Raw genomic sequence first — 68,305 nt, forward strand, 5'->3', positions numbered from 1 at the left:
GCGCAATGCTTTTTTTTTTTTTTTTTTTTACAAACTTCTGAATTTTTTTTCACCACCTGCATAAAAGTAAAACTAGACATGTGTGGCATCCACAAGTATTGCCAGGTCAGTTTTACCATATAGTGAACATGGTAAATTATAAACCTGGAATTGCACTTTTTTTGGACAATTTGGAATTTTTTCCTGTTTTCTAGTATAATATGGGGCAGAATGAATGGTGTCATTCAAAAGTACAACTCGTCCCGCAAAAAAGAAGTCCTGATATGGCTATATTGATAGAAAAATAAAAAGTTATGGCTCTTGGAAAAAGGGGAGGAAAAAACAAAAATATGGAAAATCGCCCAGAAGTGAAGGGGCTGAGCAACATTTTTGTGGGGAAAAAGTAAAATGTTAATTTTTTCCTTCCACATTTCTTTGGTTCCTGTGAAGCACATAAACGGTTAATAAACTTCTTGAACGTGGATTTGAGCAGTGTGAGGGGTGCAGTTTTTAGAATGGGGTCACTTTTGGGTATTGTATGTCACCTAGGCCTCTCAAAGTCACTTCAAATGCGATGTGGTCCCTAAAAAATTTTTGTTGGAAAAAGGAGAACTTGCTGATGAACATTTAACCCGTCTAACTAACAAAAAAGTTATGTTTCAAAAATAATGCTGATGTAAAGCAGACATGTGGGAAATGTTATTTATTAACTATTTTGTGTGGTATATCTAGTTTAAAGGCATAAAAATTCCAGATCTGAAAACTGGGACATTTTTAGTTTTTTTGCAAAATTTTCGATATTTGTTTTTATAAATAAACGTAAACTATATCAACCAAATTTAACCACTAACATGAAGTACATGAAGTGTCATGAAAAAAACGTTCTCAGAATCACTGGGATTCATTGAAGTGTTCCAGAGTTATAATGTTAAAAGTGACACTGGTCAGAATTGGAAATGAGGATTGGTGATTAATGTAAACAAATTTTCTGCAGCGTGAGGACATAGCCTAAGGATCCTGTCACACGTAGCGACGTTCCAGCGATCCCACCAGCGATCCGACCTGGCATGGATTACTGGAGCGTCGCTACATGGTCGCTGGTGAGCTGTCAATCAGGCAGATCTCCACAGCAATCAGAGACCAGCCACCAGTGTAACGACACTGTGCTTGGTACCCAGGGTACACATCGGGTAACTATGCAAAGCGCTTTGCATAGTTACCAGATGTGTACCCTGGCTACGTGTGCAGGGAGCCGGCGTCTGGCAGCCTGTAACTGGCGTACGCTAGTAACCCTGGTACAAATCGGGTAACTAAGCAAAGCGCTTTGCATAGTTACCCGATGTGTACCATGGTTACCAGCGTACCGCCGCTTACAGGCTGCCAGATGCCCGCTCCTTGCACATTCAGATCGTTGGTCTCCTGTCGTCAAACACACCGATGTGTGCTGCACAGCGGGAGACCAACGAGTAAAAAATAGTCCTGATCGTTTTGTAATGAATGTAATGTAGCAGGGGCCTGCTCGCTGCTGCTTGTCACACACAGCGACATCACTGGCGAGGTCGCTGATATGTCACAAAACCTGTGACGTTTCAGCGATTTCGCTGTGTGTGACGGGGGCTTTAGTCTCTTTATTAATGACCTTGTGGATGGGATTGATAGTAAAGTGTCAGCCTTTGCTGATGACACCAAACTATGTAGAATATTAAAAACTGCCCTTGATAGTACAATATTACAAAAAGATCTGGATAAGATGTCAGAATGGGCAGACACTTGGCAAATGAGATTTAATGTTGATAAATGTAAAGTAATGCACCTAGGAAGGAGTAATCCTATAACTGCGTTTACATTAAATGGAAGTAAACTCGGGACTACAGAACAGGAGAAGGACTTGGGTATTCTCATTACAAATAAGCTGAGCAGCAGCACTCAATGTCAAGCAGCAGCTGCTAAAGCAAACAAGATTCTAGGGTGTATAAAAAGAGAGATTAGATCCCGTGATCCCAACGTATTGTTACCCCTCTATAAATCACTTGTAAGGCCACATCTGGAAGACGGGATCCAGTTTTGGGCTCCACATTTTAAAAAGGACATTCAGAAGTTAGAGTCAGTTCAAAGGCGGGCAACTAGACTACTACAAGGAATGGAAGGCCGCCCATATGATGACAGGTTGAAAAAGTTAGATATGTTTAGCTTAGAAAAAAGACGTCTCAGAGGAGATCTCATTTATATGTATAAATACATGTGTGGTCAATATAAAGGACTGGCACATGACTTATTTCTTCCAAACACAATACTAAGGACCAGGGGGCACTCACTGCGAGTGGAAGAAAAGCGATTCCGACAGCCAAATAGGAAAGGGTTCTTTACAGTTAGAGCAGTCAGACTGTGGAATCACAAGAGGTAGCAATGGCAGACACTGTAATAACTTAGGAGATGATCTGATGTTGGACTACAAGAGACAAGCAAAAAAGACAAAAGGAGTTGTCAGGACTTGTGAGGAGCACTTTGTAGCGCATTTTCTGTAACTCTTGCTATAGTGATTACACAGGTTTTAGTTATTGGAATTGTTGCTGTTTCCTCTAAATAACTATAAATATCAGGAAATTGGCATAACATATTCTGCAGCTTTATATTTGCAAAAATAATGTTTCAAAGTACTGAAACTTTTATGCATTGCTTATATGTAGCAGTAAAAGGGAAACTCTTTGATATCAGAGAAACATGAGCCAAATACAAATATTCATTATCAGATTTGATTTCAGGAGGTGAAAGTCATGAAGTAATGGCTGGTTCCATGCCTGAAGCTGACGACTCCCCATAATCTGCAGTCCTGTGCAGAGAGCACGATCCCTGAGGACATGTGATGGGGCCGCAGCTGCACTACAGCCGTGCTGCACATCATGGAGCGCCTCAGCCCCCGAACACTACAACTCCCAGAAGCACATGCCCAGGAGCAGGCGGCACGGAATTCTGGGAGCTGTAGTTTCTCAGGTGCGGGAGCGCCACGTCACGCCATTCATTCGCTTACTCAGGCTCCTGAAATATGGCTTCCCTCTACCCGAACATGAACTTTATACCATGGCTACGAGCAGTCACTTCCGGCCGGGCCGTGTCGTCACTTCCGGGTGAGACTGAGGACGAGCTCGTCATCCTAAGAGCTCGGAGGTCCCGGGATCGGCCAGCACCGTGGGTTCTCCCTCCAGTGCCCGGAGAATGAGCCGCGCCAAGCGGAAAGACGAGCACCCGGTGTCCAACGGGGGCGTGAAAGTGAAGCAGTCTCCCTGGAGCAAAGCACTGCGGGGGGATGCAGCCTGGGAGGACAAGGTACGGGCCAGAGACACGGGAGGACATCGGGGCTGGGCGGCGAGGAACGCCGGAGCTTGCAGTACTACGGGGGGAGATCTGTCTGGCAAGCTGGGACTTGTAGTCCTGCAGTGCGGCATCTTGTCAATGCTGAGACTTGCAGTCCTACTGAGTGACATCTTGGCGATGCTGGCACTTGTAGTATGATGGGGGGACATCTTGGCGATGCTGGCACTTGTAGTACTATGGGGGTGACATCTTGGCGATGCTGGGACTTGTAGTACTATGGGGGGACATCTTGGCGATGCTGGCACTTGTAGTACTATGGGGGTGACATCTTGGCGATGCTGGCACTTGTAGTACTATGGGGTGGCATCTTGGCGATGCTGGCACTTGTAGTACTATGGTGGGACATCTTGGCGATGCTGGCACTTGTAGTACTATGGTGGGACATCTTGGCGATGCTGGCACTTGTAGTACTATGGTGGGACATCTTGGCGATGCTGGCACTTGTAGTACTATGGGGTGGCATCTTGGCGATGCTGGCACTTGTAGTACGATGGGGGTGGCATCTTGGCGATGCTGGCACTTGTAGTACTATGGTGGGACATCTTGGCGATGCTGGCACTTGTAGTACGATGGGGGTGGCATCTTGGCGATGCTGGCACTTGTAGTACTATGGTGGGACATCTTGGCGATGCTGGCACTTGTAGTACTATGGGGTGGCATCTTGGCGATGCTGGCACTTGTAGTACTATGGGGGTGACATCTTGGCGATGCTGGCACTTGTAGTACTATGGGGGTGACATCTTGGCGATGCTGGCACTTGTAGTACTATGGGGGTGACATCTTGGCGATGCTGGCACTTGTAGTACTATGGGGGTGACATCTTGGCGATGCTGGCACTTGTAGTACTATGGGGTGGCATCTTGGCGATGCCGGCACTTGTAGTACGATGGGGGGACATCTTGGCGATGCCGGCACTTGTAGTACGATGGGGGGACGTCTTGGCGATGCTGGCACTTGTAGTACGATGGGGGGACGTCTTGGCGATGCTGGCACTTGTAGTACGATGGGGGGACGTCTTGGCGATGCTGGCACTTGTAGTACTATGAGGTGACATCTTGGCGATGCCGGCACTTGTAGTATGATCGGGGGACGTCTTGGCGATGCAGGCACTTGTAGTACGATGGGGGGACGTCTTGGCGATGCTGGCACTTGTAGTACGATGGGGGGATGTCTTGGCGATGCTGGCACTTGTAGTATGATGGGGGGACGTCTTGGCGATGCTGGCACTTGTAGTACTATGAGGTGACATCTTGGCGATGCTGGCACTTGTAGTACGATGGGGGTGACATCTTGGCGATGCTGGCACTTGTAGTACGATGGGGGGACGTCTTGGCGATGCTGGCACTTGTAGTACGATGGGGGGACGTCTTGGCGATGCTGGCACTTGTAGTACTATGAAGGGACATCTTGGCGATGCTGGCACTTGTAGTACGATGGGGGTGACATCTTGGCGATGCTGGCACTTGTAGTACGATGGGGGTGACATCTTGGCGATGCTGGCACTTGTAGTACGATGGGGGGACATCTTGGCGATGCAGGCACTTGTAGTACGATGGGGGGACATCTTGGCGATGCAGGCACTTGTAGTACGATGGGGGGACGTCTTGGCGATGCTGGCACTTGTAGTACGATGGGGGTGACGTCTTGGCGATGCTGGCACTTGTAGTACTATGAGGTGACATCTTGGCGATGCTGGCACTTGTAGTACGATGGGGGGACGTCTTGGCGATGCTGGCACTTGTAGTACGATGGGGGGACGTCTTGGCGATGCCGGCACTTGTAGTATGATGGGGGGACGTCTTGGCGATGCCGGCACTTGTAGTATGATGGGGGGACATCTTGGCGATGCCGGCACTTGTAGTATGATGGGGGGACGTCTTGGCGATGCTGGCACTTGTAGTACGATGGGGGGACGTCTTGGCGATGCTGGCACTTGTAGTACGATGGGGGTGACATCTTGGCGATGCTGGCACTTGTAGTACGATGGGGGTGACATCTTGGCGATGCTGGCACTTGTAGTACGATGGGGGGACATCTTGGCGATGCTGGCACTTGTAGTACGATGGGGGGACGTCTTGGCGATGCTGGCACTTGTAGTTTCTTCCATTGAATATCTGATGTCAGCCATGAATCCAGTGCATCCATCCTCCATGAATGATGGGGGTAATACAGGTTTGAGCAGGAGCCCAGAATAGATTTCCCAGATCCCTTTCTTTAGGGGTCGCCCTGTGGCAGTTCAGGTCTGCCGCCATGGTCCCATCAGTGGGATCTGGGCACAGTGATTATGAGCAGACTCGGTGCCTTTTAGATACCGGTCTCTGCCGAAAAATAAAATAAAAAACAAAACACATTTTTGTCCACTTTAATACAAGGCATTGAGCGGTTTCTGAGTGGTAGCCACATGGAAAATGGCCGGGTCACTTTTAGCTGGTTCGTGGCTTTCATCGCTCGCAATGGCTGAACATGTGCCCAGCAGCTCGCTTTGACATGCAGTGCGTTTAATGCTTTTAGCTTTTTTTTTTTTTTTTGGCGAAATCCGCCAGTAAAGGACGTTGTGTGCGAACCCTAAACATGCGGCCTCACAGATCATAATCCGCCACCGTGGTCATCTGCCATCAAAATGATTGTAGATTCTTCCAGTAACCGCTCCCTCCGATGCCGCCGGCCCGCTGCAGTGACTGACGTGCTCACGCTATGGCTTAGGAGTCGGCTCCCTTGTCACAGGGACACTTGTCGTTTTTTTTTTTTTCGGAGGAGTATTAGAAGCGAGGATTTATTCTGGTCAGGACTGCTGACGGTGCAGCTGCTGGCGGAGAATTACTACACCACATGGTGCCCTAAGCCTGGGACTGCTGGCAGCGAATATCATGTGTGTAAGTGAGCCCTCCTACAGATCACCATGTAACCCTCCCTTCTGTCCTCTGCAGGATGAGTTCCTGGATGTCATCTACTGGATGCGGCAGATCCTGGCCATTGTACTGGGTGTCATCTGGGGTATCGCCCCTCTAAAGGGATTTGTGGGAATAGCTATGTAAGTATTTGTGGATTTCGCACGTTTGGTGATCCCAACATGGGCTTACTACCATGCTCGGGTGCTCAGTACTGATAAGCAGTTAATGCGCAGACGGCCGCGAATTGGGTTCACCATTCACTTCCATTATACTCATGTCCTGAGGTCGCACCCATCCAAGCATCCAAATGCTCAAACTAGTATTGAGCACCCGAGCATGGTAGTGCCCGCTCATCACTACTTATTATCTAACAGATAACATTCCTGGTGCCCCCCTCCTGGTGGCCCATATCGGGCCAATGTACTGTACTATAGACCTACAGGAAGAGGGAAGAGTCCCTGGTGCCACCTTCAGGAGGTAGCACAGTCCTCTTCCTTTGTGGAAATAAAAACAGTATGTAGATTGAATTTCCTTTGCAACCATTCTCCTTATACGAAACACAAAAGAATACAGCAGCACTCTATAAGTGCGAAGCTATATGGAAACTGAGAATATATCAAATTAAGGCTATGTGCGCACAGTGCGTTTTTCGCGTTTTTCGGGTGCGGTTTTGGCCTCAAAACTGCAGGACTTTGCTTCCCCAGCAAAGTCTATGAGTTTTCATTTTTGCTGTCCGCACACATCTGTTTTTTTTTACCTGCGTTTTTGAGTTAAAAAAAAAAAATGGACATGTCAGTTCTTTCCTGCGTTTTTCTGCGTTTTCCCCCCGTGCAATGCATTGGAAAAACGCAGCAAAACGCAAAGATCAAAAACGCACTAAATCGCAGCAAAAACGCATGCGTTTTTTTTATGCGTTTTTTCGACGCAGGTGCGTTTTTGGCGGCCAAAAACGCACAAACGCAGCGTCAAAAAGACGCAGTGTGCGAACCTAGCCTTAGTGGTGTGCGCTTCTTAACCCTAGAACGTGCAATCATAGAACACAAGTAAGCTAGCAGGCCTGCGAAGCCCCAGGTATGCGTTCTAGGGTTAATGAATTTGTCGTGTCGTACTCCGGCGAGTCCTTCGTTGAGACTCTGCCCCATTAACGTTCCAGCAGCAGCCTTTTAGCAGTTTTCTAGGTACATTGGCTGTACCAAGCCTTCATTTTCAACAGACCCCCATGATAAGTCAGTCAGTATACTGATGAAGAACTACTCGCACATCTATTGTCCATCGGGGGTTTGTTGCCTAATTTTCTAAATGCAGATGGATAAGGCCATGTGCGCACGCTGCGTTTTTTGCCACGTTTTTGTACGTTTTTTGGGTGCAGTTTAGGTCTCAAAACTGCATGAAATTCATTCCCCAGCAAAGTCTATGAGATTTCGTTTTTGCTGTCCGCACGTTGCGTCTTTTTTTTGGCTGCGTCTTTGTGGTGACCACAAAGATGCAGCAGGTCAATTCTTTTGGCGTTTTTCACCCATTGAATTCAATGAGGCGTGGAAAACTGCAATGAAAAACGCAAGTTGTTTTTTACATGCATTTTGGTGTGTTTTTCTGACTAGACTCCAGGTTGGCGAGGATTGATCGCTGGTATTTGGCCAGACACTGCTCCCCCCCATAAAAAGTCTATGGGGACCAGAATCGGGCGCAAAAGGGTAGGAGCAAGCGCTACATACTCACCGGTCACCAGACGTCTGTCACACTGCTGTAGCGGAAGCTCTTTCATCTTCCAGAGCCGGCCGCTCATTAGGCTCATAACATATTCACTCCTTCCCTGCTCACCGGTGGCTGTGATTGGTTGCAGGCATACCCGCTCTCACGCTGAGTGACAGCTGTCTGACTACAGTCAATCACAGACGCCAGTGGGCGGGTCTATATCGTACAGTAAATTAAATAAATAATTGAAAAAAAACCATGCACCCCCCCTTCCCCCCCCAATTATTATACCAGTCAAGATAAAGTCTTACAGCTGGGGGCTTGTATTCTCAGGCAGGGGAGACCCACTTTATTGGGAGCCCCCCCAGCCTAAAAATATCAGCCAGCAGCCTCCCGGAATTGCCACATCCTTTTAGATGCGACAGTCCCGGGACTTTTCCCGGCTCACCCCGATTGCCCTGGTGTGGTGGCAATCAGGGTAATAAGGACTTAATGGCAGAAACCCATAGCTGCCACTAAGTCCTAGCTTAGTAATGGCAGGTGTCTATGAGACACCCCTCATCACTAAGCTGTAAGTGAAAGTAAATAAACACAATCACCCAAAAAATCCTTTTATTTGAAATAAAACACACAAAAAAAGCCCCCTCTTTCACCACTTTATTAACCCCTAAAACACACCTCCAGGTCCGACGTAATCGACATGAGGTCCCACGGCGCATCCAGCTCTGCTACATCTGACAATCACAGTGAGCGGCCGTAGAACATGACTGTCCGCTCTGAGGGTCAGGCCGCAAGTGAAGTAAGCCGCGCGGAATCAGTGGAGACTTCAGCTGTCCTCGCACATCACCTGGCTGAAGTCACCGCTGATATTGCACGGTTCACTTCACTTGCAGTTGGATTTGCGGTAACAGGTGGAGGACTCCAGCTATCACCGCACATCACCTGACTGGAGTCCTCCACCTGTTACCACAAATCAGGCCGCGGCTGAAGTGAGCGCGAGATCAGCGGTGATGTGACTAATGTGATTTGTGGTGTCACCGCACATCACCTGAATGACATCAGCGCTAATCCTGCGGCTCACTTCAGTAGAGGCCTGACAGGTGGAGGACTCCTGCGGTTTTTTTTTTAGGTCAAAAACACTGCTCTTTGTGGTCAAAAAAAGATGCAGCGTGCACACACAGCCTAAAGCGTCTTTAGGATGCCGGTCACACAAATTCATGTAGTGCACCAGCTGGCATCTGCCTGGTATGAAGCTGTCTCAGGACCTGAGCCTGCTTCATACTTTCCTTGCATGGGTGCGAGTCGAGTACCGAGAATCATGGTAGTCAATGGGGGACTTGAGCAGTTTTTTGAGAACTCTTGTGGGAAAAATGTTTGAGTTCCCCATTGAAGTCCATTAAACTCGGGTACTCGACTCATGCCCATCCGAGCATCCATTTACTCGTTAAACGTACCAAGCACACGAGCATGGTAGTGCCCGCTCATCAATATTAGCGATCTATTATGAAAATGTTTATCATAGGTCATTAAGGAGTTAAAAAATCTTTAATAAATTAGAGAATGTCCTAATATGCTGCTCACAGCATATTCTTTGTGGAATTAATATTACAAATGTAGAGAATGACAGGATTTTGCTTCTGACGCCACATTTTACCTTTTATTTCTGAACAGATTTTGCCTAATAAACGCCGGCGTTCTGTACCTGTATTTTAGCAGCTTCCAGCAAATAGATGAGGAGGAGTATGGTGGTACCTGGGAGTTAACAAAGGAAGGATTTATGACCTCATTCGCTCTGTTTTTGGTATGTATTTCTGCTGAATTTACGGTTTCTGTTGAGGATTATTGGATTTTATTATGTATTAAAGGGAAAAAATAAAAACATTCTTTTACAAACAATGCCATGCCTCTCCATGGGCTGTACCTGGTATTTATTTTTAGAGCTCCATTGATTCCATGAGGCCGTACTTGGACGGGTTACACACAAATGACACCTTTCAGGGAATAAACTAACAATAACAGACTGGTACAGCCGATACCACACGTGACATGTGGACAGATGTGGCGCTGTGTTCTTGGAAGGTAGCAGCCATGGACTTTTGAACAGTGTACAATCCATTTCATAAAATCCACTGTGAACACTAAACATACAGAAGGGATGGTTAATATCAGTGATATAATTACTATAAAATATAAAAAAATACAAGAAAAGGAAAATATCTTGGCTACTAAGAAGGAAAGCCACGCAGACCTGTCTGTTAGGTTCTCTTTAGAGCCTCTGATGGCAAGAACAACTCAGCATGTGGCAATGTTCTTGTTGTCAAAGCAGTGGAATCCCCGACAGACCACGTTATACGTCAAGGGGGTCCATTGGGATCCGTCATACGATACATCCAGAATAGCCGTTACTAATGTAAGGCACCAGAGGACTCTTTACCTCTAGTGCTGTTTATTAGGGGACACTATAGAAAATAGCCTGCCTGTGTGTGTATGTGTATGTATAGATACACAGCTCTGGCAAAAATTAAGAGACCACTGCAAAATTGTCAGTTTAATCTGCCCAATTTCTAGAGTAAGGTAATCTTCTCTGATGAGTCACATTTTTAGCTTTGCCCAACATCTTGTCGTCTAATATTAGTTGGAGACCTAGAGAGGTGTACAAGCCAGTGTCTTGCACCCACTGTGAAATTTTGTCAAGGATCGGTGATGAGCTAAGGATGCTTCCAGCAAGACTGGAAATGGACAGATTAAACTTTGCAAAGGGCATATGAATCAAGCCACATACATGGTTAACCTGGAAAAACAGTTGCTTCCTTCTGCTCAGGCAATGTTCCCCAACTCTGAGGACTGTTTTTTTTTCCAGCAAGACAATGCGCCATGCCACACAGCTAAGTCAATCAATGTGTGGATGAAAGACCACCACACCAAAATCCTGTCATGGCCAGCCTAATCTTCAGACCTGAACCCTATTGAAAACCTCTGGAATGTAATCAAGAGGAAGGTGGATAGTCACAAGCCATCAAACAAAGAATAACTGTTAAATGTTTGCACCAGGAATGGCATAAGGGAACCCAAAAGCAGTGTGAAAGACTGTTGGAAAGCATGCCAAGACACATGAAAGTTGTGATTAAAAATCATGGTTATTCCACAAAATATTGATTTCTGAACTCTTCCTGAGATAAAGCATTAGTATTGTTGTTTCTAAATGATTATGAACCTGTTTTCTTTCCATTATTTGAGGTCTGCAAGCAATGCATTGTTCTGTTATTTTGACCATTTCTCATTTTCAGAAAATAAATACAAAATTTATTGGTTAGAAATTCGGAGACATGTCAGTAGTTTATAGAATAAAGAACAATTTACATTTTACTCAAATATACCTCTAAAGAGAAAAATCAGAAAAACTGACAATTTTGCAGTGGTCTCTTAATGTTTGCCAGAGCTGTGTGTAGAAGGATAGATAGATGGATAGATAGATATATCATGAATGAACAGGGATCCCTATAGCTGATAGAGAATGCTCATGTATATATTTATGGCCAGCACACAATCATCAAAGCATGTCAACATGTAGGAGAAGATAATGTCGTTTGTAAGGCCTCTGCCACACATACGTAAAAATCACGCACGTGCCGCGAGACACGTATTAACCCTGTGTGTTGCGTATAGGTAAGTACGTGTCTCTGGTACGTGCGGACCACATGTATTCTACGTCGTATGCTATCCGCGATAACACACGGAGAACCGGTAATTTGCATACTCACGTGGTCCTTCCTGCTGTCTAGGGTACTGATCTTCGGTCTCCAGTCCTGCCGACTCCCCGCTGCTGCTTCCGGCCGCAGTGAAGTGAATATTAAATGAGCGGCGGTCGGCAGCAAGTGACAGCAGCGGCAGAGACAGGAGGGCAGGAGAAGGTGAGTAAAGATTTTTTTTTTTCTTTGACACGTGTTTTCTCCGACGCGTGTCACATGGGACCGCATCCACACTACATCCGTGTGGTACGGGTGCGGGCCATGTGACACCCGTGATGCCGGAGAAAAACAGACATGTCAGTGTGAGAAACTCACGTAAGTACGGAACGGACACACGTTCCGTTCCAAAATACTTACGTGTGTCCAAACCATTAGGAATACATAGGTCCACGTGTGTACGTGTCTCCGGTACGTGAGAAAATTGACAAACACGTACCGGAGGCACGAACGTGTGACAGAGGCCTAACAGAATATGCGACGGCTATTAACCACTAGATGGTGCTATTTTTTTCCCACTTGTTTTTATATTTGCAGAACAGTTTCTATTCTTTTATTCATCTAAGTTGACAATACTGTGACCTCCATATACTGTACTGCTATAGGGTGATATTGCAGTATATAGAGCAAGCGATCAGATGGTTGCAGGTCCAAGTCCTATAAGGGGGCCAAATTATAAAGTGAAAAGTTATCCAAACTAAAAATTGTTTTGAAATATATTTTTACAGAATTAAATAAAAAAAAAAAAAAAATATATATATATATATATATATATATATATATATATATATATATATATATACACACACTCCAGGACTGCTGTTTTTTTTTTTTGCTTTTTTTTTTTATTTCCTGGTTGCCTCACCCCCCCCCCACACCCAAAATGCAATAAAAAGAGCAATCAAAACACTGTATGTATTAAAAAATATCATTATAAATCTTAGATCGCAATGCAAAAAACAAGCACACAGCTCCATTAACTGAAGCAGACAACTTTGTAGTTCTATTTATTTTTACAATATCATAGTGAGCACCAAACAAAATGGTGAAATTGCAGAGGTTTTTTTGTGTGTTCATTTTTTGTTTCCCGGAATTTCTCTAAATTTTAGAATTCTTTGCCTTCTCTCTTGTACATTGTATTGTAAAATTGTCATTGAAAATCACATCTTGTCCTACACAATACTCCCAAAAAAGCACTCCTACAGCAAAAGAAAAAAAAAAGTTACTCTTGAAAAAATGGTAAAAAAAATACAAAGGTGCAAAATAAAAATTGGCTGCTTCTGGAAGGGGTTAAATACCTTTTTGTTTCCTTTAGTGATGGCTGCAAGGCAAATTAAAGACCAATGCATGATCATGTAAAATACGGTCATAGATTTGGGCCTAGGCCCATGCCTCATACATGGATTTTTTTTTTTACTAACTGTATTAAAATGTTAATTCCGTTACTTTTTTTTGATGACCCCCGCAGGGTCAAAAAGTTAACAGTAACTCCCCAGGGCTTCAGTGTCAATTTGAGACTGTATTTGTAAAATGCCAGAGTTTTTGGTGCCAAATTAATAATTAGAACCTTTAATTATTTTTAATTATTATTTTTTTTTTGCGGTTGACTTTTTATACATTGTATATATTTTAACCCTGTTGGTTTTTTGTTTTTTTTTCTTTTTGTAGGTGGTGTGGGTCATTTTTTACACTGCGGTTCATTTTGATTGACGATCATCATTTTTATCTCCCAAAAGTTTGCCAAACCCAACCCTTTTTGTCAAGAAGATTGGTAATTTTTTTTTTTTTTTTTAATCAGCCAATAAAAAAAAAAAAGACATTTCATGGGAAGATAAATGGAAACCAGTTTTATTTTTCTTTAACAGCACTGATGTTCCCTGGATTCTGATATTGGGGCTGCAGGTACAGTTCACCGCCATGATGACTTCAGAGATGTTGTCCGACTTATTGCAAAGTCCTTTTACTTAAAAACTTTTCCCTCTCAGAGGAACTGAAAAGCCTTTATTTCGACTCTTGGCAAATGTCAGCATTTTTCACTTGGCAGCATGGCCAGCTTGTCCATTGTTCAGCAGGACAGCGGCGTGACGTGGACGTATCATAGAACGGGCGCACAGTGAGCTCCAGCATCCAGATTGGATCCCTGCGAATACTTTAATTAAGGATTAACAAGGCTTTCAGTATCTGCTCACACGTGTTTTTTCTTCACGTGGATGGGGCGACCATGAAATCCCTTTGTATGAACAGCAGAACAGAATTTCTACAGCTTGTATGTGACTGTAAGCCCTCGTCCAGCTGTACACTAATACTATTATTATGTATTACAAGACGGCTGCTCCAGTGTCCCTGGATGGGTTACAGGGAAATCATCCACACTAACCCTTAAATAAAGCTACACAGTATTGGAACAAATTTGGTATTTAACTCGGCGTGAATGTGTTTTACAAATAAATCTGATTTATTCAAGTTTGCCTTTGATCTTTGCATAATCTATATTTATTTTCCCTAGTTTTAATTGTGAGAATATTAGGAATTCTCTGCTTCCCGACCAGAAACTGATGATTTTTCCAGCACCCATGACAGCACCACGATGTAAGGGTGCTGTCTTGGGTTCAGAAAAAACAAGTTACCGGTAAGTAATTACGTATTTTTTCAGCACCCATGACAGCACCCTTACATCAAGGTGCTGTCATGGGTTCAGAAAAAACACATTACCGGTAAGTAATTAAGTATTTTCCTCAAGATGACGCGCATCTCAGCCCTTCCCTTTGCAGCATGCCGCTGTACTGCAGCAAATAGCCAATTTTTTTGCAGAAATGACAGAGTGGGTCTCTTAAATTCTTGAGTCCGGATTTTTATCTCATCCCATTCCTTTCAATGTTCCGATTGTGTTATGTAGCCACCAGAATGTAGATTCCCGGCCTTAAAGATTATTTGCTCCAACTTATAAACTAAATTTATGATTGGGAAAATAAAGTATCCATAATGTTAAAAATGTAAATCTTCTTTATTTTATATAAAAAAATATATATATCACTAGAGTTGAGTGAAAATATTTGTTGGACTCTGGTCTAAAATTCATGGAATATCCTCATAAAAATTTTTTTTTTTTAATAAATGGGGTCCGTCTTATGATGCCAGTGTCCGTCTAACAAATCATATAGGGTATATGTCCCTCATAGCCCCCCCATCCTAAAATTAGCCCCCTTAATCTGGATATAGCCCCCTTATATTGAATATAGCCCCCTGTGGATGGCACCCGGCTCCTATTGCTGCATATGGTCCCCTGTGGCTGGCACCTGGTCCCTATTGCTGCCCATGGCCCCCTGTGGCTGGCACACGGCCCCTATTGCTGCCCATGGCCCCCTGTGGCTGGCACACGGCCCCTATTGCTGCCCATGGCCCCTATTGCTGCCCATGGCCCCCTGTGGCTAGCACACGGCCCCTATTGCTGCCCATGGCCCCCTGTGGCTGGCACACGGCCCCTATTGCTGCCCATGGCCCCCTGTGGCTGGCACACGGCCCCTATTGCTGCCCATGGCCCCCTGTGGCTGGCACACGGCCCCTATTGCTGCCCATGGCCCCCTGTGGCTGGCACACGGCCCCTATTGCTGCCCATGGCCCCCTGTGGCTGGCACACGGCCCCTATTGCTGCCCATGGCCCCCTGTGGCTGGCACACGGCCCCTATTGCTGCCCATGGCCCCCTGTGGCTGGCACACATCACCCTGTGTTTGATATGGCCCCCATGATGCTAGTTATAGTAAAATAAACTCTTTCCTTACCTTCTCCAGCGCTGTCCTCCCTCGTGTCTCCCTCCGTGCTGCTGAGCTCCTGCACGTCCTGGTTCTCGGTGCCGGTCATGTGATTGGCACAGCAGAGTGACATCTCTGCGTGCATGATCACAGCGGCAGGAGGGAGACACCAGGGACACACGCTGGAGGAGGTAAGTAAAGAGTTTATTTTACTATGGGCAGCAGCATGGGGGCCATATCTAACACAGGGGGGGGCATATGCCATCAAAGGGGAGGACAGGTGCATATAATATGCACGGCTCCCCCAGCCTGTCACCGCGGTGCTGTTTCAGCACCACGGTGATGGACAGCGGCAGTGCATATTATATGAGTGGGAGCAGGAGATCTGCTGCAGCCTTCACCAGCCTCTACCAGCCTGCCTCAGCCTCCAGCACCGCTCCAGAGCTGCCCCCACCTCCCCTGAACCCTGCAGTATATAATCCGTATATTCGGATTATAAGATGAACCCCTTACTTTCCCCCAAAATTTGGGGGAACAAAAGTGTGTCTTATAAAGCGAAAAATATGGTATATCTTAAAAAGAAACCACTTACTAATTGTCCAAATACACAAAAAGGATAAATACAACTATGGTAGTAACCTGTGATCTTCCACCTGTGACAGCAAATCGAAGCTTTTTCGGTGTTCATCTTTATTTACTTTCACTTACAGTTTAGTGATGGGGGGGGTGTCTCACATGCCTGCCATCACTAAGCTAGCACTTAGTGGCAGCTAGGGGCTGCCATTAACTCCTTTATTACCCCGATTGTCACCGCACCAGGGCGTTCGAGATGAGCCGAGTTAATCTAATGCTAATGGATGCAGCAATTCCGGGCGGCTGCTGGCTGATAATTTTAGGCTGGTGGGCTCCCAAAAACGCTGGTCTGCCCAGTCTGAGAATACCAGCCCTCAGCTGTGTGATTTTTATCTTGGCTGGGTATCAAAATTGGGGGAGACCACATGCCTTTTTTTTTTTAAACTGTTTATTATACTGCACGAGATAGACCCATCCACCGGCAACTGTGATTGGTTGCAGTCAGACACGGCCCCACGCTGAGACAGTTGTCACACTGCAACCAATCATAGGCGCGGGAAGCAGTGAATATGAGATGGGCCTAATGAGCGGCTGGCACTTTCAGAAGCAGGAGAGGCCACGGGAGCAGTGTGACAGCCGTGCTGCGCCAGTTATCGGTGAGTATGAAGGAGAGAGAGAGACCTGCGTTTTTGTTGACAAGAACAGATCCAAAATGCAGTGCAAACGCACAGCTAAACATTTTGGTTGCGTTTTGACACACCTCATACATTTTAATAGGTGGAAAATGTTCACAAGACGCAGTTAAGAATTAACATGCTGCGCTTTTTTTTTTTTTTTTTTTTTATAGGCAACGATTTTGACAAATATTTGTCAAACAAAAAGCTGCCTAAAAAAAAAAGTAAAGTGGGGATGAAAATTCTGACTTCTCATAGACTTTGCTGATGAAGCAAAACACATGCATTTTGTCATTGACATGGTGCAGGTTAAAACGCAACGTGCGCACATGGTCTTAAGGTTCGCTGCTCACACCAAACCCTTCCTTTTCTTTACATTTTTATTTTGTAATTCCATCATAATCAGAAATTGAGACCCCCTGAAGTGCCTGAACAGTAGAGCTCTCCCAGAAGTGAGCCCATTTTGGAACCTAGACCCCTTAAGGAATTTATCTACATGTTTGGTGAGCACATTGAACCCCAACTTTATAACATTGAGTGATACATTTTTACCACAAAATTGTTACTTCAACCAGATACCCTCATGGGAAAAAAAAAAAAGCTATCAGGAAAAAAAATGCACATGTGGTGGAAATCAGTTGTTTGGGCGCATGGCAGGGCTCCGATGGGAAGGAGAGCCATTTCACTTGGCTGGAATCATTAACACCATGTCACGTTTGGAGAGCCCCTGATGTGCCTAAACAGAGGAGCTCCTCCACAAATGATCCCATTTTGGAAAATAAACCCCTCAAGGAATGTATCTAGATAGTTAGTGAGCATCTGTAACCCCCGGGGGCTTCACACAATTTTCTAACTTTGAGCTATGTAAATTAAAAAAAAATTTTTTAACATCAAAAATGTTGCGTTAACCCTAAATTTTTCAAATTCACTTGGGTAACAGGAAATAATGGAGCATACAGTTTGATGTGCAATTTCTCCTGAATACACCACTACCCCATATGTGGTCGAAAACTTCTTTTGAGGCACAGTACAAAGTGAAGGGAAGGAGCGCCATATTTGAGTTCAGATTTAGTTGAAATGGTCTGCAGGTGCCATGTCACATTGGCAGAGCCCCTGAGATGCCAGAACAGCAGAAACTGCCCACATATGACCCCATTTTACAAACTGCACCCCTCAATGAATTCATCCAGGGGTGCAGTGAGCATATTGACACTATAGGAGTCACAAAATTTTATACTATTGGGCAGTGAACAAAAATAATTAATTTTTACCACTAAAATGCTGTTTTAACCCCAGATTTCCAATTTTCACAAGGGGAATATGTTAAAAAAAAACAAAAAAAACCCCATAATGTGTTATACAATTTCTCTTGAATGTGGTAATACCCTACATGTGACTGTACAATACTGATTTGCTGCACCACAGGGCTCGGGAGGGAAGGAGCGCCATTTGATTTTTAGAGCACAGATTTTCCTAGAAAAGTTTATGGATTCCATTTGCAGGGCCCCCTAAGTGCCAGAACAGAAGAAATCCACCTCAAGTGACCACATTTTGGAAATTACATCCCTCTGGGAATTCATCTATGGGTGTAATGACTATTTAGTCTCTGAAAAACACCCATGGAGTCAAATACAGTGAATGTTGCAGAATTATAAATTGCAAATAAGTCCTTGTTATGCCCAATACGTCAGCAGTCTTCCCCATGATTGTGTAGCCTACTGAACCAGTATAAGGGACCATTTAAATTATTAGGAAGCCTTTGCAGGTGTTTTGTGGTAATTACTGTAATTTTCTGAGATAATGACTTTTGGGTTTTCATTGACTGTAAGCCATAATCAACACTAACAGAAATAAACACTTGAAATAGCTCCCTCCGTGTGTAATAACTCTATAACATATATGTGTTTCTTTTTTTGTATTGAATTACTGAAGAAAAATAACTTTTTAATGATATTCGAATTCATTGAGATGCACTAAACTACAGAGCTCTGTCATTTGTCTTATGGTGTAATATTGTGACAACTCATTTGATGGCTCCAGTGAAGTAATCCCAGTGTTTATTGCAGTACCTCCCTTCCTGTTAGGCAAGGCTATACCATATTTCATCCTCCAATCTCAACCTTATCATTTACAGCAATGATATATTTCTTCAGTTCTTATTATATTAATAGATGGCAATTTGAACCAATGTATATTATATATCCGGACAGTCATCACACGTGAAGGCATGCATGGTAATGAACAGAATGTAGATGATGTAGGAGTTGTGTGCATGACATCGTGCTGTTCTGTTCAGTCAATATAAAGAAAAAAAAAATATATTTCACAAAAAAAACCTTTACATTCCTACATTAGTGGTGGAACCTTGTTATTGTAAGAGCTCGCTCACACTGGCGTGTAACTCAGATGAGTGCAATGTAAGAAAAAAAAGGATTGCATTCAGACCCATGTTATTCTATAAGGCCAAGCAGATCTGTAATTTTTTTCTCAGTTGTATTTGGCCTGAGGAAACAATCACAGCATGCTGAGAGTGGAAAATCAGACAAGACTATTCAAGTTTACGGGTACAAGAACAAAATCAGATGCTACATGTACCATCCTAGTGACATCTGGTTCTTACGGCTACATTACCATTCTGTAGGGTAGAACACTGTAAATGATCCTGTAAAAGATTGTAGAATAATAGCTACTAAGAAAAAGATGCATTGCATACAGATGCTATACGAGAAAAAATTCGCACACTCACATTATACACGAAATACCGACCTATTTTGTGGGTCAGAATGGAACCGATTTTTTTATATGCCAGTGTCAGGGAACCCTAAGGTACGGGGGATGCTACACAGGAGTCGGTAAGCCAAACCTCCAACTTCTCAATTTCACTGATTCCGACTCCACTTCGACTCCACGACTCCGCCGACTCCCTCATACATGACTCATGTTTGTGATAAATTTACTATAGTAAAATGGTAACACCAGGCTTTTAGTCATTATTCATACAATAATCAAGCTGTTTAGATAGAACATAACTTGTATTCCAATAAATATATTTTTAGAACACAAACTTTGATAAATTGTAAATATGTAATATACTATGCAGTAAATGGGGAAAAAAACAGTTTTCAACAAAAATGTACTGAATGACTTTTGTGCAGTCTTTGAATTTGTTCTGAGAAATAGTATGGCCTCCATCAGATCCTCCTTCGCAGATTACCTCAAATCGACCTAATTATTTTAAGGCTAGAGAACAACCTCTCTACACTAACCTGAGTTGGTGGTAAAGTGGTAACCACATGGGCAAGATCTCTAAGAATCTCAGAATATTAAGGAATTGCCTCATGCACAGTCAGTTTTGATGAACGGTTGAACTCTTCTACTTCTTTGAGCGCATATGAAAACATTTTGCTGAAATCTGGTCATTCTGTTTGCTATGGTAGTAGTATCTTTTTCCCTGAGGCAACGCTTTGCCTGCTCCATGTCATCCAATAACGTTTCAAAATTAAACTCCTCATCTGATGAGGCTGAAGATATGGCAGCAGTAGCGCTCGCAGGATTCAAGTCCTCTTGCTCTTGGAAGTCCTGTAGTCCACATCCTAATTGCTACCTCAGTCAGAGCTTCTTTTCCTTTAGTAAGCTGTTGATCATCAAGCAATATACAATGACTTGGGTCCACATACACAGCTTTCAGAAGGATATTATTTTGTAATAGCAGTGTCTCTCCATTTCATTGAAGCAGCAATGCCATATGTGATTATAGCTCCTGTTTGGGACAGACAAAACAGCAAGTTCTTCCACTCGTTTATGAAAATGCCAGGAATTAAATTCTTAGCTTGTAATATTTTAGTCACTGTAAATGGGTGATAAAGCAATTCCTCCAATTCAGCGACCTGTGCCCATTGACCTTCATATAGTGTTACCAAAGGATTGGCCATGTCTACAAGAAAGGGTTTAAGCTCAAGCAATCACTCAATCATTATATAAGTTCTGCCCCACTGAGTGGCTAGATCGATAATTGCCCCTTTTCCAGCACGTCTCTTCAAGATGGAATCAATTTTAAGGGTTCTGACAGTAATAACCAATTTTCTCACTTTGCCAATCAGAATTCCAGCATGTTTCTCATGCAAACTATCTCTTATTGCCAGCTGCAGTGTGTGCACAACACCACACATGTGATAACTAGGAGAGAGATGAAGCAGCTTTAACAAGATCATCTCATTCTAAAGGACCATTTTGCTGTTTATTAAAGTTTAGACTTGCTTTGAGAAGTGCTTACCCTAATCTTACATTCCTTTTCACTTATTGATCCAGCCACTCGGTGGGGAAGCACTTATATAATGATTGAGTGATTGCTTGAGCTGAAACCCTTTCTTGTAGACATGACCAATCCTTAGGTAACACTATATGAAAGTCAATGGGCACAGGTCGCTGAATTGGTGACTAAAATATTACAAGCTAAGGATTTAATTCCTGGCATTTTCATAAACGAGTGGAAGAACTTGCTGTTTTGTCTGTCCCAAACAGGAGCTGTAATCCCAGATGGCATTGCTGCTTCAATGAAATGGAGTGACACGAACATCATCCTACCTGCATCCATCGGAAAGGAGGAAGGAAGGAGGTGGGCGGCATATTCCGGCTGCTCATCTCCTCCCCTCCTCTTCTATTGGGCGGCCGTTTTGTGTCGCCGCTGTGACGTCAAACGCACCTCCCCCTTGATGGAGGGATTGTTCAGCAGCAACAGCGACGTCGCTGAACAGGTATGTGCGTGTGACGCTGCTGTAGCGATATTGTTCGCTACGGCAGCGATCACCACATGTCGCACGAACGACAGGGGCGGGTGCTATCGCTAACAATGTCACAGCGTGTAAAGCACCCTTAACTCATAGATGAAAACTATGATTGAGAGATTGATCCCTGTTTTGCGTTTTGGAGACACTCCTGGTTTTGGAAAGCACTAATGAAACACTGATTAAAAATACTGATGTGTGAAGGAGGCCTTATTGTGACTACATGCCATTTTGTGTTCTGCTACATAATGTATAAATAGGCTCGTAAATATGCTGAGGTGATTGTGGTTCCTATAAATCCTTGTGTCTGTCAAGGTCAATAGAGGAAGAATACAGAAGAAAAATGCAGATGTGGGTGAGCCCTCTAATTAAGGTAGGGTGCGGTAGAAATGTTGGGAAATTGACCTGCTCAGATTTTCAGATTTTCCTTACAGATCCGATTATCACCTTGCTTCTTACCTAACCATAGGTAATCATTCCAGACTTTTAGCTGATTATTGGGTAATTAAAGGAGTGGTCATTGACTCTACAGGTATATATAATCCTGCTAATTATAGGTTTACAATAATATGTAATAAAAACTAATACAAAAAATTGTGTCCGAACAGGAATGTGCACTTTATTTCTTCTACTAGCTGGATGTTAAGCTATTCACTATAGAAGCAGTGTCTAAGATACGCCACTATCAACAATATGTAGCTTTATATAAGTGATCCGGGGCAGGTCAAATTCAAAGTATTCGGCTGTGTCTGATTCTTACATGGTGTAGAAAGAGTGGCGCACATCTTCAGCCACAATGACCATCTTGTTGAGGAAGGACAAGGACCACACAATGTAACATTTATCACGTACAGTACAGACCAAAAGTTTGGCCACACCTCATCTCTAGAACAACTATTAAGAGACTTTGTGCAGCAGGCCTTCATGGTAAAATAGCTGCTAGGAAACCACTGCTAAGGACAGGCAATAAGCGGAAGAGACTTGTTTGGGCTAAACAACACAACAAATGGACATTAGACAAGTGGAAATCTGTGCTTTGGTCTAAATTTGAGATCTTTGGATATTTGGATCCAACCACCGTGTCTTTGTAGAAAAGGTGAACGGGGATGGACTCTACATGCCTGGTTCCCATTGTGAAGCATGGAGGAGGAAGTGTGATGGTGTGGGGGTGTTTTGCTGCTGACACTGTTGGGGTTTTATTCAAAATTGAAGGCATATGGAATCAACATTCCTACCACAGCATCTTGCAGTGGCATGCTATTCAATCCGGTTTGCGTTTAGTTGGACCATCATTTATTTTTCAACAGGACATTGACTCCAAACACACCTCCAGGCTGTGTAAGGGCTATTTGACTAAGAAGGAGAGTGGTGGGGTGCTACGCCAGATGACCTGGTCTCCACAGTCACCAGACCTGAACCCAATCGAGATAGTTTGGAGTGAGCTGGACCGCAGAGTGAAGGCAAAAGGGCCAACAAGTGCTAAGCATCTCTGGGAACTCCTTCAAGACTGTTGGAAGACAATTTCCGGTGACTACCTCTTGAAGCTCTTCAAGAGAATGCCAAGAGTGTGCAAAGTAGTAATCAAAGCAAAAGGGGGCTACTTTGAAGAACCTAGAATATAAGACATATTTTCAGTTGTTTCACATTTTTTTAAGTAGTTCATTCCACATGTTTTAATTCATAGTTTTGATGCCTTCAATGTGAATCTACAATTTTTAGAGTCATGAAAATAAAAAAACTCTTGGAATGAGGAGGTGTGTCCAAACTTTTGGTCTGTACTGTATACTCTACTATTACCACCCTCTGTTGTGTTTACCAGAATTTTATGAATAAATTGCCAACAGGGTGTAAGTACTTTGTGGAGTGCCCCTCCACAGGGAATCTGAAGTAAATGGTTCAGCTAAGAGAGCAAGATGGCCCCTATTAATTAAGACATTTTTCTGGGGGCAGGATGGACTGCGAGTCACTGCATAAGATTTTTCACGTAAGGAACACCACTGCTTGTCATGAATTTGACAAACAGGAGTTGCCATGCCCCAGCTTCACCTGCTTTTTTACGGCTGGTCGAAAATGGTCTTAGAAACAAAAATTTTGTGACTTTTAGAGCTTTTTATGCCAGTTTTTTTTACGAAAAAGCTTTATTGAATTGGAGCCTTTAATTGGACCTCTAGTTGAAATCCTCTACTCGACCCAACATGGATTATGGAGCGATGCTACAGCATGGTAAGGCTTGTTATTCCCATGTCAACTGTATGACTCCCAAAGAGTTTCATTCATGTATGAATCCTATTATTTGAACAACTATAGGTCCTCATACGCATTAGATTAAAGTCAGCCAATCCACCGATATCAACAGGTATAGCCTACCTTCCCTGAATGGTGTTGGGGAACAGGAAGATCTGGCATTTCTGATTTCTGACTACCAATCCTTCCGGTCTATAAAAGATAAGTCGCCGCCAGTGGAGTCTCATAGAGATCTTAGGGTCGCTCAGCCAGCTGTATGGGGCAGATAGATGTTGGCTGAACGATCATCTAAATCCTTGTTCGGCCAACAGCTATCTTAAGGTGTTGGGGGGCTTTGGCAAGTTTCCATACCAGATGATGGGTGGAAGATCAGAAATGGAGATATAGTTTGTTTTTGGATAAAGAGGTATTCCCATCTCATATGTTTGTGGTATCAACAGGAGCAGACTATCTAAAGAAACAGTCCTGCAAATTCTTTCTAGAATTGCTCTATGGGAAAACATCTGTAGCGTACCATGGTCCTTGGATATGTTTCCTTACATGTGAACGGTTAGATAGTAACTCCCTCCTCTTACATCAGAGGTTGATATGCTATGAAGTATGGCGGGCAGTATTTAGTTTACAGAATTCACTTTTGTTTTTTAGCTAATAGGCGGCTCCAAAATCATTACCCATAACTATATTTTGTAACATACTTGGGCAATACAAGTAATTTTATTGCACAGGATCCATTGTATGCATCCACATAATTCATATACCTGACCACCACACACATACAATTTAAAGTAAGTTTTCTACAGTGTTTTCTATTATTCATAAATATATACAAAGAAAAATTAACTTGTTTTTGAAGAAAAACAAAGATATTTCAGATCTTCACAGCATTTTCTGCTTGCTCATATTGTAAAAATTCTGTAGAAATGCCCTCTCAAAATGAAAAATCAAAAGGAAGCCATGAAGAGGTTCAAAGATTTGGATATCTGGTTACTTCTCTTTCCATGTTCTATTTCCTTTGTTGGAAATGCTTTCAGGTCTACCATCTACATTGATTTAGCCTTCAGGAAGAATGGATGGAGCAAGATTGTCTAAGGTGCATCCTCGTTCACTAGGATCTGTTCGTCATCCACTTTGCATGCAGTGATTTGGGCGCTGGTAGATGCACATGTAGATGTCAGAAAAGAATCTTTTAGGTAGTGCATCCATCTTTGTGAAGTCCACAGCACTAAATTCCTCCTCAGACATGGCTAGATAGTCTCCCACTTGTGGGCAGGTTCGAACCACAGGGACATTTGTGCCAATCTCATTACCTATGTAAAAACAGACAGAGGTTTTTAATTAAAGAGCATTTAATATAGAATCATAATTTATTCTTCTAGGTATTGCCTGCCCGAGAATAGCATTATGTTATCCAATGAGGAATACATCAAAATTTCTCCCAGCTGACAGAGGTACTTAAAGAGGACCTGAAAAAAATGTTAGCAATACCTTGGAAAAATCCCTGATTCTATCACTCATTACCTTTTTGCACTGCATCACTCCATGGCAGAGATATTCACATTTGTTTCTTCTGCAGCAAACTATGTGAAATCTCTGCTATACAGTCCATTTGGGAGTTTCTTCTTTCCCAGATGATGCCAATCACAGATCAGCAGCATCCGAGATTGCCAGATAAGCTGCCAAGCTGTGTATGACTGCATCTAGCAGAGAGGGATCAAAGTGCATGACCCTAGAAAAGACTCTGAAGAAACGCCCAGTTAAACTACAAGCAGAAATTTCACATAATGTGCTCCAAAAGTAACATGTTTATATCTGCAATGGAGCAGCGTAGGGCAAAATGTAAAAAGGTGGCAGAATCAGAGTAGTTCATGGATTTTTACATGGTATTTATAGTTTCATAATTTTTTAAGGTTGAAGGTAGACTTACTGCAAGTCTATCGAGTTAAACCAATGGCCTAACATGTTATCCAAAAGGCAAAAATCCCATGGGGCAGACAGTAAACTCCATATTAGGGGAAAAATTCCTTCCCAACTCCATATACAGCAATCAGACTAGTTCCCTGGATCAATGTCCCATCACAGAAGCTAGTGCACATAACCAGTAAAATTATATCTTAAAAAAAAAATGCTCAATAATTTTGGCAAGTGGCAAATTGTCCTTAAAATAGACTTATCAGAAAATAAACTATTTTGTGACCTAAAAAAATCTCCAAATAAAGGGAATCTCTCAGCTGTTTTTTTGCTACTTCATGTGAGAACAGCATGATGTAGGTAAGGAGGTGGTGAGTTCAACGATGTATCACTTAGATTACTGTGTGCAGCTGTTATGACACAGTGAAAGATTTGAGATTTTGCATGTAGCAGTGCTGGGAGAGCTGCCGACGACAAACACCAGACCTTCAGTGTACATTTCCAAAAATAGAAGCTGCTAATCACAGAAGGGGGCAGAGTTAAACTAGAGCTCACAAACTGCCTGATACCCACTAATCTATATATATAATTGCCTTATTCTGTCTGTCTGTCTGTCTGCCTGTCTGTCTTGCTCCAAAATTGTGTCCTTACGGTGACAAACAGCGGATTGGCCGCTCGCCTCGCCTCGGCTCCCCCCCTCGCACGGATTGGCCGCTCGCCTCGGCTCCGCCCCCTGCATGGATTGGCCGCTCGCCCCGGCCCTCCGCACGCATCTCCAGACATAACCTTGCGCTGCTGGGATCGTGACGGAGCCGGTGTACGCTGGTAACCATTATACACTTCGGGTAACTAAGGTCCCTTAGTTACCTGATGTGTATCATAGTTACCAGTATACACCGGCTCCGTCACGATCCCAGCAGCGCCAGACATAACCTTGCGCTGCTGGGATCGTGACGGAGCCGGTGTACGCTGGTAACCATTATAAACATCGGGTAACTAAGGTCCCTTAGTTACCCGATGTGTATCATAGTTACCAGTATACACCGGCTCCGTCACGATCCCAGCAGCGCCAGACATAACCTTGCGCTGCTGGGATCGTGACGAAGCCGGTGAACGCTGGTAACCATTATACACATCGGGTAACTAAGGTCCCTTAGTTACCCGATGTGTATCATAGTTACCAGCGTACACCGGCTCCTGGTACACATGTGCAGGGAGCCGGCATTATACTCCTCTCCCCCCAGGACTACTCCTCTTATTATAGTCCTGCTATTATACTCCTCTCTGAGTATAATAGGAAAACTATTATAGCATGGGGGATGGAGCACATGGGGGTGCGCAGCATGGGGGATGTAGCACGATGGGGAGTGCGCAGCATGGGGGATGTAGCACGATGGGGAGTGCGCAGCATGGGGGATGGAGCACGATGGGGGGTGCGCAGCATGGGAGATGGAGCACGATGGGGGGTGCGCAGCATGGGGGATGGAGCACGATGGGGGGTGCGCAGCATGGGGGATGCAGCACGATGGGGGGTGCGCAGCATGGGGGATGGAGCACGATGTGGGGTGCGCAGCATGGGGTATGGAGCACGATGGGAGGTGCACAATTCCCCTCAAAACACACACACACACACACCGCCACACACGCACTGTACAACACACCACACACACACTGGGAACCACAAACACCGCCCTACACAAACATCCACACACACAGACAACGAGGCACACACACAACACCCAACACACAAACACCGCGGCACACACAAATATACGCACATGCCGCACAACACACACATTGCACAAAACATACCTCCCCCCAAAACACACACACGCACTCCACACCCACACAAACCGTGCAACACACACACACAACGCTACAGACACACAGCGCTCCACAAACAACGCAACACACACATCGCAACACACAAGCAACACCGATCTCACCTCCCGCCACACCCAGAACATGTACAGCGCCCTACACAAACACTTGGTAACTACACACAACAATATGTATATATATATATATATATATATATATATAACAAAAATCATGCATTAACTACACAATACGTAAATTCTAGAATACCCGATGCGTAGAATCGGGCCACCTTCTAGTGATAAAGATAAGAGGCTAAAACTAACAAAGCAGGAAAACAAAAATAGACTGAGATAACAGATGCAGGGCTGAATTTTCTGTTTTAACTCTTACAGTATGCTGTCTTCAGATTACATTGCAGAACCTGCTGACAGAATCCCTTTAAAAGCCTTGAGGTATATTAAAACACATGTAAAATGATGAGTATGGGTTTTACTGTTCCTGTGACAATTTATTTACAATCGGCACTTCCATGTAAGAGTAGTAGAGATCCCATTTAGAATACATTGCGATGGACAGCCTTATAAAAGTGAACAGAAGTGCTGAGGTGCACAACTGAATACTGTACACGTGTCCTCAGCCATGTGCGTGCAACACAACCTGCTAACTTTCTATGATGTGCCATCAAAGAGCACATCCTTCACTTCCATTCTGGCCTGCTGACAGAATCAGGAAGTGCTCAGGACTTGAATGCCGGCGAGTGTGTATGACGTCGGACCCGTCATGCACTGCGGCTAGAGAAGAAGGAGCACAAAGATGGCCAAAAGAGGCGGTGCCGGCACCGGACAATGGAGACGTCCATAAGGCCCACCTCACGACCGTTAGGTATTATAAAGTGTTTTTTATGTTATACCCCTGGCCTGGGCTCTTATATACAGCATGTTAGAATGTTAGAATGCTGTATATAAAAGCACGGTGGTGGTGGCTGCAGCTTATAGGCCAAAAAAGTGGTGACAGGTTCCCTTAATGCAATGTGAGTGCACCTTTTCTCAATACTACAGTATTGTTAGTGAACTGCTAATATTGACAGATCATTAGAATGAAAAATATGATATGTGACCAAATATCTTTGTGCCTTTTTTACCTATTCTCCCCGCCATGCTGTCAAAGAAGACCCAAGAGTTTTTGTCTGGTCCATATTTAACAAATGAGACAAAGTGACTGGTCTTGATGCAGAGAACGGCCAACAATTCAAGTTTTTGTTTTTGATTTGGAACATAAATTTGTGTTTCAAGTCTTGTGGGTCGGTGATCCTTCATCTGATTGCTCGAATGAACCTATGGGTAGAAATTATAGAAAATTATGAGGCAGAGCTCTAGATATATATTTCTGTAACATACTGCATACATTTAATAATAAATGCACAGTATCCAAAATCTTATATTGGATATGTAAAAACTAATCTACAGCGATCATGAGTATAGGAAGAGTTACATGCATGAAAGCTACTTGCATGTATGATATTGATTACCTAACCTTAGGATAGAACATCAATATTAGTTTGCAGGTGGTCTAACACCCCCACTGATCCCTTATAACTATATCACTAAGCCCTTTAATGACAATTACGGAGACCTCAGTGGACCCAATAGACCAGATTATAATTAAATGGTGTCTGTCATTCTCTGCTTTTGTCTATAGTGCGACTGATCCAGTACTGCATTGTTGCTTCCATCTACAACTGAATCCACAGCTCAGATGTGAACAGAGCCATAATCAGGGGTAGACTGTAAAGTCTCTACTGGGAAGCTGTACTTACTATCCTACTCATTTACAACTATACTGGGGCGGAACAATCACGATCGCAGGGGTTGCCATTGCGACCGGGCCTGGGGGTTCAGGGAGTCTGAGGACCTCAGCCAGTGGTGCATTGGCAATGGCTGCAGGCCACGCGACCGCTATGAAGCCTGTGACTTAGGGGGCCCGATGCCAGCACTGGCATCGGGCCTCTCCAGCAGGCCCCCTGTCGAGGATCGCACTTTAAATTGTATCGGCATCACAGACGCCGATACAATTGAAAACAATGATGGGAGACAGAGGAGAGTGATTCCTCTCTCCTCATTCTCCTGCTGTGCCTGTCTGCACTCTGCCTGTGACAGCTCAGCATAGCGGAGTGCGATGACGTTACCAATGTGCGCTGTGCTGAGATGAGCAGAGTGGCAAAATGGAGGACGCGCTGAGGAGACCGGAGCAGCAGGGGAACGAGGAGAAGTGAGAATGTATTTAATTATGGTGGCCAGAGGGCTATGTGGTTCCATTAAATGATATGGGAGCTGTATGCTACTACATGAGGATACATAATACTATCTGGGGGTGTAATATAATACATGGGGACTATGAGCAGTGAATTATAATGTATGTTGAACTATGAGCAGTATATTATAATGTATGAAGAACTATGAGCAGTATATTATAATGTATGGAGGACTATGAGCAGTATATTATAATATATGGAGGACTATGAGCAGTGTATTATAATGTATGGAGGACAATGAGCAGTATATTATAATATAATGAGGACTATGAGCAGTATATTATAATGTATGGAAACTATGAGCAGTATATTATAATGTATGGAGGACTTGGAACAGTAAATTATAATGTATGGAGGACTATGAGCAGTATATTTTAATGTATGAAGAACTATGAGCAGTATATTATAATGTATGGAGGACTATGAGCAGTATATTATAATGTATGGAGGACTATGAGCAGTGTATTATAATGTATGGAGGACTATGAGCAGTATATTATAATGTATGGAGAACTATGAGCAGTGTATTATAATGTATGGGAGAACTATGAGCAGTGTATTATAATATATGGAGAACTATGAGCAGTGTATTATAATGTATGGAGAACTATGAGCAGTGTATTATAATGTATGGAGAACTATGAGCAGTGTATTATAATGTATGGAGAACTATGAGCAGTGTATTATAATGTATGGAGAACTATGAGCAGTGTATTATAATATATGGAGGAATATGGGGAGTGTATTATAGTATTATAATATATGGAGAACTTTAAGCAGTATATTATAATGTATGTAGGACTATGAGTAGTGTATTATAATGTATGGAGAATTATGGGGAGTGTATTATAATATATGGAGGACTATGAAATGCATTATAATATTGGATATTATATCATTGGGATCTAAGAGTATGGGAAAGCTGGGTACTGAGGAAAAGAGCCAAGTGTCAGTGTAATTATCCTATACCCCAAGGTGGGGGCCCAGGTTCAAACTTTGCACCGGGCCCATTGAACTCTAGTTACGCCACTGTAACCATATATACATACAGTATCTCTACTACAGATGCTGACCTGTTTCTCACAAAGTTGGCAGAACTGGCGCACATTCCCATCTGTGGTTAGTGGATCAGCGAGGCAGTGAGTGCATTCATACTCGGCAGGACTCAGACATAGACAGCACACTGCGCTTCCTGCAGACAGGTACATAAGCATTACATTCCAGACAAGAAGACCATAAACTGAGATTAATAAAGACTAGAGTTAGTGTAATTTGACTCACAGGTCAATCTGTCATGTCAATAATCTCTGGTAGTGATGAGCCCTGAGAAACACCTCCTACCTGCCTGACTCCACTGCCCTTCTTTTCACGAGCCAGCCTGGCATGTCTTCACAATAATGACAATTTGCCAGGCTAATCAAGGTAAGATGTGGGCAGGTACAGTGGGGAAAAAAAAAGTATTTACTCAGTGACCAATTGTGCAAGTTCTCCCACTTAATAAGATGAGAGAGGCCTGTAATTGACATCATAGGTAGACCACAACTATGAGAGACAAAATGAGAAAACAAATCCAGAAAATCATCTTGTCTGATTTGACAAGATTTTTTTTTTTTGCAAATTATGGTGGAAAATAAGTATTTAGTCATCTAAAAACATGCAAGATTTCTGGCTCTCACAGACATGTAACTTCTTCTTTTAGATGCTCCTCTGTCCTCCACTCATTACCTGTAGTAATGGCACCTATTTGAACACCTATCCACAAGGTTATAGTCACACTCCAAACTCCACTATGGTGAAGACCAAAGAGCTGTCGAAGGACACCAGAAACAAAATTGTAGCCCTGCACCAGGCTGGGAAGACTGAATCTGCAATGGGCAAGCTGCTTGGTGTGATGAAATCAACTATGGGAGCAATAATAAGAAAATGGAAGATATATAAGACCCCTGATAATCTTCCTCGATCTGGGGCTCCACGCAAGATCTCACCCTGTGCGGTCAAAATGATCACAAGAACGGTGAGCAAAAATCCCAGAACCACACGGGGGGACCTACTGAATGACCTGCATAGAGCTGGGACCACAGTAACAAAGGCTGCCATCAGTTACACACTACGCCGCCAGTAGCTCAGATCCTGCAGTGCCCATCTGAAGTTTGCTAGAGAGCATTTGGATTATCCAGAACAGTATTGGGAGAATGTCATATGATCTGATGAAACCAAAGTAGAACTGTTTGGTAGAAACACAACTCATTGTGTTTGAAGGAGACGGAATGCTGAGTTGCATCCAAAGAACACCATACCCACTGTGAAGCATGGGGGTGGCAACATCATGCTTTGTGGCTGTTTCTGTTTAAAGGGACCAGGACGACTGATCTGTGTACATGAAAGAATGAATGGGGCAATGTATTGTGAGATTTTGAATGCAAACCTCCTTCCATCAGCAAGGGCATTAAAGATGAAACGTGGCTGGGTCTTGCAGCATGATAATGATCCCAAGCACACCACCAGGGCAATGACGGAGTGGCTTCGTAAGAAGCATATGAAGGTCCTGGAGTGGCCTAGTCAGTCTCCAGATCTCAACCCTATAGAAAACCTTTGGAGGGAGTTGAAAGTCTGTTGCTCAGCGACAGGCCCAAAACATCACCTTATGAAGACTTACAGAAAACTTTGACCTCGGTCATTGCCAACAAAGGATATATAACAAAATATTGAGATGAACTTTTGTTATTGACCAAATACTTATTTTCCACCATAATTTGAAAAAAAATCTTGCCAAATCAGGGAAGATGATTTTCTGGATTTGTTTTCTCATTTTGTCTCTCATAGTTGTGGTCTACCTATAATGTCAGTTACAGGCCTCTCTCATCTTTTTAAGTGGGAGAACTTGCACAATTGGTGGCTGACTAAATACTTTTTTTGCCCACTGTAGGAGGCAGTTCTTGGGGCACTTGTTCAGCTCCCAAAGATTACCGTTGGACCAGGTCCTGAGAATCGATTTGCACAAACTCTATTAAAGATCTGATTTAGCTCATTTTATGTACTATTAATTGTTGACCTAGCTCTGCCCTTGCAAGAGCAACAGCAAGAATGCTTGAGGTAGAGTGCCGGATACATAATACGATACTCACTTTTGTGCAGCATATGAGTGATGTCCAGTTCTAGGGAAGGAAATATATATGGAAACATTTTAAACTTCTTGCCAAATCTCGGCATTTGAAGGATAAGACAACGTGGAACCTGGAAGCAATACAGCATGTGTAAGCTTAAATGGACACTGTCATTTCAGTAAACAGCCACATCTGATTTTCAATGCAATTACAAACAAAATCGCCAAGCACTTTATTACAGCCCAAAGAAATCACTTATTAAATGTAGAATGTGCCCCCTCTGTCTAATTTTCTACCCACGGCAAGTTATCGCGTGCAATCTGTCACTAGCATCACAGAGACAGAGTCAGACAGAGACACAATATTTTCATACAGGCATGCTTTCCATTTGGAGCTGGTAACCATTGGACAATGATAGGTGTAATACATGCTAAGTGTGGAAAGGGTGATACAGCACCTATGGTGCTGGAAGACTGATTATGAAGATGAACTGCCCACAGAAGAAGAAACACAAATGACACGGTAGGCAGAAAACTAAAGCATATTTCGATGTGGATGGACACATTTTTGGGAGATAATCGGTGATCACCTGATCAAATGTTAGGTCCTCATAGAATCGGAATGATCTGTCCATAAGTGTCTGGACACTAGGAACCTTTAGTGCTCCATCTCGTTCCACAATTATTTGATAGCTATTGCTTTCCTGGGTCTTGTTGTTACACCTGGAATATTGAAAAAAAAAAAAGGAAAATGGTGATGCCATTCAGCTGTAAAGACAAAGCATTGATATCTGCCTCCTACATACAGTAGTCCCAGATTCATGAAACAAACCTGATTTTAAGAAGAGGCTCCACTGCTAGAACTTCATGTAATAAGGCACTGAGGAATTCTTCAGGGTCTGGAAGAGACGAGGTGAATGAAGCCATCATTCCCGTCATTTGTAAAATAGATAGCACTATCCAAAATTTCAAACAAACCTTTCTCCTCCGTAACAAAAGTGGCACATCGTAGTAATTTTCTGAGCTTCATGACATTTTCTGCATGTACAAATCCACTCCTGCAAAATCAAAGTAAGCATGATGTGAAATACAATACAACACTCTAATTATGCCCCATTAGGTTATTAAAGGGGTTGTCAAATACTTGGATAATCCACTCTTAAAGGGAAACAATCACCAGGATTTTCGTATATAACCTAAAGCCAGTGCTATATTGGCACTATCAGGCTGATTCTATACATACCTGTAGTGTAGTAACCTCGGATGTTTAGGTTTTGAAACCCAAGAAAGTAAAGTTTACAGAATCAGCAGCTTCTTGAGTGACAGCAGCTGAGTATCAGATAATATCTGGGGGTATGCATAGTTATCCTCTTCCTCTGTTAGAATAAGTATTATACAATCGATCTAGCAGGACCTATGGTGGCGTCAGACCCATGTGACAGAAGGGGCGGCACCTCAGACAACAAAGTTGATATTAGGAAGCAACATTTTTCTATTCGGTGAGGCCCCGCTCCTTCTGGTCACATGGGTATGACCTCACCACAGGTCCTGCTAGGTCAATGGTATAATACCTATGCTAATTCTAACAGGGGGAGGAGATATATGCATATCCCCAAATATCTGAGCCTCAGCTGCTGTCACTCAAGAAGCTGCTGATTTTATAAACTTTACTTTCTTGGATTTCAAAAGCTAAACATCCTAGCTGACAACTAAAGGTATGTATAGAATCAGCCTGATAGTGCCAGTATAGCACTGGCTTTAGCTTATATATGAAAATCCTGGTGATTGGTTCCCTTTAAAGGGCTTGTCCAGGCGTGGGGCTTGAGTCTGAAGTCACATGTGAGTGCAGACTTGTGAGTCCTCACAGCGTGTACAGTTTACGTGGTCAGGATTAGCTGGTGTCGGCGGCGGGAGCGGGCCGTCATACTACTGGCCACATTCCGACTAGACGTGTCCAGCCTTGCTCAATACAAATGAATTGAGCGAGGCCACGCACGTCTAGTGGGCACGTCGCTGGATGTATGCAAATCACACACTATGTTTCATGCGCCTGCTACTCCTGACTGCACACAGTGTGTGCACTGTGAAGATTCACAAGTCTGCAGTCACATAGAATGACTGCAGACTTTAACCCCAAGCCTACATAATACCTTTAAATGGGCGAGTCCCTGGAGTAAAATAAGAAAATCTTATATTCATCCATCACCCATTCCCTGTAGACTGTGAGCCCTCGCGGGCAGGGTCCTCTCTCCTCCTGTACCAGTCTGTTATGTACTGTTAATGATTGTTGTACGTATACCCTTTCACTTGTAAAGCGCCATGGAATAAATGGCGCTATAATAATAAATAATAATAATAATAATTCAAGGGCCTCGCGTGACATTATTATGTCATGCTACTGAGCAGCCAATCAGCAGGCGCTGACCGGCGACTGCCTTTTATATTTCGTCACAGTGAACATCCTGGTGTGTAGGAATGTTCGGGAGCTTCATCCGATCAGCAACTGCTGATTGCTGGCAGCACTTGCCATATCAATGTCACTTGAATACCAGGAGACCTGGCACCGACATAGCTGAAACGGCACCAGTGCAAGAGGTAAGTGTCACAAACCACCGGGGGGGTCACTCAGAAATCCCCCGCGCTGGCTACCAGTACGTCACAATCGGGGGGTAACAAGTGGGGGTCACCCCTCCTTTATACCTCCCGACCGACAGACAGAGCACGTGACGCGCTCTCTAGCGCCCCTCTTATAGTCAGGCCAATTATGGAATTGCCCGACCATAAGCAAGGAGGCCGCTATACTACTTATGCCGATTATTGAAGGGTCCCCGGTGAGAGTAAGGTATATATTCCCCCGACCTCCGCGGGCGGAATATATAAAATCTCCCCGAATCTCACTGGCCTCCCCACAATAATCCTTGGCACAATTCGCTGCCACCAACCGATTTACGGTAACTATTAGCCGAACACACAGACGTGGGATTCAAGATCGAGATAACAGAACAGCACAAGATTAATTATATAATTTAATCAGCCTAAAGCACACTAGAAACTACAATATATACAATAGGGAATCTACAGAATATACAGTTATGTCAGAGTACAGTTACAATCAAAGCATGGGTTACAAACAGGCATACACAGTTCCAGCAGTTACCTTGTTGCGTCTGGCCACAGGGGGGCGCTGTAGACCAGGTTTCCAGGAACTCCCTCACAGGTCTTTCCCAACCAGGCCCCCGAGCAGAAGAACACTGGAAAATGGCCGAAGTAGGGTTATCAACCTGGCCAAATCCAGGTCCCCTCCTACCTTCGTGACCTCACAGGGAGCACTGCTCCACCCCTGGCTTGAGTTATGGACAATATCCCAACATGGAATATGGGCCATAACTTTGCCTGGGAGCGTCGTAGGCGGACGCCAATGCTCTCATTGTGACAGTTATGAATTTAGCTACAGAACGAGGGGACTCATGACCTGTCTGCCAGTTCCCCATTGGCTGATATCATGCCTGGGGCATTTCCCAATGTCCTGCTCCCATAAAAAGGGTGTGCCGGCATCGTCCGCATGCAGAGACACCATTTTTATGGTTGCCATATTTATCGGAAATATGGCTTGCGAGATATGAACCATTTTTTACTGGAGTCGTTCTGTCTGGCTATTTCCATAGCCTTGCTAACTAGCTAGCAGCTCCTACTACAGGGTGACGGCAGGGAGTCATCCTGTGTCCATTGTCCTAAAGCCACCTAATTTCCATATCACAGGACATGGCCATGGAATTTGTTGCTAAACCAGTTGTGTGAAGGAAAGGGGGGGTGACACCAGGAGAGGGCTTCCTGACATACTTGAATATCATGATTTATCGTCATATCTCCGGATTTACCTCACACCTCCCCCCTTTTGAGGGCGCTAGGGGGCAGCACACTCCGGTGTTCCCCCGTGCGCCCGTCCGCGACCTCTCCTTGTCGGGACAGCCCGTCTGCGTTACCGTGGTCACGGCCCCTTTTGTGGCGAATGGTGAAGTTGTATTGCTGGAGCGCAAGGCTCCATCGCAACAATCGCCCATTCGTCCCAGAGACGGTGTGCAACCAGCTGAGGGGATTGTGGTCCGTCTCCACGATGAAGTGGCGCCCGTATAGATAGGGTTGCAGACGCTGCAGGGCCCACACTATGGCCAGGCACTCCTTCTCCATCGTGGAATAGGCAACTTCCCTTGGTAACAGCTTCCTGCTCAGGTACAAGACTGGGTGCTCTTGGCTCGCAGAGTCCACCTGGCTGAGCACCGCACCGAGGCCGAAGTCACTGGCGTCGGTCTGTACTACAAACGGCCGCGTGAAGTCGGCTGCCTGTAGCACGGGCGGGCTGGACAGGGCGTCCTTTAGGGCCCGGAAGGCTGTCTCGCAGTCCATTGTCCAATCGACTGCAGAGGGCAGCTTCTTCTTGGTGAGGTCCGTCAAGGGCTTTGCCAGGCTACTATAGCATGGAACAAACCTCCTATAGTACCCAGCGGTCCCCAAGAAGGACATCACCTGCTTCTTGGTCCTGGGGGTGGGCCAGGATGCGATGGCTTCCACTTTCTCAGGCTCGGGCTTCAGTGTTCTCCCACCTACCCGGTGACCGAGGTACTGGACCTCGCTCATGGCCAGCTGACACTTTCCCGGCTTGATGGTCAAACCTGCCCGGTGGATCCGCCTGAGCACCTGTGCTAGATGCTCTAGGTGGTCCTCCCAGGTGGGACTGAAGACGGCAATGTCATCCAGGTACGCGGCCGCGTACCCTTCAAGTCCCTTGAGCAGGGTGTTGACCATCCGCTGGAAAGTGGCAGGGGCATTCCTCATCCCGAATGGCATCACCGTGGACTCGTACAGTCCAAATGGGGTAATAAAGGCAGAGCGTTCCCTGGCCTTGCGAGTCAGGGGGATCTGCCAATATCCCCGGCTCAGATCCATGATGGTCAGGTACTGAGCCCCGGCCAACTGATCGAGCAGGTCATCGATGCGTGGCATTGGGTACGCATCGGCGACCGTGACCGCATTGAGCCCCCTGTAGTCCACGCAGAACCGCGTGGTTCGGTCCTTCTTAGGGACGAGGACTACAGGCGAGGCCCAAGCGCTGTTGGATGCCTGGATCACCCCCAGCTTCAGCATCTCGTCAATCTCCTGGCGCATGTGTTGCTGCACCTCCAGGGAGACCCGATGTGCTGAACGCCGGATCGGGGGATGATCCCCAGTGTCCACGTGATGGACAGCCAAGTCAGTCCTTCCGGGCTGGTTGGTAAACAACCCCCGGAAGGGGTGTAGGGTGGCCCACAGCTGGGACCGTTGGTCCTCCAAGAGCTGGTGGCCAACCTCCACATCCTCAATGGATCCGCCTGCCCTAACCTGGGCTAGCATATCCAAGAGGGTTTCCGCTTCTCCCTCCTCGGGCAGGTTGCACACGGGGAGCGCACATGCCTCCCGCTCATGATGTGCCTTCATCATGTTCACATGGAAGGGCTTCCGCCTTCCACGGGCAGGGTCCAGGGTGACCAGGTACGTCACAGGGTTGAGCTGCTGGTACACGAGGTATGGGCCTTCCCAGGCTGCCTGAAGCTTGTCCTGTGGTACGGGGACCAGTACCCACACCTTTTGACCCACTTGGTAGGTCCTCTCACAAGCGTTCTGGTCGTACCAACGCTTCTGATCGGCCTGGGCTTGAGCCATATTGTCGTGTACCAGTTGCGTCAAGGCCTGCATTTTGTCCCGGAAGCGCATGACATACTCGATAACCGACACTCCAGGGGTGGCCAAATCCCCTTCCCAAGCCTCTTTCACCAGAGCCAGGGGGCCCCGCACACGTCGCCCGTACAGGAGCTCAAACGGTGAGAATCCTGTTGAGGCCTGTGGAACCTCCCGGTAAGCAAATAACAGGTGTGGGAGATACCGCTCCCAGTCACGCCCATGGGAGTCGACCAACATCTTAAGCATCTGCTTTAAGGTGCCATTGAACCGCTCGCACAGGCCATTAGTCTGTGGATGGTACGGGCTGGCCACCAGATGTCGCACCTGGACTTGCTTACAGAGGGCCTCCATCAGCTAGGACATGAATTGGGTCCCCCGGTCAGTGAGCATTTCCTGGGGAAAACCCACTCGGGAGAAAATCTCCAGCAATGCGGTGGCCACCTTGTCAGCCCGAATGGACGACAAGGCCACTGCTTCTGGGTACCGGGTGGCATAGTCCACTACCGTCAGTATGAAGCGTTTCCCGGAGCTGCTGGGGATGGCCAGCGGGCTGACCAGATCCACAGCCACCCTCCTGAAAGGCTCATCGATGATTGGCAGAGATACCAGTGGGGCTTTGGGGCGTGGCCCCGCCTTCCCCACTCTCTGACAGGTTTCACACGAACGGCAGTAGGCAGCCACATCGGCCCCCATTTTTGGCCAGTAGAAATGCTGGTTTAACCTGGCCTTGGTCTTAGCGATCCCTAGGTGTCCGGCCATCGGTATCTCATGCGCGATCCGCAACAACTCCGTCCGGAACGGATAGGGTACCACTAACTGTCGGTCCCTGGGCCACGCCTCCGGTGAACCCTGCTGGACCGTGGCCCGGTACAGCCGTCCTTGGTCCCAGACCACTCGCTCCGGGTCCGAGTCCGAGGGAGGCTGTGCCGCCTGCTCCTTAAGAGCTTTCAGGCTGTCATCAGCTTCTAACGCTGCCTGAAACCCCTGACTAGATGTGGCCAGAATCGACGAGACTGTCACATCTTCAGTCAGTACCCCGGGACCTGTGTCCTGGCCTCCACCTGACTCGGCTGCCACTTGGTCAGAAGGGGAAGAGCTATCGGACCTCCGGGAGGCCCCTTGGCTTCCAGCACTCCCACTGCGGGTGACAGCGGCCACAGCCGCTGCGACCGTGGGTCGTGCCTGCTCCCCCTCCGTTCCTGACCAAGTCGCCGGTTCAGGCAGACCTACCTGGCTTCCTGACACCCCGGTTGTGGGGGAACCATGCACCGAGATCTTACCTGGGAGCACTTCCGCTCCTGGACCGGCCCCAATCTCACCTGCCTGTTCCCCTCCTGCAGCAACAGAACCCCGCTGTGAAATCTCTGGGGACCCCACATTTGCTGTGGTAGCCCCCACCCCACACACTGGTCCTCCCCCTGCAGCACCCTGCTCCCTGCTTATCCCTGCAGAGGGCAACAGATCCCAGCTCACAGGCTGGTTACTTGTAGAGGCATTGTCACACCTTTCTCTGACCCCCTCCCCTGTCACAGCTGCAGCTGAGTGTGTGTCTATGGTGTCTATGCAAGCAGAAATATCAGAGTTCACTCCCTCCTCCCTTACATCATTCATAGATAACACATTAACATTGTCCGGAGGCATGTCAGTACGGGCTGAAGGTTCAGCCCTTGGTTGGGGCCCAAACTGGGAGGTTATCTGCCCCAAATCTGTCCCAAGTAGCACGTTTGCAGGGATCCGATCAGTTACCCCCACCTCCCTCACCCCCCGCCCTGCGCCCCAGTCCACATAAACGTCAGCAACAGGCAGCGCCGGGTCAGTGCCTCCAATCCCGGAGACAGCGAGGGTTTTTCCAGGGATCAAGTCTTGGGGGGACACCATCTCAGGCCGCACCAGAGTCACCTCCGAGGCGCTGTCTCGCAGTCCTATGGTCACAGACCGGCCGACGGTGACAGGTTGGAAGCTGTCCAGGGACCTACCACCACCCCCACCCACACAATACACCTTGGGCGGCCCTTGGGACGGGGACGGAGCCGGGGCCTTGGGACGCTGAGGGCACATGGCCTTGAAGTGTCCAGGTAGGTTGCACTGGTGGCACCGTCTTGGTTCTGCCACGGGCCTGGAGAGGGGAGTTGAGGGGGACACCCCCTGCAGTCTAGGGGCAGGTGGGGCAGTCGCAGAATTCATCTTACCCCCTCTCCAGGTGCTGCTGGTGGCCGCTCTCCTGGCCTCAGGGGCCCGGTTGTTGGTGTAGTCATCGGCAAGGGCAGCTGTAGCCGTGGACCCCTTTGGCTTCTGGTCTCGGATGAACTGGCGGAGATCCTCAGGGCAGTTCCACAAGAGTTGCTCCGTGATGAACAAGTCCAGGATCTCCAGTCCGGTGGAAAGCTGCAGGCCTTGGGTCCAGTGGTCGGCAGCTCGGGCAAGTGCCCGCCGGTGGTCAGCCCAGGAGTCCTTTGGTCCCTTCTGTAGGCTCCGGAACTTCTTGCGGTAGGACTCTGGAGTGAGGTTGTACTGTTGGATCAGGGCCCGCTTGATGGTGTCGTAGCCCTGATCTGCCTCAGCAGGCAAGTCCCCAAGGACATCCAGGGCCTTACCCCTTAAACGGGGGGTCAGGTATTTGGCCCACTGGTCCTTGTTCAGATGGTGCTGCAAGCAAGTCCGTTCAAAAGCAGTCAGGAAAGAGTCCAAGTCTCCATCCTTCTCCAGCACTGGGAAGTCCTCAACACGGACCTTTGGAAGTTTGGTGTTTTGAAGGTCACATGTGGCTGATGAGGGCCGGAGCTGAGCTAGCTGCAGCTGGTAGTCACGGTCTGCCTGTCGCTCTCGCTCTCGCTCTTCACGCGCTGCCTGCCGCTCTCGCTCCGTAGCCTCACGCTCTGCGTGCCGCTCTGCCCTGCGCTCTGCCAGGAGTTCCTTGTAGCCCTTCTGGTCTCCAGCCTGGAGAAGGGCCATAGCCATTTGAAGAAGGCTATCCGAGCCTCCCAGGCTCGGTGGAATGGCACGTGGTGATCTGCGGCACGCTGCGGAGCCTGGTGATTCACTGTCCCTTTCAGAGCGGAGGGCTGGCATCTGGCTCGTTGAGGAACCTTGGGTGAGCTCCTCCTCATCTTGTCCAGCAGTGCCAGGTTGCGCAATGTCCTCGGCAGAACGGTTTTCTGGCGTCGAGCTCCTGGAGGACTCGTGGGCAACCTCCTCATTGCTGTCCACAGCACCGTCCTCCCTCTCTTCGGCTCCTGCCTTAGCATTGGCCAGTTGCATAGCTCTGCTCCTGGTGCCATCAGCCATTCTTGCAGACTTTTGGTCACTGACACAGAACTGACACCTGATGCCTCCACACACCTTACAGTATCTGCACTCTGACACTCTAGTGTTGAGCTAGTCTGAAGACCCCAGCAGCCACAGCTGCTGCAGGCAGTCTTTAGTGTCTGGGAGTATGGGTCTCACACTCACACACACTATTATCTCGATCCCACCGCTATGCCACCAATATGTCACAAACCACCGGGGGGGTCACTCAGAAATCCCCCGCGCTGGCTACCAGTATGTCACAATCGGGGGGTAACAAGTGGGGGTCACCCCTCCTTTATACCTCCCGACCGACAGACAGAGCACGTGACGCGCTCTCTAGCGCCCCTCTTATAGTCAGGCCAATTATGGAATTGCCCGACCATAAGCAAGGAGGCCGCTATACTACTTATGCCGATTATTGAAGGGTCCCCGGTGAGAGTAAGGTATATATTCCCCCGACCTCCGCGGGCGGAATATATAAAATCTCCCCGAATCTCACTGGCCTCCCCACAATAATCCTTGGCACAATTCGCTGCCACCAACCGATTTACGGTAACTATTAGCCGAACACACAGACGTGGGATTCAAGATCGAGATAACAGAACAGCCCAAGATTAATTATATAATTTAATCAGCCTAAAGCACACTAGAAACTACAATATATACAATAGGGAATCTACAGAATATACAGTTATGTCAGAGTACAGTTACAATCAAAGCATGGGTTACAAACAGGCATACACAGTTCCAGCAGTTACCTTGTTGCGTCTGGCCACAGGGGGGCGCTGTAGACCAGGTTTCCAGGAACTCCCTCACAGGTCTTTCCCAACCAGGCCCCCGAGCAGAAGAACACTGGAAAATGGCCGAAGTAGGGTTATCAACCTGGCCAAATCCAGGTCCCCTCCTACCTTCGTGACCTCACAGGGAGCACTGCTCCACCCCTGGCTTGAGTTATGGACAATATCCCAACATGGAATATGGGCCATAACTTTGCCTGGGAGCGTTGTAGGCGGACGCCAATGCTCTCATTGTGACAGTTATGAATTTAGCTACAGAACGAGGGGACTCATGACCTGTCTGCCAGTTCCCCATTGGCTGATATCATGCCTGGGGCATTTCCCAATGTCCTGCTCCCATAAAAAGGGTGTGCCGGCATCGTCCGCATGCAGAGACACCATTTTTATGGTTGCCATATTTATCGGAAATATGGCTTGCGAGATATGAACCATTTTTTACTGGAGTCGTTCTGTCTGGCTATTTCCATAGCCTTGCTAACTAGCTAGCAGCTCCTACTACAGGGTGACGGCAGGGAGTCATCCTGTGTCCATTGTCCTAAAGCCACCTAATTTCCATATCACAGGACATGGCCATGGAATTTGTTGCTAAACCAGTTGTGTGAAGGAAAGGGGGGGTGACACCAGGAGAGGGCTTCCTGACATACTTGAATATCATGATTTATCGTCATATCTCCGGATTTACCTCACAGTAAGTATGACCTTTCTTCTTTTAATCAGAGGACTTGAGCATTTAAGAAGGCCTTGAGGCATGTAAGATCCTTTTTCTACGTATACAGCCATCCAGAAATGTTTTCCTCTAGTATGGTAAACTTCAGATGGAAACGAATGCCAGAAGGGATTCCATATTGTTGCATTCAGCATTTTTTGATCTGGCTATGGAAGCTGCTTAGGTGCACAAGGTCATACACATACAGTACATATGTTAGCTCAGACTAAAGCATGTGTAGACTGCAGTTTTATGGGCTTAGCAGTGTTTGTGGTTAAAATTTGGAGCCAGCAACCTGGAAGGGGTGTACATTTCAACCATGGAAACACCCCTTCCCCATAAAAATAGAATAAATAATGCAACACCACCAATACCTGGTAAGAGTAAGCTCAATGATCCTGCAGTCGGACACATCTGCCTGCTCAGCCCATATCTGGATCAATCAATAGGGGTGTGCACTAACACCTCTTTTTCCTCAAAAGATAGGTGGTTCTGCTGTACAATCTAGCAGTCCACCCATGGCCTTTATGATGTTAAATCCATGAGCGTAAGGTATTGCTATCTATGCCTTAATCTGGTTGCTAGGGTGGAGATGATGTGCCTCTAATGGTTGTATCTGCCCTTATTATATCCATTCTTCCATGAATAGTCACAGCAGAGAGTTCTATAACTTTCCTGTTGTCCATGAACCCCATAATCACACTGAAGCCAATGGCCAGGGGATTCAAAAGTAGCACTGGCCACATGGCCACTGACTCTGCGGTCACAAACAGCTGCATCCTATGCTGACTTCACCTTTATAAATCATGGTATTTACATGATGCCCATCCTATTAAGCTAAAAATGTATTAAATGTACAAGAAATGTACCAAATGTTAAGAGAAGTCATGACATCTCGACCCACTTAGAATGTCTAAAAATCACTTAGGCCCTGAGTTCTAATCTAACCATATGATTTCCCCTTGTTTGCATGGGTTTCTTCCAGGTTTTCCGGTTTCTTCCCACACTCCAAAGAGCATACTACATTGTGAGCCCCAATAGGGACAGTGAGGGATGACAATGTATGTAAAGAGTTACAGAATATGTTGGTGCTATATAAGTAAACATAATAAATAAAAACATTTGGAAGCATTTTATACCAGCTATGTCTATGGCCAGATTTACACGTATAACAGAAACTTACCTTCTCAGAGGATTCACAATATCTTGACGCAAGATTCGCTGTACTTTGGCATCACAGACATCAGGAGAGCGTAAGATGTGATCCAAGACAGATGAAAAGGCAAACAGGCTGTGAAAGGGAAAAATCAGATCTGTAACTCTCCAATCTATATTTATGACTTAGGGCTTGTGAACGTGTCCCTTGTGTAACTTGGAATCTTACAATCCTTACCTGAAAAGCGTGGCATCTAGATAACAGGAATTGAAGTGTCCTTGAATGCCTTTTCTCTGTCCAATAATCTTCTCCAGAACGGCAGATTCATGCACAGGTGGATAATCCTTCATGTTGTCTTCCAGGACAGTGTACATATCTATGCAGAACAAGAGACAGATATATTGAGTACTGATTTTTATTTTATATTTTATGGATTACTCAAATCACATTTGGTAATTGGGGCCATGGCTGGAAGTGGATTTGTTTGTCTCCAAGTGCGTGGAATACCTGCAGATGGATTGCCGATTTTACATGTCAAACATTTCCAATCTGAGTATGAACTGTGACGCCTGGACCGTCCTCGGTTCTCCGCACCCAATCTCCACAGACTCATATATGTCTATATTCCCAGGACAAGGTTTAAAAGGGTTGTATGACACCTAACAGTGAACCTAATACTCAATATCCAATTATCTAATTTTAAAAACTATCTACGTATATAATGTACATCAATTAAAAATTCTCAACCCTTCCCACTGTACCTTTACTTACTTTGTGTTTTTTCTCTCCCTTCCAATGACGGTTCGTTTGAGTCTCCCAGATTCGATTCTAAAACAGAACGTCATCAGGGGGCTGAAGCTGTTGTCACTCATCCCTGTTTCTTCCTCCCCCCCAAATAGGATGTCATTAATGTTGTCCGTTTACAGGGCTGGGCTAGATTCTCCTCTACTGAGCATGTGCAGGTTGTCAATTCTGGAACATGCTCAGAATGCTCTCTCTGCTTGTCGCGTTTTTTCCCTTTTGGGAGAACCCTTCAAATGCACCTTGAATGGAAGTGAATGTAGTGAGCAGGGAGAGCGTACTGAGCATGCACCAGAATTGACAACCAGCACATGCTCAATAGAAGAGAGGGATCAGCCCAGCTCCTTAAATGAACGTCACTGATGACAACGCATTTCAGAGCAGTGATATCAGCTGCAGGGAGTGACTGCAACCCCCTGTTGTAGTCTGAGAATATCTAGTGCATACTGGGAGACTCAAACAAAAATTCATTGGAAGTAGAAAAAAAGTAAGTTAAAGTACAGAGGGAAGAGTAGGGAATTTTTAAGTGATGGACATTACAGAACTAGTTAGTTTTTAACATTTAATAGGCATCAGTTTACTATTTAGGAAGGACAACCCTTTTAAAACAGCATAGAAGTTATTCCTGGAGTGATCCTTCCTATCTACACATATCATGCTATCCTGCTGACCCCTGGCATATTATTCATCTAGCCTCCTGATGACCCTTTCTGGGAGAAACGCGTCGAGGCATTTCTGAGGCATATCTGGGACACACATATGGCCTCTGCACGATAAGTGTTTATTTGACTACCTCATTTTATCAATTTGGTTGCCTAAAACTTGGTTGCACTTTATTATGCAATGGCACTTTATTTATAGACTGGTTTATTAAGAATATGCACTTTATATGTTAGCAACTCAGGGTTGAAGCTATAAACCTTGAATAAGGGTTTTGTATTCTATATTGCATTAGCACTTTATTCATTCTTTGTTGAGTATATGCATTATGCACTTTATCAAGCGTATGCATCTCTATGTCAGCAATGTGGCTATGTATTTTTGATTGAATGTAATGTTGTGCACCTTATCTGCTATAGCATAGGCACCCCTTTTTTATCTTTATCTTCAGGGTGTAGCAGGGCAACCTAAGGTTAGTCAAGTTTGGGGGGGCACCATATTATTTACTATCAGGGTGTTGCCCCACCTTTATCAGAGGGTAGAAGGGATCTACAATTATTGAGATCCCTCTTTAGATTATCATAACCTGTGTGTGTCTATACTCCAAAACCTCTTGTATGAGTTGGAATGAGGTCCATATGTATGTCCTAAATATTCTGTCCACTAGTTATGTATACCCTGCCCATATGTCCTTGATCTCTTTTTCATGACTTTTTGTGAGGGCGAGATAGGGAATTTCTAGGGATAGCCGTCAGTGAGTGGGGGCGCCACTTTTCCGTATCTAATTAGGGTGCCGACCTTCGCTGTAGGTAGTGGACAGGAGGGTGGTGATTGTATTAGGGTGTGAACTTTACCTTCCTCCCCTTTTCTTCGCACTATTTGCACTGTGTTTTTTTGATATTTTAAAGCTAATTGAATAGAGTTGACTTTTAAGGGGTTATATTTTTGATCCTTTGAGGATCCAACATTCTTTTTTTGTTTTTTTCTTTAAAGGGTTATTCCTATTTCCAAAATCCTATCCCATTATGCAGTAGGTGTAATAATAATAACAATAATAATAATATTAGCAAATACCTCTAATTAGAAATGTAGTATAGTTCTCCTGATATAGCCATATCTCTTACCTTATGTGCAACGCATTGCAGTTTAGTTATCCATGGTTACATCCACTCATATAGTGACAGTTATATAGTTGCTCGTTGCCGTAACCATGGATACCGAAGCTGCAAATCCATGCACATGAGGTAAGAGAGATGGCTAAATCAGGTAAACTATACTACATTTCTAATTGGATGTATTTGCTCATATTTGTAATGCTACCACCAGGGAGCACAGGTACACAGGAGAGATGTAGAGCTCCTAAGTTTAATGTGGCGTCTGCCCACTAAATGTAACCTGTATCTAGACGGGGAGTTAGCAGAATGGTTGTACAAGCTGAGAGTCAGAGCCAGGAGGTCACGTCAGTGCAAAGGAGAAAGAGGAGCCGAAGTCAGTAGCCTAAGGTTAGTAGCTGGGAGGCTGGGAGATAACGTCAGGTACCAATGGGGAGCAGAACCGCAGTCAGAGAGCAAGCTGAGGTCAGAAGCTGAAGGGGAACGTAAGTACAAGAGGGGGGAAGCTGGACTGAGGGTACCAGACAAGTGGAGGGTCAGAAGGTCAGGGAGCACAGTCAAGACGGACGGAGAGGAGGACAGGGAGAGGAGTCGGGGTAGCAGGATGAGGATCAGAATTAACTCATGTGATCCAGAGCAGGAACTATCACTGGCGAAGTTCCGGTGGAAGAAGTCCACAGATAAAGCAAGGCGATTACTGGAACGAGGCACCAAACAAGCCCTGCCCACCGGCAAGACCCGGGGAATACAAACAACCAAGCAATAGATAAAACCTAATGGTTTTGCAAGGAGCAGAGGAAAGGTGAATCGAGACAATATTATTATTATTACACTTACTACATATTGGGATAGGATCTTGGAGATGGGAATAAACTTTTAAGTTCTTATTTACTAAAATTTAGGGGACAAATATTCTATGTAACCAGAGCTTTGTTAGTTTAGTTACAAGAGAACTTGGCACACCATTGGTTTGCCTAGTTCTCTTGTATCTAATGACGAGTTTGATCCATCTTGAGCACCCATATTTCCAAGTGTGCCATAAACCTTATTCCATTTGTTAGTTTGGTAGTATCTAGTGAAAAATATAAAAGCCCCTTTATTATATTCTAACTAGTACTAAAATATCAGAGCCATACGTTCAACAGATAAAACTGCACATTAGCTCAGATATATCAATATACTATATAAAAAAACATCTAAGGTAACATTTACAATAACAATATATGTGAGCAGAAATGAAATCAGGCCAGAGAAATTAAATAACAGTTGTAAATGCCTTAAAGGATAACATGTAATTACAGTGATTAGATACTAATTATCCTTCCAACACGTGGCTCTCCCACAGTAAAATATATAGGCTTAATGGAATGTCATGACAAAGTCAGAAGGGATTCTGGGATAGCTTCCAATGACGCACATTCTGACTAAAAGTCATCAATGTTACGTCAGATAACTTGGTTCCGTATTCAAAATACCAAAATCATCTGATGCTTAAAGGGGTTGTCCGATTTAAAATGATAAATCTGCAATCACTTTGTGACTGCAGACTTACGAATTCTCCCAGTGCACAAAGTAGGCTCTGCAAGTATTCACCGGTTTCTGAGCTGGGAACGTCGGTAATGTGACAGCAATTGTTCGCTATACATGTTCCCGGCCAAAATCCGACTAGTGAGCGCAGCCACGCTCAATACAACTGCATGGGTGCGTATGACTAGTAGACGTGGTCGTTCGGTGGGTGCGGCCTTGCTCAATTCAAGTGTATGGAGTGGGCATGTAGGACTAGTGGGTGCAGCATCACTCATATACAAGTGTATGGAGTGGGCATGTACAATTAGTGGGTGCAGCATCACTCATATATGTGCGTATGGAGTGGGCACGTACGACTAGTGGGTGCGGCCTCACTCAATACAAGTGTAGGGAGTGGGCATGTATGACAAGTGGACGCTGCCTCGCTCAAACAATTGTATGCAGCGGGCACATATGACTAGTAAATGTGGTTGTTCAGTTGGTGTGGCCTCGCTCAATACAAGTGTATGGAGTGTGCACGTACGACTAGTGGGTGTGAACTCGCTCAATACAAGTGTATGACGTGGGCAAATACAACTAGTGAGTGCGGCCTCACTCAATACAAGTGTATGGAGTGGGCACGTACAACTAGTAGACATGGTCGTTCAGTCGACGCGGCCTTGCTCAATACATTTGTATGGAGTCAGGCTATGCCCACTAGTCAGGTTCCTGGCTGAGAAACCAGCAAATTCTCGCACAGTGTGTGCACTGGGAGGATTCATAAGTCTGCAGTCACATAGAGTGATCGAAGACTTTTATAGATCGGACAACCCTTTTAATGTTTCAGCATCTGAAAATGTCACAATTTTTATTTTATGGTATTTGATGGAAATTCACCTTCTTCATCCAACCTGGGTCCATTTCCCCTGTACTGTGGACACCGCTGTACACTAGTGCTGACAGCCAGAACTTCGCTTGCATCAACCTTTATTACTGGCATGGAGGTATCACAGCACTCTCCGTCCTGTAAAATATTACAAGTCTTGTAACTGTAACAATAATTATAATAAAAAATGTAAAGCGGATCTGTCACCGGATTTCAGAATACAAACTGCGCACTTTACTATATTATTACATTGCTAAATAGAACTCTTAGGGGTACTTTACACGTTGCGACATCGCTAGCACATGCTATCGATGCCGAGCACGATAGTACCCGCCCCCGTCGCACATGCGATATATGGTGATTGCTGCCGTAGTGAACATTATCGCTACGGCAGCTTCACACGCACATACCTGGTCGGTGAAGGCGCGGCGACCGCTGAACAATCCCTCCTTCAAGGGGAAGGTGCGTTTGGCGTCACCGCGACGTCACTAAGCGGCCGGCCAATAGAAGCGGAGGGGCGGAGATGAGTGGGACATAACATCCCACCCACCTCCTTCCTTCCGCATTGCCGCTGGAGGCAGGTAAGGAGATGTTCGTCGTTCCTGCGGTTTCACACACAGCGATGTAGGCTGCCGCAGGAATGACAAACAACATCGTATCTGCAGCAGTAATGACATTATGAAAATGAACGACGTGACACAGATCAGCGATTTTTGACTGTTTCACGCTCGTTCATCGTCGCTCCTAGGATTTACACATTGCGATGTCGCTACCGGCGGCGAATGTGCGTCACAACAAACGTGACCCCGACGATATTTCGGTAGCAATGTCGCAATGTGTAAAGCCCCCCTTAGGGGGGATATCGTCGGGGTCAAATCGAAAGTGAGGTACATCCGGCGCTGGTAACGATGTCGCAACGTGTAAAGCCTAGATGCGCCGATAAACGATCGCAAAAGCGTCGTAAATCGGTGATCTGTGTAGCGTCGAACATTTTCATAATGTCGCACCAATAGGAGATACAATGTTGTTCCTCGTTCCTGCAGCAGCACACATCGCTGTGTGTGAAGCCGCAAGAGCGAGGAACATCTCCTTACCTGCCTCCACTGGCTATGTGGAAGGAAGGAGGTGGGCGGGTTGTTTACGTCACGCTCATCTCTGCCCTTCCGCGTCTATTGACCACCTGCCGTGTGACATCGCTGTGACGCCGCACGACCCGCCCCCTTAGGAAGGAGGCAGTTCGCCGGCCAGAGCGACGTCACAGAGAAAGTAAGTGCGTGTGACGCTGCCGTAGCGATAATGTTCGCTACGGCAGCTATCACAAGATATCGCATGTGCGACGGGGGCGGGTACTATCGCGCTCGGCATCGCTAGCATAGGCTAGCGATGTCGCAGCGTGCAAAGTACCCCTTAGACCTACTGTGGCTGGTTTACTTAAATGCCAAAACAGCTGTATAAGCCTCTATGAAAGTTTCCCTACCTAAAGTAAAAATGCTCATTTTGATATCACACTTATACAGCCATTCTGACACGGATTTTTAAAACAAATACACCTGCCTCATCAGATTTAATGGATCTATTTAATAATGTTTGCAGTGTTTCAGACACATAAATAAGTCTACATTTGTTTTTTCCTGGCTGATAATATTTTTAAAAAAGTGTACAAATATACTTTTGTGTATGGGGATTTTTTCCCACTTACAATTGATTTCCTTGTCAAATTTAGCCCAATGATGAATGTATAGCTTGTTTTACACATCAAAAATTGAATGAATACCCCCCCACAACATTTAGAGAACAGGCAAAATAAAAAAAGTTAATTTCAGGTGGTTTCAAAGATGATTTTGTATGCGTTTTGAGAACTTTGTGTGAAAAAAAAAAATTGTCAAAGATTCTGTGACATACAGTGAAGAAAATAAGTATTTGATTCACTGCCGATATTGCAGATTTTCCCACCTACAAAGGATGGAGAGATCTGTCATTTTTATCATATGTATACTTCAACCGTGACAGACAGAATAAAACAAAAAATCCAGGAAATCACATGGTATGATTTTTAAAATAATTAATTTGCATTTTATTGCATGAATTAAGTATTTGATCACCTTCCAACCCGCAAGAATTCTGGCTCTCACAGACCTGTTATTTTTTGTTTAAGAAGCCCTTCTACTCTACACTCATTACCTGTATTGATTGCATCTGTTTGAACCCGTTACCTGCATAAAGACCATTGCCAAGACCAATGAGCTGTCTAATAACACGTGAGGGCCAAAATTGTAGACCTGCACAGACAGGGTTGGCCTACAGGACAATAGGCAAGCAACTTGGTGAAAAGGCAACAACTGTTGGCGCAAGTATTAGAAAATGGAAGAAACACAAGATGAGTGTCATTCTCGGTCTGGGGCTCCATGCAAGATCTCGTCTCGTGGGGTAAGGATGATTCTGAAAAAGGTCAGGAATCAGCAAGTACATGACAAGACCTGGTCAATGACCTGAAGATAGCTGGGAACACAGTCTCAAAGACTATCATTAGTAACACACTACGCCGTCATGGATTAAATTCCTGAGGGCATGCAAGGTCCTCCTGCTCATGCCAGAACATGTCCAGGCCCATTTGAAGTTCACCAATGGCCATCTGGATGATCAAGAGGAGGCATGGAAGAAGGTCATGTGGTCAGATGAGACCAAAATAGAAGTTTTTGGTATCAACACCACTCACCGTGTTTGGAGGAAGAAGGGTAAGAACAATCCCAAGTACACAGTCCCAACCTTGAAACCAGGGAGGTGGAAACATCATACTTTGGGGGTACTTTTCTGCAAAGGAGGCAGGATAACTGCACTGTATGGCCAACAACCTCCTTTCTTCAGTAAAGGCCCCGTCTCACACAGAGATAAATCTTTGGCAGATCTGTGGTTGCAGTGAAATCATGGACATATTGTTCCATTTGTACACAGCTACAAACCTGGCACTGATTGTCCACAATTTCACTGCAACCACAGATCTGCTGCAGATTTAGCTCTGTGTGTGACAGGGCCTTAAGAGTAGTGCTGGTTCTTCCTGCATGACAATGACCCAAAACACACAGCCGTGGAAACTAAGGAGTGACTCTGTAAGAAGCATTTCAAGGGCATGGAGTGGCCTAGCCAGTCTCCAGTCCTGAACCCAATAGAAAATGTTTGGAGGCATCTGAAGCTCAATGTTGCCCAGCGACAGCCCCGAAACCTGAAAGATCTGGAGAAAATCTGGTCAAGTTCTTGGTCAAGAACTACAGGAAACATCTGACCTCTGTAATTGCAAACAAAGGTGTCTGTACCAAATATTAAGTTCTATTTTTCTATTATGTTAAATACATATTTAATGCAAAACAAGCAAATTAAATATTTAAAAATCATATAATGTGATTTTATTTTCTTTGATTCTTTCTGTCACAGTTGAAGTGTACCTACGATAAAAATTACAGACCTTTCTATTCTTTGTAGGTGTGAAAACTTGCAAAATCATCAGTGTATCTAATACTTATATTCCTCACTGTACCTTTAGTGGTGTGATCATACTATGGGTAAATTGAGACATAGTGGGAAATGTCTGCAACAACTATGGCTGGAAATCCATGCACATTTTATTGTGGATTTTCCTCGGATTCAATCTTTACATTGTAAATAATGGGGTCGGCGTTAAATCAATGCATAGTATTTCTGCTGGATATGACCAAGGCTTTCTGAAAATCCATTCACTTGCATAGTACTGTATTTGGATTTTCAGTGAATAATGACATGATGTGACTATGAGAGTATTAGTTACTAAAATATTACTTATAAATATAGTAATATACATATTACTTATAGATATTGCATTACAGCAGATAATAGTGAAACCATGGGGCTTAATCATGAGATCTAAAAGAAAACCTGTCCTTGTCACTGACAACAACCATACATAGAACAGCTCTTTCAAAAGCACAATAGAAAAAGAAAACTGCGCTATGATTGGCTGCTTTATCAACAAAGTACATTTTTCTTTAAACCGATTTTCATAAAACACTTCCTGAATTTTCCACAGTGGTAAAAGAGTATCCTTTATTGTAACCAACTTTACGTATAAAGTATTAATCATTAATGTTGCAAATTGAATTGCATGTTTTACATTTTAAATATGTTCTCTGTCGATACAGTGTGTTTTAGATACAGTTAAATCCAGAAGTTTATATACACTATCCAAAAAGACACATCTGCATGTTTTTCTCCCTATCTGACAAGAAATCAGAATAAATCTTTTCTATTTTAGGTCAATTAGGAACCAAAATTAGTTATAATTGCCAAATGCCAGAATAATGAGAGAGAGAGAATGTTTAAGGCATTTTTACTACTTTCTGCAAAGTCAGAAGTTTACATACACTAAAGGTCCCGTTACACGCAACGACATCGCTAACGAGATGTCGTTGGGGTCACGGAATTCGTGACGCACATGCGGCCTCGTTAGCGACGTTGTTGCGTGTGAAACGCATGAACGATCGTTAGCGATCAAAAATACTCACCATATCGTTGATCGTTGACACGTCGTTCTATTCCCGATTATCATTGCTGTTGCAGGATGCAGGTTGTTCGTCGTTCCTGTGGCAGCACACATCGCTATGTGTGACACCGTAGGAACGAGGAACATCACCTTACTTCCGGCCGCCCGCAATGAGGAAGGAAGGAGGTGGGCGGGATGTATGTCCTGCTCATCTCCGCCCCTCCGCTTCTATTGGGTGGCCGCTTAGTGACGCCGCACGAACCGGCCCCTTAGAAAGGAGGTGGTTCGCCGGTCACAGCGACGTTGCAGGGAAGGTAAGTATGTGTGATGGGTGTTAGCGATGTTGTGCGCCACGGGCAGCGATTTGCCCGTGACACACAACCGACAGGGGCGGGTACGCTCGCTAGCGATATCGCTGTGTGTAAAGTGCCCTTAATAGTACTATGCCTTTAAACAGTATGGAACAGTATGTAACCAATCTGTTTTTACTGGAAGCGTCTCACTTGTATAGTTCTGGGCATGTGCAGTGTTAAAAAACGGATACATTAATGAAAAACATAACTGATCCCTTTATGATCCTTTTACAATAGACTTCACTATAGATAAAACTAGCGCCAATTGCTCTAAGTTGTTTTTTTTTTTACAGACAAATGTGCAGGCTACATTTATTTCATCCAGCTATAAAACAGCAGCTGAAAATGAGACAAATATTTTATAAAACTTATATTCCCATTCAAATGGATTGGTCCATGCACCGGAATTATTTTATTCAAAATGGATCCAAAAACGGATATAAGTACTGAACTTGTGAATAGAGCCTAAAAGGATTTCCAGGAGACATCTATTCTTTTATGTGAAAAATAATAACATATTATTGTAAGACTCATATGGTTTGCCAGCAGGGTCGCACATAGCAGAGGTGGACCTTGGCATCACATTCCTCCATTCCTAGCCATTGTGAATTACACCAAAGTCATCATATAATACCAAGTACAGTCAGAATCTGTAGGTGTGATTATGAGCTTGGGTATTCCATGGCAGAGTTCTGCACTGATCGTCCGACTAGTAGCATTTCTCTACGGTACATTCCAGTACTATATAGTATGTCTTGTACTTCCTTTTACCTATGCCAGGATGAACAGCTCATTTGGGCACCAGGTAGGGAGAGTCATGCTGTTTTGGGTAGACTGTCTTAACTGTACAAGATCCTGAAGAAGCTAATGTCCTTTACATAGAAAATGATTTACAGCTTTCAGCCGCTCTTCATCACTTTAATATGCAAAGACTTTATTTGTATTGATTATTTTCTTACGTTCCCACTACCGAACAACCCTTCTTTAATCAATAAAAACAATGGGTACTCCTTTCTGCAGTGGCACCACCCCAACGATGTCTGCGCTGCTGTTCCTGGAGAGTGATGTGACATTGTTGCAACATGTGGCGGCTACATCCAATGAGCGGCTGCTGTTTGGTGGCAGCTCATCAATATTCCATCAGAGTTTAGTTGCAAATAAGCAGCAGTTGCTCATAGGGAGCAACCTGCACATAACACAATGTCACATAACTCTCCAGCAACAGCAGGGACAACATTGCTGCAACAACGGAGCTGCCATAGATGAGAATCCTTAGTTTTTCTTTAAATTGGGGTTCAGATTGATTAAATGGGTAGTATAAGCTTGGTGTTCAAGTCTGTAGTCACTCTATGTGACTACTGACTTGTGAATCCTCACAGTGTGTGCTGTCAGGATTCTCCAATCAGTGCAGGTGCCAGGAATGGGCTGGTGCGTCACTGTACGTATGCGATATATATATATGCGATCATTAGACTTGCATGGCCTCACACAATACAAGTGAATTGAGCGAGGCTGGACACGTCTAGCCCGAATGCAGCTTCAAATATGCAGATCCCATACTTGCAGTCACATGACCACCCACTCCTGATGCCAGCATCGGAGAATCCTCACAGCATTCACTGTGCGAACTGTGAGGATAGACAAGTCTGTAGTCACATTGGGTGACTGCAGCCTTGAAATCCAAGCCTGAACAACTCCTTGAAACTGGTATTATACAGTGGGGAAGATAAGTATTTGATAAACTCCTGATATTGCAAGTTTTCCCACCTACAAAGAATGGAGAGATCTGTAATTTTTATGGTAGGTACACGTCAACTGTGACAGGCAAAATAAAAACAAAATTCAGAAAATCACATTGTATGATTTTTAAATAATTAATTAGCATTTTATTGCATGAGATAAGTATTTGGTCACCTACCAATCAGCAAGAAGTCTGGCTCTCACAGACCTGTTACTTATTCTTTAAGAAGCCCTCCTATTCTGCACTCATTACCTGTATTAATTGCACCTGTGTAAACTTGTTACCTGTACAAAAGACACCTGTCCACACACTCAATCAATTACACTCCAACTCCTCCACCATGGCCAAGACCAAAGAGCTGTCTAAGGACATCAGGGACAAAATTTTTGACCTGCACAAGGCTGGGATAGACAGCAAACAGCTGGCGCAATTATTAGAAGGAAGAAACAAGATGACTGTCAATCTTACTTGGTCTGGGGCTCCATGCAAGATCTTGCCTTGTGGGGTAAGGATGTGTGACGCCCTGGACAAGCCAGGTGGTCGCAGATAGAGCCCCACACAACACCAGTCCCCTCACTAGGTAACACTAGCCAACCACATTAAACCCTAGTCACCCCCCTCAGGGCTGGATGGACACACCAGGGTGGCGGAGCCAGGCTGTTGGCACGCTCAGCAAGGAGTTCAGAGAGCCTGAGGCAGGAAAACACAGCTCAGTTCAGTTTTGCAGTTTGAGTCTGGCAGTTCAGTTTAGAGTTCAGTGGAGGAGGTCAGGCGTGTGTGACAGGCCTGTGACAGACTGACAGGTGCCAGGGTAGGAGCCCTGGTACCTTTGGCTAGGAGGCATAGGAGGCATACGGAGGCCTCTGCCTGCAGGAGCTGGGAAGACGGCTCGGTGGAACCGTGGTGGACCAGGACAGGGTAGTGGCCCGCCGGTACCGACCCGGGGAACCGACTCGGAAACTGGAGCACAAGAGGGGGTACTCAGATCCTGAAATGAGGTCTAGAAACTACTGGACTGAGTTAATTAACTGATTGCGGTCTGGACTTTAGGTCCTTTCCCACCCAAAGTCCCTCATAGAAGACAACAGGCCAACGAGGAGGATAAGCAGCCACCACCACGGCTCAGAGATCCCACGGGCCAGCGTCTGTGGGCAAAGGGCTCCTACGACATACACAAGCCGGGGAGCGGACTCCTGTATTGCAAGTTCAGGTAGTCCATCATCACAACCAGGTGCAGGAGAAAGGCAGAGACCACCAACCAGGTGGGGGAACCCGACTGCAGCCGGCTGCGGGCACCGACCACCATCATCTTGGTTTACCAGAGACTCGAGTGTTTTATTCTAATAGTGAGTACACCAGTGCCCTCCGGCCGCCCATCTCCCTGCACCGCCAAAGCACCCCCAACGGGTCCCGGAGCCACCATCCCTGCCCACGGAGGTTTTAACAACTTGCTGCATACCATCTCCCCCGGGTGCCCCGTAACTGCAGCGGTGGTGTCCACCTTCACCACATCCCGTGGGTGGCGTCACAAACTTAAAACACAGCTCCGGCCGTACACGTACGTCCCCAAACCGCCAACCCCTTTTAGATCGGCGTGACCACAGGGCCCCGGGTCCGGAGACGCTCGAGCCACCCACCAGCGAGCCCGGATCTGAGTGGCTCGGTTGCAGCCGAGCACGGGGCGGCACAGATGATTATGAGAAAGGTCAGAAATCAGCCCAGAACTACGCATGAGGACCTAGTCAATGACCTGAAGAGAGCTGGGACCACAGTCTCAAAGATTACCATTAGTAACACACTACACCATCATAGATTAAAATCCTGTGATTCCTCTGCTCATGGCAGCACATGTCCAGACCTGTTTGAAATTCAGCAATGACCATCTGGATGATCCAGAGGAGGCATGGGAGAAGGTCATGTGGTCAGATAAGACCAAAATAGAACTTTTTCGTATCAACTCCACTCACCATATTTGGAGGAAGAGGAAGAATGAGTACAACCCCAAGAACACCGTCCCAAACGTGAACCATGGAAATGGAAACATCATAGTTTCTGCAAAAAGGACAGGACGACTGCACCGTTTTGAAGGAAAAGGAATGGGTTCATGTATCATATGATTTTGGCCATCAACCTCCTTCCCTCAGTAAGTGCATTGAAAATGGGTTAAGGCTTTGTCTTCCAGCATGACAATGAACCAAAACACACAGCTAGGGCAACTAAAAAGTGGCTCCGTAAGAAGCGTTTCAAGGTTCTGGAGTGGCCTAGCCAGTCTCCAGTCCTGAACCCAATAGAAAATCTTTGGAGGGAGCTGAAACTCAATGATGCCCAGCAACAGCCCAGAAACGTCTGACCTCTGTAATTGCAAACAAAGGTTTCTGTACCAAATATTAAGTTCTATTTTTCTATTGTGTCAAATACTTATTCATGCAATAAAATGCAAATTAATTGAAAATCATACAATGTGATTTTCTGGATTTTGTTTTAATCTGTCTGTCAAATTTGAAGTATACCTACAATAACAAATGAGTTACGCAAATTAGGACAGAAAATGGCACCATATCAAATATATGTAAATAGACTAGACCCTAAAATGAAGTACTTGTAATGGGAGAACTAGGGGGAAAACGTAGTCCGAACTGGACTACGTTTTCCTACAATAACAATTACAGACCACTCCATTCTTTACATGTGGGAAAACTTGTAAAATCGGCACTGTATCAAATACTTATTTTCCCCATTGTATACAGTAGTAGTAGACAACCCTGTTAATCTTCATTTTGTATTGTTCTAATTGTACATTTGGGGTGCTTTGGAATCATTTACTAGTTTACCATGGAATTAGTATCTCAGGTGTCACTTGTTATCCAGAAACCTTTTAATATTACTCATTTGGAGGGACCACTGCATAGACTAACCTGAGTTAGGCCCACTTTTTATAAACTCAACAGCTGAAGGGCAGTAATGCATAAGTACCATTGAAATAAAGGTATAGATATCTTATGGATATATAACCCTATATGGATTTACTTACCAGTAATTCAACTTCGACCAGTAATTTAGTAAGTTCACATAGTCCCGATTTCTCAGAAAGTTCCCAAATGGCAGTGGCTACACCAACTGTGGCATAGCCCCGGTAACGCACTCTGACAACATCACTAATCTGTAAAGCACAAACTGCAAGAAATAGCCTCTCATTGGCTAAAAGATGGAGCCGCCTTTGAGGTAATCCAATTCCATACAAAAAGGATGACTCTCTTCTCGTTAGGACTCGGACCATACTTCTCCTCACTGATACTTCTGGACGTGAAGGCAGATCCATGATACGACCTCGTGTCTGTTCATTGTCTAGGAAAACACCAATGGATCCAGAGGACACCTTATGCCGGCCAGTCATAAACTCTTTCAGAACAATGAATGCTTTCCCAGACTTAGCCGTGGAATTCATAGTGGACATTTTGTGGTACCTTAAATAAGGGTTAATATGTTAGATATTGTAATAAAAAGTCAACAAGTAACAAGGGTGATGAAGGGTACAAATTATAGCTAATAAATAATCAAAATGAAGGTTTTTGGAAATATCAAGAGCATAAAACATAAAATATAACTGTGGCCTATTGTCCATTTAAGCACATGCCCTCCTAAAGGCCCCTCTAATAGTCAGGTTTGAAAACCAGTCTTTTCTGACATTCATTATTACCTGGACGGCCATTCAGCTCACTGTGACCTTCACAAACAAAAACAGCTTTTGCCAATGATGTTAGGAGCCAGATCTCAAACTCTCATATAAAGGGGAATTGTTTGCAATGAGCCGATAAGGGTCTGTTCAAATGAAGGATGACCTCTACACTCAGCATATTGCAAATATCAATACATAGTCAATATATAAATTCACAATGGTTCTGAATAGCATTACATCAGTGTAGCACTTAAGTTCACATACATTCAGTACCACCATTTGCTAATTTGTGGAGCTCAGAACTTAACTCCACATGTTTTTGGACATCACTAAACCCACTGCACCCCTTCCCATGTAATTTGTTATACTCTATAGTACTTATTATATATGCTAGGATTGTAACTTACCTAGTGAGGCTGTCACTCCCTGTGTGACTAGTGTTCTGCAAAAGCACTATTTATACTGCAGGGATGACAGAGAGCAGTATGCAAGATCCACCCTCTAAACTTGACAGCATGTCCAGTACCTAGCACTGGCCATTTGTATAGCAGCCATTTACCTAGATCACATAGTAATCCATACAGTGCTTCATCATTGGTGTCACATAGTGATCCCTACAGTGCTTCCCTGGTGTCACATAGTGATCCCTACAGTGCTTCATTGGTGTCACATAGTGATCCGCACAGTATTTCATTGGTGTCACATAGTGATCCGCACAGTATTTCATTGGTGTCACATAGTGATCCGTACAGTACTTCATTGGTGTCACATTGTGATCTCTACAATGCTTCATTGGTGTCACATAGTGATCCATACTGTATTTCATGGGTGTAATATAGTGATCCCTACAGTACTTCATTGGTGTCACATAGTGATCCGCACAGTATTTCAATGGTGTCACATAGTGATCCCTACAGTGCTTCATTGGTGTCACATAGTGATCCCTACAGTGCTTCATTGGTGTCACATAGTGATCCGCACAGTATTTCATTGGTGTCACATAGTGATCCGTACAGTACTTCATTGGTGTCACATTGTGATCTCTACAATGCTTCATTGGTGTCACATAGTGATACATACTGTATTTCATGGGTGTCATATAGTGATCCCTACAGTACTTCATTGGTGTCCCATAGTGATCCGTACATTGTTTATTGGTATCACATAGTTATCCATACAGTACTTCGTAGGTGTCACATAGTGATCCCTACAGTACTTCATTGGTGTCCCATAGTAATCCGTACAGTACTTAACCCTAGAACGCATACCTGGGGCCTCGCAGGCCTGCTAGGTTATTTGTTTTCTATGGTAGATTGTTATGCTTGCGCGTTCTAGGGTTAATTGGTGTCACAGTGATCTGTACAGTACTTCATAGGTGTTACATAATCATCCGTACAGTACTTCAGTGATCTGTACAGTACTCCATTGGTGTTACATAGTGATCCATTCAGTACTTCATTGGTATCACAAAATAATCTGTACAGTACTTCATTGGTGTCCCAGTGATCCGTACAGTTCTTCTAGGTGTTACATGGTGATCTGTACAGTACTTCATTGGTGTTACATAGTGATCCATTCAGTACTTCATTGGTATCACAAAAAAATCCGTACAGTACTTCATTGGTGTCCCAGTGATCCGTACAGTTCTTCTAGGTGTTACATGGTGATCTGTACAGTACTTTATTGGTGTTACATAGTGATCCATACAATACTTTACTGGTGTCACAGTGATCCGTACAGTACTCCTTGGTGTTACATGGTGATCCGTAAAATGTTTCATTGGTATCACATAGTAGTCCTTACAGTACTTCTTTGCTATTATATAGTGGTCCTTACAGTACTTCATTAGTTTTATGCAAGGAAAAAAGACGCCGGTCTGATGGAGCACTATTTCTGATTAAAGGAAACCAGGGAATGTTTTTTTTAGAAATATTTTTAAAAACAAATCCTTTTATTAGTAGTCCCTTATGATCACAACGCGTTTCAACAACAATGTTGTCTTCCTCAGGTGAATAATGAGGAAGACAACATTGTTGTTGAAACGCGTTGTGATCATAAGGGACTACTAATAAAATGATTGTTTTTTAAAAATATCTCTAAAAAAACATTCCCTAGTTTCCTTTAATCAGAAATAGTGCTCCATCAGACCGGCGTCTTTTTTCCTTGCATATAACTATTCCCATGTGGGAAGCCTGGCAGGAGCAGCTTAGATTAAGGGAGATCGTAAATCTAACCAGCACTATACACGTTGGTCACCTGACGTGTACTACGAGACCAGAGGATCACACTGCATTTGGTTACATGGAGTCTGGACGTTAGCATACTACAGATACAATACTAACCTGCGGTCCGAGGAGGAACTCTGCTATTAATATACAGCCTAATACTGGGGTTGTGCGAGGGCGCACAACCCTTTAAGGTGAGCAATATAATAAGGAAAACTTCACTAATTCCCACTGGTGCTTCTCATTTTGCGCCCCTATTTTCTCACTTTGTTTTGTAGTACTTCATTAGTGTTACATACATGCAGTGTTTCATTGGCATCACATAGTGATTCATACAGTGTTTCATTGGTGTCACATAGGGATCCATACAGTTCTGCATTGGTATCCCATAGTGATCCATACAGTTCTTCATTGGTGTCTCATAGTGATCCATACAGTTCTTCATTGGTGTCCCATAGTGATCCATACAGTTCTTCATTGGTGTCACATAGTGATCCATACAGTGCTTCATTGCTATTACATAGTGATTAGAGTTGGTCCACTGTCAAGTATCAGAGTTAGATCGTGAAGCAAAAATAAGGTGGTCTTGCCTGATGAATCATGCTGTGACGGCTGGTGGATGTGGACCCAAAGTGCCACTGCCCGGGCTTACCCTGGATGGGCGTAACTAAGTGGCAACCTGATTTTTGCTGAGCCCCTTGTGGTGAAGATAGGCTTGAGCCGCAGGTAGTCACCAGGTGCTACTCCAGGGCTGTCCGAGCTTTGAACAGCTGACTGCAGAGTCAGAGTGCAAAAGACATACAAGACAAAACCTAGAGATTTGGGCAGGACAGGGATGGGACAAATAGCACAGACAGAGGAAATAGAGGAGAGGACTGGAGAGGAGAAGTTAGGACAAACAGGAAGCAGGCCAGGAGAGGTCAGGATAAAAAGGAGATAAGCCAGGGCAAAAACAGGAGAGGCAAAAAAGAAAGACCAAACAGACAGAGCTCTCAGTGGTATAGACAAAGACTTTACTTTAGAATAAGTACAACATGACAGATTAAACTGACAGACCAAACAGAAAGTGCAATGAAGCAAAGTGAACAAGAACTAAAGATCAGGCACAACAGGAGAGACAAAATGAAGACTAAACGGACAGACCAAACACACAGGGACCTGAAGCAAACAAAACAAGAACTAAACTAAAGATCAGGCACCTGTGTGGAGGGAGCGGCTGCCTGAAATACCAAGTGCTGGCAGGTGATTGGCTGGGGAATAAACACAGGTCACAGGCAATACAAATTCCTGCAGAGCCTGCCTGTGCCTCCCTATAAAAATATAAAACTAGAAAAATTGCTGGCACTTCCTAAACTTAAAGGTCTGAACTGGTGCAAACGGAACATAACAGTTATTATCCAAAATAAAAGTTGTACTCAAGTAAAGAGGAGGGGAAAAACTGAAGGATGTAAATAGTGAACAATGAAATGTAAATATGCATTACTGGCCAGAAAATATGAAAAACAATTTGGGAAAAAATGAGTTAGTTTGCAAATAAAAATGGCCAATTTACTTGAGCCCAGTTACCATGCCAAGGTATAACTCTCAACTATTCACATTTCAATTTTCACTATTTACATCCTTCAGTTTTATCTCCTCTCCTTTACTTGAGTGCAACTGTTATTTTGGATAATATATGTTATGTTCAGTTTGCACCAGTTCAGACCTTTAAGTTTAGGAAGTGCTGGCATGTCTTTTGTCTGTGCACTTCTCCCAGTTACTTCAGGTGTTTTAATTTTTCTCTTTCAGGTTCTTTTCTAGCCCATTATAAGAGGTCAGTTTGGACACGAACAGACAGAGAGTTACACCTTGGCGTAAGCTGGGCTCAAGTAAATTTGGCCAATTTTTTTTTTCATGTTTTCTGGGCAGTATTGCATATTCACATTTCAATGTTAACTACTTACATCCTTCAGTTTTTCCCCTCCCCTTTACTTAAGTGTAACTGTTATTTTGGATAACATGTGCCCCCCTATAACCAGGTGGAGACTAACCAGCAACAGGCGGATGCAGTATAGCTGGGAGAGTTGCATGAAAAAGCTCAGCAAGCTGGCCAGCACAGGTCGGTGCCCACAGTAAGCATGATGATGCATACCAGACGTGCAGGTCACAGGTGTGACACATGCTTGTTTCTACATCATGTGGATGGTCCTGTGTGTTTTATCACTTGAGGAACAGATGGTATTAGGATGCACTATTGGAAGAAGACTAGCCAATGGAGACCAATGTGATGCTCTGGAAAATCCTTGGGTCCTGGCAAATATGTGGATATTACTTTTCCAAGTACACCCCTTATCGTGGTAGCAATATTCCCTATTAGCAAGGGTCTCTTTTAACAGAATAATGCACTTTGCTGAAGTGCAAAAAATGGTCCTAAATGGCTTGAAGAACATGAAAAAGAGTTAAAAGAGTAAGGAGTTGCAATACTGTGCAATATTGGCCTCATCTCTGTAAAACTGATAGGGAATGCTTTTCTAACTACGGTACCTTGTTCAGCCAATTCTGCCTCTGAGAGGCGCTATTGCGGTCCACTCATCCCCATGAAGTGACCCTCGGGCTCCGTGACCTCTGAGATCCAGTGATGTCAATTCAACTTCCAGTTGACCGGACATCACCGAGGACAGCCCCAGTCTTCTTGAGTGACTGGGCTGTGGGCAGTGTTTCACCACTCGTCACAGCCGCTCAGAGGCAAAATTGGCTGAATATTTAGAAAAATACAGTTTTACAGGGATGTGGCCACTATTGCAGTGTAGTGAACCACCCCTTTAATGGTGTTGACCTGGCACCCAAACACCATAGATTTCAATGTGGATGTATGCATATCAAATGTGTTGAAAAACAAGTCCAATCCATTAAAGTTCCACTAGAGAACTTACAAGACCTAAAAGATCTGCATGTGGGTCGAAGTGTTTTGGTGGCACAGGGAGTCTACACAATATTAGGCGGGACCCCTTCCAAAGAAGCAGACAGTGAAACGCTCTTCAGGGAGTTCTAGCAGAAGACTCTTTTGTAAGCTTTAGTGGGCTTTGTCTTGTTTAAATCTTAGACTGCTTTTTTGCACTATTGTGAGCTCCTTTAGAGGGAATCTGTCAGTAGGTTTTTGTTACATCACTTTAGAACAGCATGATGTAGGCAATGAGACCCTGAATCCATTGCTTACAACTTAGATTACTGGCTGCAGCCGTTCTGACACAATCAGAATTTTTAGATTTAGCAACACATTAGAGCTAAGAGCGTTATCCCGCCCACACCAGGTGATCAATAGAGATTGTATATTGACAGTGAGGTGTCAATCAGGGCATGCCGGACAGCCATGTGCGTGACTTTGTAGTCCAGCAATGATGTTTCCTACTGTTTAAACAAAAACAGCAAATAAACAAAAGATTGGACTTGGACAAGACAGGCATCCCTGAATTCTCTGTGTTAACCTTTGCAGCATTCTGTCTTCAAATTACATAGCAAAAACCTGCTGACAGATTCCCTTTAATGGGACATTACAGTACATGCCTATCAATTGGAATATGGATTTTTTTTTAACTCTCTGCACCCTTTGCACTTTATGTGATTACTGCACATCTTGCACTCTGCAATTAGACTCTTTAGACTTCCTTTTTGGATACTATATAAACCACACATATTGTGCTTTATTGGCTCACAGCATTTTGGTTTACATATAATATATTTTCTTGCAAATGTATGCCCCTGTAGCATTATTTATTTATTTTGTCATGCCTTCATTTGTATCAATTAAACAATTGATCAATTGATTGTTTTTAATATATTTATACATACATGGATTTACTAGCTGTTTAACTAATGTGCCACCAGACTCTGTATTTTATTATCCCCCCCTTCTCTCATTAGTTTTCAATTGCTTCTTAACTTGAAGTGTTACAATCTTAGGCAGGTTATTTTTATGGCTGATCATTGCAGATGATGGTCTTTATAGTAATTTTCAAGCAATTAATTACAAACAACTATTTGGGCACCACTAATAAAACTCTGTATTCCTGTCTTCTTCAAATGGTGTCAAAGGTGGTGTCACACACAGCGACAACGACGTCGCTACTAAGTCACCATTTTCTGTGACGTAGCAGCGACGTCCCGTCGCTGTCGCTGTGTGTGACATCCAGCAACGACCTGGCCCCTGCTGTGAGGTCGTCAGTCGTTGCTGAATGTCCTGCTTCATTTTTTGGACGTTGCTCTTCCGCTGTGAAGCGCACATCGCTGTGTGACAGCGAGAGAGCGACGAACTGAAGCGAGCAGGAAGCAGGGAGACGGCTTCTGGCAGCCTGCGGTAAGCTGTAACCAAGGTAAACATTCGGTAACCAAGCGATGTCCTTCGCTGGTTACCCGATATTTACCTTGGTTACCAGCTTCCGCCGCTGTCAGGCTGCCAGCGCCGGCTCCCTGCTCCCTGCACGTGTAGCCAGAGTACACATCGGGTAAATAAGCAAAGGTTTGCTTATTAACCCGATGTGTACTCTGGCTAGGAGTACAGGGAGCCAGCGCTAAGCGGTGTGCGCTGGTAACCAAGGTAAATATCGGGTAACCAGCGAAGCATTTTGCTTGGTTACCCGATATTTACCTTAGTTACCAAGCGCAGCATCGCTTCCACGCGTCGCTGCTGGCTGGGGGCTGGTCACTGGTCGCTGGTGAGATCTGCCTGTTTGACAGCACACCAGCGACCATGTATCGACGCAGAAACGATCCTGATAAGGGAGGTTGTCAGTCATGATCGCTGCTGCGTCGTTACATGTGACCCTAGCTTAAGGATATAAAGACAACCATCTCCCTAAGGACAAAACTCTATTTGCAGTCAGCCGTTTTAGCGTTTTTTCCTTTCGTTAGGATATTACAAGTTATCTGGGGTTGTCATGACCTAACTTAACCACTTTCCAACCAGATTATTTTCAGATTTTGCCTTTCATCTTTTCCTTTTCTTCTAAAAACCATGCCTTTTTTATATTTCCATTGACATGGCCATATGAAGGCTCATGTTTTAGTGAGACCAGATGTAGTTTTTTAATTAAACCATTCATTTTAACATTCAATGTACTAGAAAACAAAAAAAAAATCAAGTGCAGCGCATTCTGTAATTTTTTTTGAGGTTTTGCTTTTACAGCGTTCACTGAGCTGTAAAAATCACCTAGCAATATGGTTCTCCAGGTCAGTACACTTACAGCAGTAGTTGTATAGTTGTTAAACTTTAATGGTAAAAAAAAATGTGTATCGTTTTCAGTTTTACATTGATGAAGCAGTGTGAAGGCTTGTGCTTTATGGCAACTCATATTTTTATTGAAATCATTTTGGAGTAGATACGTTTTGATCACCTCTTATTACATTTTTTATATTGTGGATACCGAAAAACTATTGTAAGATGGCCACCAGATAGGTCCTCGAGGGGAGATATGTATCATCGAGGTTGGTAACCTCGGTGATTTAAGCCCAAAAGCAGGCTCCAGCACGTATAGCGCTGAGGTAATAAGGCATGTCAGGACTTGGTTTGGTCTTCTCTGGACTTGTTTTAATATATTGATGTCTTTCTTGAACTGTGTACAGTTCTGGACACCCCAATTCAAGAAAGACATCAATATATTGGAACAAGTCCAGAGAAGAGCAACTAAGATGGTAAAAGGTCATATGTCATATGAAGACCGGCTAAAAGAACTAGGAATGTTTAGTTTGCACAAAAGAAGGCTGAGAGGAGACTTAATAGTGGTGTTCAAATATCTGAAAGGAGGTCACAGTGTAGAGGGAACCACCCTATTCTCATTAGCACAAGGAAGTACAATAAGCAATGGGATGAAACTAAAAGGAAAGAGATTCAGATTAGACATTAGGAAAAACTTTCTGACAGTGAGGGCAGTCAGAGAGTGGAACACTTGACAATGGGAGGTAGTGAGGGCAGTCAGAGAGTGGAACAGGCTACCACGGGAGGTAGTGAGGGCAGTCAGAGAGTGGAACAGGCTACCACGAAAGGTAGTGAGGCCAGTCAGAGAATGGAAAAGACTACTACGGGAGGTAGTGAGGGCAGTCAGAGAGTGGAACAGGCTACCACGGGAGGTAGTGAGCTCTCCATCAATGGAAATCTTCAAGCGGAAGCTGGATATACCTATAGCTGGGATGATTTAAGAAAACTGCTCTCACAGGGGGTTGGACTCGATGGCCCTTGAGGTTCCTCCTAACTCTACCATTCTATGATTCTATGTATGAGACTGGCTGCTTACATTTCCCTACCCTGGTCATGGTATGGTGGAAATAATATAGCCTAGGTGAATTCATT

General features: G+C 44.6%; 2 protein-coding genes across 2 annotated transcripts; one reads left to right on the forward strand and one right to left on the reverse strand.

Annotated features, from left to right (window-relative positions):
- The first annotated feature begins 3,093 nt into the window (after positions 1–3,093).
- On the forward strand, positions 3,094–14,146 carry RAB5IF (RAB5 interacting factor). Its single transcript, XM_075347559.1, has 4 exons — positions 3,094–3,303; positions 6,279–6,382; positions 9,609–9,738; positions 13,352–14,146. The coding sequence occupies exons 1-4, from the start codon at positions 3,193–3,195 to the stop codon at positions 13,391–13,393; spliced, it is 387 nt and encodes a 128-aa protein (XP_075203674.1). The 5' UTR covers positions 3,094–3,192; the 3' UTR covers positions 13,394–14,146.
- Positions 14,147–24,415: 10,269 nt separating this feature from the next.
- Positions 24,416–60,175, reverse strand: LOC142310091 (ubiquitin carboxyl-terminal hydrolase CYLD-like). Its single transcript, XM_075347560.1, has 12 exons — positions 60,166–60,175; positions 59,114–59,546; positions 49,490–49,616; positions 44,751–44,889; positions 44,541–44,648; positions 33,830–33,909; positions 33,684–33,750; positions 33,442–33,574; positions 32,874–32,982; positions 30,822–30,940; positions 28,579–28,771; positions 24,416–25,015 (listed from the first exon to the last, which is right to left on the reverse strand). Exons 2-12 carry the CDS (start codon positions 59,534–59,536, stop codon positions 24,828–24,830), a joined length of 1,686 nt encoding a protein of 561 aa, XP_075203675.1. The 5' UTR covers positions 59,537–59,546; positions 60,166–60,175; the 3' UTR covers positions 24,416–24,827.
- Positions 60,176–68,305: the final 8,130 nt, after the last annotated feature.

Source organism: Anomaloglossus baeobatrachus, chromosome 5 (genome assembly GCF_048569485.1).
Source record: "Anomaloglossus baeobatrachus isolate aAnoBae1 chromosome 5, aAnoBae1.hap1, whole genome shotgun sequence".
Lineage (NCBI taxonomy): Eukaryota > Metazoa > Chordata > Amphibia > Anura > Aromobatidae > Anomaloglossus > Anomaloglossus baeobatrachus.

What these genes read in the sequence shown, in the direction of transcription:
- RAB5IF (XM_075347559.1), top strand. Translation starts at nt 3,193, where the DNA reads ATGAGCCGCGCCAAGCGGAAAGACGAGCACCCGGTGTCCAACGGGGGC. An exon ending in ATGCAGCCTGGGAGGACAAG is followed by an intron (nt 3,304 to 6,278) that starts GTACGGGCCAGA and finishes TGTCCTCTGCAG; the next exon opens with GATGAGTTCCTGGATGTCAT. An exon ending in GGATTTGTGGGAATAGCTAT is followed by an intron (nt 6,383 to 9,608) that starts GTAAGTATTTGT and finishes ATTTCTGAACAG; the next exon opens with ATTTTGCCTAATAAACGCCG.
- LOC142310091 (XM_075347560.1), bottom strand. Translation starts at nt 59,536, where the DNA reads ATGTCCACTATGAATTCCACGGCTAAGTCTGGGAAAGCATTCATTGTT. An exon ending in ATTGTGAATCCTCTGAGAAG is followed by an intron (nt 33,910 to 44,540) that starts GTAAGTTTCTGT and finishes TTGATTTTGCAG; the next exon opens with GAGTGGATTTGTACATGCAG. An exon ending in GCCAACTTTGTGAGAAACAG is followed by an intron (nt 28,772 to 30,821) that starts GTCAGCATCTGT and finishes TTCTACCCATAG; the next exon opens with GTTCATTCGAGCAATCAGAT.